The sequence below is a fragment of the Camarhynchus parvulus genome, chromosome 1 (genome assembly GCF_901933205.1).
Source record: "Camarhynchus parvulus chromosome 1, STF_HiC, whole genome shotgun sequence".
In the NCBI taxonomy this organism is placed as follows: Eukaryota; Metazoa; Chordata; class Aves; order Passeriformes; family Thraupidae; genus Camarhynchus; species Camarhynchus parvulus.
Window position 1 is genome coordinate 5,742,632 of NC_044571.1, and position 57,929 is coordinate 5,800,560.

The 57,929-nt window shown below is 41.7% G+C and overlaps 2 protein-coding genes across 2 annotated transcripts; one reads left to right on the plus strand and one right to left on the minus strand.

The window, feature by feature from the left end:
• Positions 1 to 4,355: 4,355 nt before the first annotated feature.
• On the minus strand, positions 4,356 to 35,532 carry HSF2BP (heat shock transcription factor 2 binding protein). The gene is made up of 8 exons (XM_030956536.1): positions 35,478 to 35,532; positions 33,251 to 33,401; positions 28,718 to 28,821; positions 24,832 to 24,981; positions 20,827 to 20,965; positions 19,370 to 19,487; positions 14,855 to 14,958; positions 4,356 to 4,564 (listed from the first exon to the last, which is right to left on the minus strand). Exons 1-8 carry the CDS (start codon positions 35,511 to 35,513, stop codon positions 4,356 to 4,358), a joined length of 1,011 nt encoding a protein of 336 aa, XP_030812396.1. The 5' UTR covers positions 35,514 to 35,532.
• A 960-nt stretch (positions 35,533 to 36,492) lies between these two features.
• RRP1B (ribosomal RNA processing 1B) lies at positions 36,493 to 56,593 on the plus strand. The gene is made up of 16 exons (XM_030955170.1): positions 36,493 to 36,815; positions 41,029 to 41,111; positions 42,002 to 42,059; positions 42,768 to 42,853; positions 43,873 to 43,934; positions 45,308 to 45,437; positions 46,833 to 46,897; positions 47,400 to 47,563; positions 47,795 to 47,889; positions 48,695 to 48,792; positions 49,221 to 49,240; positions 49,659 to 49,787; positions 50,446 to 51,188; positions 53,991 to 54,137; positions 54,851 to 54,917; positions 56,403 to 56,593. Exons 1-16 carry the CDS (start codon positions 36,683 to 36,685, stop codon positions 56,591 to 56,593), a joined length of 2,271 nt encoding a protein of 756 aa, XP_030811030.1. The 5' UTR covers positions 36,493 to 36,682.
• Positions 56,594 to 57,929: the final 1,336 nt, after the last annotated feature.

Sequence of the window (57,929 nt, forward strand, 5' to 3'; positions counted from 1 at the left end):
AACACCGGCCTGAGATACCACACAAAGAACTGGTGGGACAGGCAGTACATTACACAGCTAAACTTCTGCAGCTGCCAGGAATTAAGTTTGGGGGATCCTCATTTATTTTTCCTTTGCATCTAATTTACCACCAACATCAACTATGAAGAGTATCTCCCTGTATCTCCTTGGAGCATCAGCAAACAGGCATCATTCCAGGGCTCTGTATGGTGTATACAGACTGAAAGGAGCCAAGTTCACTTTTAAGTGTGCAGCTGATACTGTGAACTTTCTTCTACAAGTTGTTGAAACAGATTTTTCATCTTTTGAGATAGCTTAGCCTGAGTCAAATTTTACCTTCAGTTATATGGGTTTAAGTCTGGAGTAATAATCTCAAAGCAGCACCAAAGTCACGTTTTCTCCTCCACTGAAACTCCGAGATTGTGCAACAGAGGAAATGGCAAAGCTGGAGTGACTCTGGACTTTGACCACAGCTACTGAAACACGTGCTTTGGCTGTGTGAACCCCCTTCACTCCTGTAAGCTAGCAATCCAGTTAATCAAGTAATGCAGTTAATCAATTAAGTACTTCAGTTAATCAATTACTACACAGAAGAATCCCAACTTTTCAAAAGGATCCAAAAAAGCCAGTGTGGCTTTTTTTTTTCAGTGGCTCTTGAAGCCAGTGTTTTTTACAGTCCAGGCTGAACTCTTGATTTTAAACCAATAAAGCTTTCTAATGGCCCTGAGTTTCAGAATTGAGCAAATTTGAAGCAAAATAAAAGCTGAGATTTACAATGCATCCGTTGACCAGTCTTTAATTGCAGCAGCCCCTTGTGTCACACTGAGTCCTGTGTGCCACCCATTGTTCAAATTCACACAAAAAGCTTTGGCACACTCTGAGTTTTTAGAGCCTCTGTTATTCAAAGACTTTCTTTTATTCATAACCTGTCAAAAAATGATGTCTATTAGGAGAAAGAGAGACTCAAAGGAGATCCACAGTCACTTAGTAGCCTAATTTCTAGCAGTAACCATATGAAGATAAATTAGGTCTTCAGACACTCTTCTCTTCCAACAGGGATCTCTGGAGCTTATCAACACACAAGATTATAAAATGCTGTCTGCAAACAGTAGGGCAATCTGAAAACTTGCTCTTATCTGTTATTGCAAAATAGACACCAAAGGGTAGGATTCACCTCACCTAATCTTAGCCATCTAAAATGTTGGCATCTCAACAACTCACTGCAGCTTCCTCCATGGCCAATGGCATGAGATTCCCTCCTATTTTAGGATGGAAAAAGGGACAGCAAAGAAGGCCTTGATGCTGCTGGTGGGGGAGAATAGATCAATAGTTTATGACAGATGCCAAGGTCTGGGAGAATCCCACCATGACATGCCCAAGAGCATGTATGGGGTGTAACAGACTCTTGTGAGGAAAGCTGCAGGCCTCACTCCACAGTGATTAGGTTTAACTAATTGTACACAGCCCTAGACCTCTGGGGGAGCAGGAGGGGCTGGCCCCTGGCTCCATCAAATGGGGGATTAGGGAAGGAAGGAACCTGAAAAACAGCAGAATGATCTAACAGCTCATCATGCAATCTGCAACTACTAATGTCCATTTCATTTCACTGAAACACTTAAATATGAGACACCTTGAACATTTCAAATACTCTGGAATGATAAAGGATTGGGCTTATCCCTGGCTTTTATCCACTCACCTTGTTTCATCATCATTTGACTCCAGTCATACTTTTTTTTCCAACCAAAAAATATTATGAATTTGCTTCCCTTTGATAAGTTTCCTTTAAATGCTGTCTTTTTCTTTTCCATAAACTCAATTCATTGTGAACATCTACAAAACGTAAGCTTAGGGAAAACACAAAGACTTTCCTAGAAAACTGCTTGACACAGGTTCTTCTCTGATGTTTCTGATACTTTTCCCCTCTAGTATTTTTAAATATACACTGCATTTCACAGATTAGGTGACTTTTTCTTATTTTTCAGTCTTGCATAATGAAACACTTTGTGCAGAAAAAAAACTTTCTCGAGGTTGGTGGGTCATTGATGATTTGGCTCTGAATAAACAGTCCTGGCAAGCTACACCTGAAAATAAAGTCATCTGGGAGACACTGAAAGAAGATCATCATCAGATCTGAGCAGCTTGCTGGGGAAAACTGTATCTCAAATCACCACTTTGAGCATGGCTGACCATGCCAGTGGACACACAATTAAGATGAACAGTCCTGACTGCTTTGTTTCCAGATTTTCAGATGGAAATGAGGTGCAGATGCCAGTCCCTAAGGTTGAATTTGGCCCATCACCACAGTTTGCTGACCTGATCATGGGCACCTGTGTCACCCCCAGCTTGTGCACACCACACTGACCCTTGGTTCCAGGCTGGAAAAGGCAGGGATATTTTCAAGAAATATCTCAAATCCACAGGACTGAGGCTCCATCAGCTTTTTTGCTTGCAAAACTACTTTTTAATTTTTCTGCTATTTACTGGCTTCCAAAGTTTGATGAAAGACCTTTGTGAGCAGATAATTCAATGCAAAGTGGATGATGCCCTTCAGTGTTTCTTAAAATCAAACACTTTCATGAGTTGATATTCCAGGAAACTACCAATTATCATTTTGATCCCTTTAGGATTAAACTCTAGGAGGATTAACTAGGATAGCAAGATAAGAAAACAAATCCAAAGAAAGCACATTTTACAGAAGATTTAAAGCCTTCCACAAATCTGCACTTGGTAAGTTCAATGTAGTGCTGAATCAGACATGGCAGAACCCTGTGCAACCCACCCATGTATGTGAGATTTTAATCTTCATTTTACAGCCCCAAACCAGACTGTTGCCATCTGCAGCATCTGAGCCAAGTAATTTCAAGCTGATTTATTACATTTCTATCTCTGAACATCCATCATTCTGCAAACAGCCTAAAGGGAGATGCCCTATACCTTAACTTACACTTTTTGCAGTGGTCTCCTTCTAAAGCTGTCTGCCAATCATAATATTTTAATCCTATGAAGTTTACTTCATGTTTTCTGTAATTTGAAGTCCACAATGCATTTTGTTAACACACTGGCTTCCCAGATGAGCTGCAATGACTTTGGTATGCAAAAAGGTGCTACCACAGCACTGCATGTCTCATTTGCTGTTCCCTTAAATAGCCTCACTTAACTGGCTCTGTTTCTGACATCATAGAAAGGAATGCTATTATTTTCTAAACACATTATAAATTCTCCCAATATCTAGCACCAGGTGTTTGTATTTGCCCCTGAGATAAGCAAGCTGTCCTCAGAAGCTCCAAGAAACCCCAGGGTTGTGAGGGGATGCGATGCTGCTCACGACAGAGCAGCAGCTCATTTTAGCCTCTTCAGCACACAACTGGGTACCACAGACAACAGCAATTTATTTCCCTTCTCAGGGCTTTTCTAAAAACAATAGCCCAGTTTCTAGCATGCCTGGCAGCAACAGATCAGCTTGACTTGCAGTTAAGAGTGAAGCTGAATACAAATTTTGAAAATAGAATCCGTTACATGCTACAGAATTTCAGTTTTCTTTTATTACAATAGAAAGAGAGAGGTGAGAAATAACAATAAAACTGGAACTTGGGGTGCATTCTGACACAAGAGTTATGAAAGGCAACAGAGTTTTTCTCACAGTACAGTAATTCTTAAGGATGCACCAAAAGGATTATTTACCTCTGCAGTGAACTGTTATTAAGGAATGAGAATATTTTACCCCATCTAGACAGCAAATACACAACATAACTACAGATTTTCATTATCAATAAAATTCTGCTCAAAGAAATTAAGCCAGTCCTGTCTCTACCAGACCACCCAAGGTTTTATTTGGGAATCTAAAACCCAACAGATTTTCCCAAGTTGGATTTTAATTGGGTTAATTCAAATTCCTGAAAAGGATTTTGTCGGAGGAACTTGGGGTGCATTCTGACACAAGAGTTATGAAAGGCAACAGAGCTTTTCTCACAGTACAGTAATTCTTAAGGATGCACCAAAAGGATTATTTACCTCTGCAGTGAACTGTTATTAAGGAATGAGAATATTTTATCCCATCTAGACAGTAAATACACAACATAACCACAGACCATTTTGGAAACCCATTATCAATAAAATTCTGCTCGAAGAAATGAAGCCAGTCCCATCTCTACCAGACCACCCAAGGTTTTATTTGGGTATCTAAAACCCAAAAAGGTTTCCCAAGTTGGATTAGTGGGTTAATTCAAATTCCCAAAAAGGATTTTGTCAGAGGAACTCAGGCAGACCTTTGTTGTTTTTTTTCCAGTCAAGCCCATCTCCAACAACTCTCGCAGCATAAAAATCTAGAAAAGACGATTTGGTGTCGTAGAGCTCTTCTACGCTTCATACTCGAATACTTTCAGGTCCTCGAGGAGCTCTTTGGCGAGCACCTGCAGCTCGGCGTGGCGGCTCTGGGCCAGGGCCATGATGCGCTGCAAGGGCAGCGTCTCGCGCACCTCGGCGCCCGCCCGCGCCAGCACCTCCGGCTCCAGGAGCACCGACTGCAGCAGCCGCAGGGCGTGCAGGCAAACCTCGCTGTCCGGGTCTGGGAGCAGGGGAGAAAAACATCCAGGCCTTGTTAGTGTCCCAGGACATTCCTGTCTCAGAATCTCTGCTGGTCAGAGTGACTCTGAGATTCGTACGAGCTTCTTTTTTTCAGCCCGGCCTTCGAAGAAGGAGTCGGGATTCTTTTGTTCTCATTCTCAAGGTTGTTTATTATTATATTATATAATATATATTTTTATTATATTATATTTTTTATCTATAACATTCTTTTTTCCACATTCTGCAGGTCTGTCTGGCAGGTCAGGTTGAGGCACACTGCCTGCCTCATAGGTGGTGTTATCTTTCTATAGTAAAAACTACATGTACATTATTTACAATTACTTCCCAATACCTATCACTTATGTTAGACAGTGAGCTTCTACTCTAAACTAATCTAAAAGTGACAGCATCATGGCAGAAGATGGAGGCCAAGAAGAAGAAGGAGAAAGACTGGACACGTCTAGATTCCTCCATCTTGCCTCCTAAACTTCTATTCTAAAAACTCCAAAAATCTATTTTTCACCCTGTGACTAACTATTATTCTACTTAAACTCCTTTGACTTGTAATTCTTCATATAGAAGTTGGTAATTGTTTTTTCTAAGGGCTAAATCAAAGGCACAGGGGTCTTGGGCTCTGTACCAAGGTCTCTGAGCCCCCTGGGCAGGGGCTGGAGCCCTCCAGGGCAGCCCGAGGGATTTCCTGGGTTCCAACATTCCTCTGGCTGCCCTGGGTGATTCAAGACCCTGGCAAGGGGCTCAGAGACCTTGGCACAGAGTTAAAAACACCTGTGCCTTCGATTTTAGTCCATGGAAAAAATTACCAACTTTGTGTGAAGATTTACAAGCCATAAGAGTTTGAGTAGAATGATAGTGAATTTGTCACAGGGTGAAAATGTAGAATTTTGGGGTTTTAGAATGGGGATTCAAGAGACAAGATGGAGGAATCTGGGCGTGTCCTGTCCTTCTTCTCCTTCTTCTTGTCCTCCATCTTCTGCTGTGATGGTGACACTTTTTGACTGGTTTAAAGATAAACTATCTAACATAAGTGATAAGTATTAGAAAGTTTTTGTAAATAAAGAACACATAATTTGCAGTATAAAAAGTTAACACAACCCCCAGAACAGTTGCTGTACCACAACCCAATCTGCAGACAAACCTCAGCAGGTCAAAAAAAAAAATGTAATAAATGAAAAAAAATAAACAACCCTAAAAAGCAAAACTGGCAAATCTCAACTTCTTCTTCAGTCGTGGGGCTAAGAAAAAAAAAGACTTTCCAATACCTCAAAAGTCATCTCAACCACAAAAACCCAAGAGTTGGAAGTGGTCTGAAAGGATCCACCAGGCAGATAGGGAATAAAGGAAGTGTTGTAATTCCCAGGTGCTGTTTGCTGCTGGCTGGCTGGCTGGCTGGCTGGCTCCAGGAGGTACCTGCAAACCACATTTTTGTCCTTCCTCAGCAGCTTCTGCCCAGCAATGTTTGTGAGGGAGAGATAATCAGGAAGCTTTCTCTTGTTTTTCAGATGTTGAAACTGCTGTAAAGCAGGGAATTTATCAACCTGAATTTATCCAGTCAGTACCCAGGATGTACTGCTGGATGCAATCCAATTTAAGAGCAGAACAAACTGTATCCCATGATTATTCAGACTTAAAAAAACAAACAGACTAACAATCTGCAGTAAATCATCAGGCTTTTCTTTAATTTCTTTTTATATGAGCCTTTGGATTTCCTCAAAGCTCAATAAAATATTCACCTTAATAAAACTTTCTAGCAACCACATATCAACCTTTCAAGTGTTTAATTCAGTCTGCACAAAACTGAAATGGGTATTGAAGCACTGCTGCTCAGGAATGTGCCAGGGAAATGCAGCAAAGACCTTTGACTGACTTAAGCCAGGAAGACATGTAATAACTCCACTGCTAAGAACACAGGATGCATTTTTAATTACTGAAACATTAGGAGCATTACATTTTAATCATTTGCAACGGCCCATTTGCATTTAATGGTTTACAGCTTTATCAAAAGCATGTGGTAGAAAGACTTCCCTATTCTGCATATTCCTAATGAAAACATCTAATATATTTTTACAGCTGAAGCAGTTATTTGTCCCACATGCCATGCATTTTTAATGTGTTTTTCATTAGCATACCTAGTCCTCAGCAAGCTTTTGATAAAAGATTGTGCAGAAAGGTTGACAAAATTAATTCAGATCACTTTGAGCACAAAATCACAAGAGAGACCAAAATCTCACTGAAGGAGCATAAAACCAGTGCAGTGATGAACCAGAGTGCACTGAGTTTGGAGATTGTATTTGGTGGGGCTGAGGCAAGTTCTTTCCTTTCCTGGCTTATTTCACATGTAACACTGGTGACCTGAAAAAGGACTGAGAATTATTCATTAAAGCATAAGGGTTGAAAGCACCCAGGGGGGCAGAGAACAGGATGTGATGGACACTGAAGAAGACTCTGGATTTCAGCATGAAACTCACTGCTGAGATGGGGATTTTTAAGTCATTCCCAACAGCACAAGGCTGAAGAATAATCTTAAAGATTGTGACATCTGATCTACAGCCAAAAGCCAGGCAGTCTCTCTCTCTCTCTTCCTCCATTTTCCATCATAAATGGAAATTATGAAGTCTTAACCTCTTAAGAAAGGAGTTCTACTTTCTCCTGAAAACCAGTAGAGTAGGGTATAATCTGAGGACACATTTATTGTCCAACCCTAAAATATAACGTGCATTTTCTCCTTTTCTATGCAATGAGAATCCTAGCTGTTGGGCATGCTGGACAATTTTAAACATGTCAGGTCAACAAAGGCCCTGTGATTAGTGCTGACACCCAGGCTGAAGGCTCTAAGGAGTCTCTTTCCATCATCACCTCCAGCAGTACCTGCAGGTGCAACTTTCTGAGTGATGAGCACTCATAACTCTTGGGGAAATGCTGCAGCTCAGCCTCACAGGCAGCAGGACTTTATGTCCAATTTCCTGGCCAGCAACACTTCTGTGAATCCTTTTGAAAAAACCTAGGTACAAGCTTTGGTTTTCAGACTTATTCTGGCCTAATCAAAATATGACTAAAAGCCTTGAATTTGTCTTCCCTTGCCTTCCACTTTAGCCTCCATGACTTCCACACTGTGTCTTTTTTAATGCCTATTTTTTTTGCCTGATACAATGTTCAAACTCTGCACAGATCACCTCTCTCTTTTTCTGTTCTTAGTATTATTCTACATTTATTCATTGGAAATAGCAGCCACAAACTACAGCCCAAATAGGTAAGAAGAAAGAAGCTTTGGGTAGTGAAATCTGTGTAGTTCATTTACAATCTTCCTCTGTGTGACATTATTCCTCCTTGAAATAAAGCCACTAATACTTTTAATGGCTTGCAGTACTGCTGGGAAGCTTCATACATGTAAAATGAAAAGAGCTTTGTTATTAATACTGTTACAGGAATCAATATTAATATTATCTGCAAGTGTTTAAAGGCTGTAGAAATTAAAGAATCGATCAGGGGAGATGCCTTAGCAGGGGAGCCAAGAAAATGAGGATCTGTAGGAGATCAGGAAATGATTTCCAGCTTGACAAACAAGAATGTTTTCCAGTAAGAGCAGAGAGGTTCTAGGAAGAATCCCCAGCAGCAGCCAGGGAAGCTCAACAGCTTGAGTCACTCAAATGAAGAACAGATTAGGCACGCGGGCATCCAGCAAAGGAAGGAAATGATCCTGCACCAGAAGATGACTTAATACACATTTAACCTCAGATTGCCATTGTTTTGAATGTATTCTGAGATGTTCTGAGTTAAATAAATACATAGGCCTTAAAATACACTCCCTGAGGATTACATGTGGTTTTGAGAATACTACTTATTGAGGATAATCATGCTTCCTAAGAGGATTTTAAAAAAATACCAGAGAAATCATTCTCTTGTCTCCAATATCATTAGGGACGTTTTCTAAAAGCCCTGTCTACAAAGCACTCAGAGAAATGCAAGGAATCTTCATTATTCAGCATTATATTTATGTCAACAGCTTCCAGATTTAGTCATTTCTACACTAGCTGCGTAACATTTTGTTTGTACAAGATCAAAAAAAAAATCCTTTAGCTGTAATCAAATCAGTGCATCACATCCTCCCAACCACCAGCACACACATCTCCAACGACAATTTCAAAACTATCACCATTATTTCTGGAGCAGAGGGGGAGAAATCAAGCTGCTTGCCTCAGCCAGGATCACAAACCATAAGGTGCTGATGTAATTTTACCAAGGTGTTGAAACTGCTGGAGCTGGCTGACGTCCTGCAAGCTGCCAGCTCAGTTTGATGTCACTGGCTTTAAGTCACTGACAAAAGGCAGCTGATAACGTGGATGGATTTTAGTCACATCTGTCATTAGCACCAGCCTCTCAGATGAACTGTCCCCTACAGCAGTGTTTAAGTAATTGCATTACATCAATGCTGAACAGCTTATCCACAATTGGCTCAGAGTTGTGTGAATTTAATTTACACGTGGCCACACTATCCCCTGGCCACCTGAATGCAAGATTTATTGCCAGCACCCTGTTTACAGCTGTGCCTGGGTACAAGAGCACAGAAGTTCTCAAGGCCAAGTGCAAGGTTCTGCACATGGGTTGGGGCAATTCCGAGCACAAGCACAGGCTGGGGGATTGAGAGCAGCCCTGAGGAGAAGGACTCAGGGGTGTTGCTGGATGAGAGGCTGGACATGAGCTGGCCATGTGCACTGACAGCCCAGAAAGCCAAAATTGTCCTGGGCTGCATCCAAAGCACTGTGGGCAGCAGGGGAAGGGGGAATTCTGCCCCTCTGCTCCACTCAGGTGAGACCCCACCTGCAGAGCTGCCTCCAGCCCCAGAGCTCACAATATAAGATGTGGATCTGTGGAGTGAGTACAGAGGAAGGACATAAGGATGATCAGAGGGCTGGGGCACCTCTGCTATGGAGACAGGCTGAGAAAGTTGGGGCTGTTCAGCCTGGAGAAGGCTTTGGAGAGACCTTAGAGCCTCTTCCAGTGCCTAAAGCAGCTACAAGAGAGCGGGAGAGGGACTTTGTACAAGGGAATGTAGTGACAGGACAAGGGGCAATGGCTTTAAACTGCAAGAGGGGAGGGTTAGATTAAATATTATGAAGAAATTCCTCACTATGTGTGTGATAAGGCACTGGCACAGGTTGGCCAGAGAAGCTGTGGATACCTCATCCCTGCTGGAAGTGTTCAAATTCAGGTTGGATGGACTTCTGAGCAACTTGGTCTAGTGGAAAGATGTCCCTGCCCACAGCAAAGGAGTTGGAAGGAGATGCTCTTTAAGATCCCTTCCAATTTAAACCATTCTATGACTTTACAATTTCAAAAGCTTCCCACCACTGCTGTAGATAGGATTCAATTCCATTCCTGTCTGATTCCAGCAGGAAGGAGCAATCTGCCTCTCAGCCTTTCCTTGTAATGAGCCTGTCAGACTCTCTGTGTTCACAGCACATCCAACAGAGGCAGCCACGGCCACGGCTTCCCCTGAGTAAGATCTCTTTGCATTTCAGTGCTGGCAGGGCTGAGGCAGCATCTGCAGCAGCAGTTTTCCAGATATTTCTATATTATTGATAGGTCTGAGGAGACAAGAAATGTTGTGATGCTCTGAGGGGAAGGAGCAGGGAGAACACCAAAGCAAAAAAGAAGGCCAAGCTTTGCTGCTGCAATTCTTACAGACACAAATGCACTTTCCCTCTGCAAAATGTTTGCCCCAGCTCCTGTGTTACAGCTGGGTTTCTGTCAGTCTCCTCCCTGGCTGGGTGGCTGCTTCCACATGTAGTTCAGCTAAGGAGAATTCCCCACTCTCCTACAGAGACATGTTTGTCATGCTTTTATCAGGGAAATCCTTGAGAGAGACTCTCAGGATGCAAACTGAAGCAGCAATTCAGTCCCAATTTGCCTGGTCTCTGCTCAGGGGATGAGAGTGAACAAGAGTTTGGTGGGTAACACTGCTCCTCACAGAACATCAACTTGCACGAGCTGTTAGGCAAGGCAAGGACCCTGTCCAGAAGCTCCTGCTCCAACGGCAAGGACATCCCAGTGTTCCATCTGGGCAAGCAGCTGAGTATGGAAAAGGGCAAGCATTCAATAAGACTTGCCCTGGCCACTCTTCCAGCCTCCCAGATAACTGAGGCTCATGGAATGAGCTGACATCCCTGCATTTACCCAAATGGATGTGCTCTTAAAGGACAATTCTCTCCTTAAGATTAATTTAATCATCTGAATAACAGCATGAAGATGAATCAGGGGCAGTTTAGGCTGGATATCAGAATGTTTTTCAGCCAGAGGGTGGATGGGCACTAGAATAAGCTCCACAGGGAAGTTGTCACAGCCCCAAGCCTGCCAGAGTTCAAGGAGCATTTGGACAACATTCTCAGGCACATGGTGGGATTCTTGAGATGTTTTGTAGGGTCAGCAGTTGGACTCAATGATCCTGATGGGTCCTTTCCAACTCAGCATATTCTATGGTTCTATGACAAGAGGATGAAATTGTTGAGCATTGAAAGACTGGGTTTGATTTATGAACCAAAACTTGTTTTAATACAGACATCAGTTTATAAATATGATGGTTCTGTTTGTCCAGATGTTTTTTAAATAACAGGCTGCCATGCAAATAACCTGAAATTTCAAAAGCTCTCACGGCCATAACAAATTCAGACAGAAAACCTTCAGAGTTAGTAATGAAAAGCAAATATTGAGGGTGCAGGCAGCAGAGTGAGAATGTGCTTCATACAAGCATTTCTAATAGAGATCATTATTTGCAAAGAATTTGGATAAACAAGGTTGGATTTCCACATGGAACTGTGGTGGAGGAAACTGAAGGGCAAGATCTAAAATTAGTCCTATTTCTCTTTTTGTGTTTTGTTTAATGAAGTACCTGGAGCAATTTCCCAGCTATGGACAAGAAATGTCAGTGACAAAGTGTCTCTGAGTTCCATGCTTTCTCAAGTATCCAAAGAGACAATTTTTTTAAACTGCCTGCATTCAAAGAAAAGGAAAGTGGGAAAAACAAGGTAAAGACACACAGTGAACAAAACCCAACCATCCAGAAAGTAGAGAAGAGCCTAGACTCCTTTTCTCCAGCACTCATTTGCTGGCAGATGTTCTGCATGATAAAAATCAAAAAACATTTAATTTGGTCTTTATTATTAATACCTGAGCTGACTGCTATTTCTTATTCTTCAAGAGATCCTTGGCAGAGTAATGTTCCAATCCATTTCTTTGGGAATTACAGAATGGAGGTCTTATTGCATCTTTAGATGGAAAACACCAGAAAAAAATACTGACAAATCTCAGGTGGATTTCTACCCAATATTTCTGTGGCTGAGGACAGGGCTTCTTTAAATTTGGAGTTATGTGAAACCCTCAGCCAGGACACCAACACAAGGACAGCAGCTGATGGAGGAAACTAAAGCTGCCTGTTTTGTCCAAGATGGGAACAGCTGCTCTGCAAACAAATGGTGCTCCACAAGAGGAGAACTCTACTGATCCCACAAGCTGCTCCATGGACAGAAATCTGAGTCATCATTCATGTGCTTTATGCTGGTGCCAGGCTGGGAAGGTGTAGGCAGGCACAGCTGATACCTTCACAGAGGATTCAGTGATCAGTGTTGGTTATTAAAGGGTGTCCATCTTTATAAAGTTTTAAAAAGGCAGGGGGAAAAAAGGAAGAAAAATACAGCCCACTTCATGAAGTGATAAAACTACAGAGACCTGCATTATCTTCAAAAATTGTGTCAAACATTTGGTTTTCTCCTATGATCAGTACAGCCTTCAGCAGAAAGAGCCATTAAGAATTCTTGTTAGGTAACATGAAGTCACACCAGCTCATCCCAGTTTGCCAAAGACAGGACAGTTTGCTGTTAACATTCTTACTCCACTAGGAACCTTTATTAGATTTTTTTCACCTTCTTTCTCTTCCAAGTGGTGTATTCAACATCGAGGCACGTTTCTCTCTCTTCAAAAATGCTGTGAGACAACTTGAATCAAATCCTTCTTTGCCTCAGATACAACAAAGGGAAATAAAGAAAATCGAGTCAATTATTTTCCTCACTTCATTTAATGGGAAGGACATTCTTCTTCAGGGGACAAGGAAAGGCAGAGACTAAGAAATCAGAGAAGGAATTTGAGGGAGCTGATTTGAGTATCAGCTGCATACAAGGAGTGGGAGAAGGATGGACCTGATGTACAGACTGAGGTCATGGACATTTGGAGATTGACAAAGGAAAAGCAAACAGGATGATTCTCTGAAAATAAAAAAGAAAAAAATCAGAGGATGATTTCTGGGGCCTCTCTTAGTGGGAATGGTGATAAAAGCATACAAATCTGGAAAGCTGTCATGTCATAATCCTTAATCAAAACAGGCTTTGAAGAAGCTTCCTGCAGGCAGGCAGCACATCCAGGATACTCTGCCAGCACAGGACAGTGCTCTACTCTCCTGCATGGAAAAACAGGACCTTATATTTGTGAGCTGAATCTTGGCTAGCAGAACCTGAAGATGCTGGTCAGGGAAACAGGAGTGGGAGGAAGCTGATGAATTTTCCAAGTAGAGACATTTAGAAATAAATTAAATGTTGGAAAACTATGGAGATCTCACACAAAATGATGGGAACAAGATCAGGTCTTGGATCTGACCCCTCATCTGATACCCAAACCTGGCAGCTCTCTCTTGACAGAAAGCAGATTTCCTCCAAAGTCAGGAATCTGAACCTGCAGAACTGCTTTATCTGAGAATCTTCCTCCCTTGCTGTAACTGGCGAAGTTTATTATCAAAAAGTTAAAGAATTAGCCATGATCATCCTTCTTTCTACAACCCAGCCATAAGCAATTAGCACTTCCAAATTGCAGAGTAGCCTTTCTATTTATTATTTCCATTAGTAGCTGCAAATTAATTATAAATGTTTCCCATTTCATTCTCTTACCTGACCTAGGAGCCTTTTTTAGACAACAGACTGCATCAAATTATTACCTTTTTTGTTTTAACACAACAAATGGAAGGGCATATTTGAGAACTCATAGCCAAACAGGATTCTTTGAGGGTGTTTTGGGTTGGTATTTTTTGCTAGAACAGCTTATGTATATATTAGCCAACATAAATTAAAAGGAAAACCTGAACTAAGACATGTAAAATTTCAAAGTATAGCTGAACAAAGGACCATGTATTTGATGTTCTCTAAGGATCCCATTTTTACCAAAATATATTAAAAACCCCTATAGAAATGGTATGTTCCCTTACAAGGATTACTTAATTTCCTGAAACCTTGGAAGAGAGAGCCTGTGGCATTTCACAGCAGGAAATTATTTGATGAAAAGCTTGAGCAGCTACATTTTCTGTAAAACAGTTAAGGGAACCATAAGCTACACAAATAGCTTTCAGTTTACCAACCCTAACCAAAGCTTTTTCAAAAACTCAGCATCAAAATAATGTCTGGAAAAAGCAGATGCAATCTCCCTCATTTCAGCTGCTCTAAGTATTTACCAGTCATACTCCAGCAAGGTTTTAGCAGCACAGAGGGATAATGAACCTCCCCAGTCCTGTCTGCACACCAAAATCTCCTCATAAATCTTGAGAAAGCACAGGCAGGGCAGTGTCACAGCTCTGTCCCCCTGCTGTCCCTCACGAGCCGTGCACAGCTGCCAGCCCAGTCCCACGTCAATCCCTGCTGGCTCCTGCTCAGGGATTTGAAACCTCGCAAAGAGCAGAGCCTTGATGTCACTCATGCACCTGACAGTGACAACACGAGTCCCTGACGTCCTTGGAGTCCTGCGCTGGCCAAAGGCACAGCTGGGAATAGCTCTCCAGCCCTGGAGCCCCAAATCCTATTAGAGCACAAAGCCTCTCTTCAGAAAGAGACACTTTTGCAATGGGTCAGTGGAGTTACAGACTTGGCTTCTTCCCCCCACATGTGTGCATTTCCCTGTGTCAATGGTAGTGAACTGATATGTAGTTTCCCCTTAAGGTTTATTTTAAAGTTTGTATCAAGAAACAAGTTTTTTTAAACTACTTCATCAAATTTCTCCATTCCATATTCTTAAATCTACCACCCTCAAACCTCACTTTAATGGAATATTACATACAGTGTCAAAAATTTTGTGGGAAATGCACATCTCCTCCCTCCAGCTATCTACCCTTTATGTTTACTTTTATTCTGTCAAAAGCTAATCAGGTTACAGATATAAATTTCTGGTTTGTTATTTGCAACATCTATTGCAATTCTACAAAATCCTGAAAGTCACAGTTTACAAGGTTCTTAGAGCAACTTACCATTCAACAGCCACCAAAGCAGGGGAATAAAACCTGGACTTTCACTGATGTACTTCAAGCCTTTCAAGTTGATACTCACATTGTAAAGTGACATTAGCATTAGCCTAGAATTGCAAGAAAGGAGATCTGAGGGCCTTTGATTTCTTTGCATGCTTCAGCACCTTTTGCCATTTGTGACAAGCATCTACCAGGGCAGAAGCCTGTGCTAATAATTTACATTTTGGTAACAGAGATAAATCTCAAATTATATATAAGCAATGTTGTGCAAACCTTTGTTTCTACTGTTAAACCACATATTCCAAACATGTGGAAAAGAGTAAGAAGGTCTCAGGGAGGGGTTGGAATGTTCTCTGTTCTGGAGCCAGCTTGGCTACTGCTCTCTCTCATGCCTGAGATAAACCTGTGTGTCACTGCCACCATGTCCAAACAAAAGGGAAATGATAATTCCAAATGGACTTCACACCTCACATCCAATTCTCAAACAAGATCTCATGGTTTAAGCTCCTATGCCACCAGCAGACTTTTGGACACTCTGCGGGCACCTTCAGAAAAGGCAGTGATCCATTGCAGGCTAAACTGAGTTTTAAGAGGTGCAATTTATGTGCTCTAAGTTTAATTATTAAGGAGGAGAAGGAAGGAAGAGCAGATTTATTAAATCTACTGCACCAGTGGCCACTGCCAAGCAGGGAGGGGTGCTCTGGATCTGAAATTGCAGCTGGGAAAGGCCATACATTGCTTCTCTTCCAGCCCCTGCAGCTCTGGCCTTCCAGAACAAGCCCTGACAAAAGAGCACAGCACTACCTATAATCACCCAGAATGGAAATGATCAATAAACCATCATCTTATAATGGCAATGTTAACATTTCTTGAGAATGTCTTTTACCCTTAATCTGTTTGACATTTGCAGTTAGAAATAAAGTGACGTAAAAAGGCGCTGCTGTGTTTGTATTTTTATTTCACTTGTTTGCTTTGTGCAGACAAAAGGGACTGGTGCTGGTGATGCAGGGAAGTGCTGAGGTTTTTGGAGTGTTGGAACACCCCACAAGCCACTGCAGTGGCATATTAATATATAACAGCATATGTAATTAAACACACTCACCTAGGCACAACAGAGAAGCATTTCCAGGCCCTTTATAACCACCTTCATCTCCAGGATCAGCACATTTTAGTAAATATTTTTTGCAATAATAATTGCAAAAGTGCTTATTGAAGCAAACCTGATGTAAATGATTACTGGATAAACAATACTTTCTGGTGTTTTTTTCTAAAATGTGAAGTGAGTCTTGATTATGCATTTCATACTCTTCCTATTCAGACAAGCCAAATTTAATTAACATCTTGTACTACTGTATCTGTCAATGCTTTCTTTAAAATCTCGAACTAAATGCACAGCTAAAGCCCCTTCTTGTCTTGTTAATACATGGGATTAGTATATAAAATGTACTATTATGTTTAAATATGCCTCTTTACTGGCTACTTTGAACTGCCACAAAAGCAAAGTTAAATGTTCTTAACCATTTAATTACAGCTACAAACAATTATGTAAATGTTTATTGACTGTGTAACAATTACAAACATTGAACAAACCCTACACCAGTGAGAAGAAAACCTGAAGTGTTTCACATCTGCTATTTCAGAAAGGCAAGGACACCCCTGAGATTTCAGTCTCAGCACTCAGGTTGATGCCTGGGATATGTTTATTCCATACTCACAGACTACAGTGGATATCACAGCAGTTTTGGAGTAAGTGACAGGCTCTCCCTGTAATTTTTTTTGTTTATATATTCATCCAAATAGAACACAGGATTGCTAGAACAAGAAAAGAAAACCCCTCTCTTTATCAGCTTACTCTGATACTGCTGTGTGTAGAACTGGACTCATGGTTTCCACTGATTTGTCACACAGCAAGGAAAAATATCTTTGAAAATAAAAGCTAGAAAATAATTGTAAAACCTCAGAACTAAGCAAAAGACAACCACAGCATTTAAAATTAAAGCCAATTTTTACTTCAACTGATTGGATTATAAGTTGATGTCCTCCCATGCAACACCATGGTGATGCATTAAGAAAAATACATTGCATTTACAGAATAATGAACAGACATTTTCATCTGTGAGGTGTAGTTTTAAAAATGTATCTGTCTGTATGAATATATATATATAAATGTATGTGCAAACATTATTTATGATGACTGCAGAGTCCATTTTCACCTAACTTTGAAACTGCACTAGAATTTATGGAAACCTTCATATCCCTGTCTCACAGTTGTCTTTCATTTTGTCCTGGCTTATGCTCCCTGTGGGAGGAGAAAAGGGAGTTCTTCTGACACATCTGCTTATGAAAATGCTGATTAAGGTTAACCAGCAGCTAAAAAACTTTACATGCAAAGAACAATTTAAAAACAAAGCAACCAATCCCCCAAAACCCTTCTTTTCTGAGCTGGGAAACTGTAAAACTCTCCAAAAGGATAAGAAAAAATATAGTCTTAGTTAGTAACAGGTTTTTTCAAACTGAAGAGGGACAAGACACATACAGAGCTCATTAAAAAAAAGGGCTTTTTTTTTTATTATGGACATGAAAGACAAACATAGGGAAACATTTTGCACTAAAATATTTGAGCAAATCAGGCTCCCTCATCCTCTGACAAGGCCATGAAGAAATGTCCTTTCTGGCATTTCCTCTAATGTCAGAACACAGCAATTTTTCTTAACCCAATGGCAAGTTCAGAGTAAGGAAAAAAAATGTTGGTTCTGTGGGAATCAAAAAATATCATCACTGCACTGCATTCAAGCTATTGTAACACATGCTTAGTATTTCTCACTTATCAACCACCTTGAGCAACCTCTTTTCCAAGCCTTCCTCCATTTGTTAGCCTGCCAAACTGGCCCCTGTTGAATTCCTTGCCACCTCATGGGATTGTTCTATGCATATTTTACCAGCAGTGCTGTGTTGGCAGCCAAATTTACAGCACCATGGGTAATTCTTCTGCAAAGCAGGCAGATTTTGAAGATATAAACTCAAAAGAAAGGCCTTCAAATCCAATTACATTAATACAATATGAAATGATCAAAAATAGTTTATCTGGAGCCATAGACACATATCCACCTGAAATTCAGAGTGTGTGTGTAGGAACAACTTTCCTCCTCTTCTTAAAGTCCTCTTTTATTTTTACCCCATTTACAGATTCTGAAACAGCATGGATCCTCTTTTCAGGGCTGTTTTTTGGTTTTGGTTGGTTGGTTTGATTTTTTTCATACACATGAAGGCACAAATTACCTTTTATTTCATAAACTGAGATTCTCACACAATTCTTTCAGTTGGGATGTTCTCATAAAACCCCTACCACTGACCTTCAAGCCCAGAGCTTGGGAAACAGAGTAAGTAACTGAGCTCAAATCATCAAGCCACTATCTACAGCACAGGCTGCTCAGCTTTCCCCTCACCAGCCAACAGGGAAAGGCAAACACCTTCAGAAGCAACCTGCTCCCCCTCACATGAGCCATCACCTGACAGCACCATCTCCTCCTAGTGAGCGTGGGAAGGAGCCCAGGCAGGCAGCAAATGCTTGACATCCCCCTCTCTGACACTGAGGTTAGGCAAGATAAAACCTCTCCAAAGTGAGACCAAGCCTGATTTCATGGCTATCACATCCAACCTGCCTAAATGTGTGCCTGGATGTGGTCAAGTTACTGTAGCTGACAGGGCTGCTGTTTGTCAGCTGAGCTCTGACAGCTGCCTGGGGCATGAATTGGTTGTGTATTTATGAAAAAACCACCACAGTGGCTCAAACCACCTTCATGAACAAAAGAACCAGGTGTACTGGACCAGTGCCCACAGCTCAGCAGATGAGGCACTCGTTAAGCCACAGCAATTTGCTCAGCCAAGGCCATATACCCTCAGCTTGTAAGGTCTTGGAGAAAAAGGCAAAGACAATTGTTTATTTAATCTCTCCATCAGCTGAAAAGCACTTTTGCAGTAGCTGAACTGTGCAACAGGGCCTTGCCTTTAGAGCTGTATTGCAAGGTCACTTTACAAGCATTGCCTCTTACAAACTGAAGTGTGTGGTGAGTCTGGCTGCTAAAGAGCATAAAATGATTTAATTTTTGCTCTTAGCAGCTCCATAACTCACTTTTTTTACTAAGGACATGTGACATTTTAGGAGTGAATAAAAATGAGTTTACATTTCCCACATCTTCTCTGCTGTAAAACTTGACCTCACATCTTCCTTATTTCACACCAAACTCATGACCCCCTCCCAAGCCAGAAGAGGGCACCCCTGCTCACCTTTACAATATTATGGTGCTTAAGAGACTTCCCAAGAGACAAAACCTGGATAAAGCTTTGCAGTCAACCCCAGTATATCTGCAAGGAATGCTACTGGGAAAAGTGCTTCCAAAAATTATGTTTCCTCTGCAGGGAAGGAATAATGGGAGAGTGGGAAAACTACTGTCATCACTTGAGTTGCACTGCAAGATAACACATCTCATTTGAAAGGGGCAAGAAAAGTCAACATACACTTTAAATTTGTTACAGAGTCCTGGCTTCATGTCTCCCAGGAGATGCATCATCGTGTCCAGCAACTCCCGACTGGAACTGACCAGGAACTCACGGCCACACGCCAGCGCGGCCACATCTGTGGGAAAGCACAAAACATCACCAACAATTATGTTCAAACAGGAGTTTCTGCTAATTATCAGGCCCACTAAAAAGATTGGTCAGCTGGGAAGAATGAACTATGGCACTAATATACATTTCAGACTACATTCACCTATATAGCAAATACTGGACAACAAACACTGGTCAAGCTCCCTCAAAATTCTGCATTGGTAAACAAAGCATTTATTCAGAATGCCCAGTGTCCCAACAGCAACACAGTAAATTGTGAAACAAAAGGCTCTAATCATCCACAGGTAATGGGTGACTGAAACAAAGCTGAACATTACAGGTTCCACTTTAAAGGAACAGGATCCCAGAGTTTTACAACCACTCAATTCAATATACCTGGCACATCACACAACCAAAACTCTTATGAACATCTACTCAACAGAACTATTCTTCCTACCTCTCTGCAAGTGTGGCATTATTCAAGCACAAACCAAAAGGCAAAATTATTTGCAAAGGCTACTGTTCCAAAGCAGACTTTCCTTTATTATTTTCCCTTATACCTGCCCCCTACTCAGTAAGTACAGTGGCATAATGCATCAAATCATAATTTTATTATTTTATCTTTATTGACATCCCAACACCTAAAAATCCCACATTCAGAAAAGCTGGTCATTCAAGAATCACTTATTTATACCAATATCTACTGTTTTGTCCATCTTGCATCTTTAGTGTAATTTTGATAGTTTCACAGAAATTCAGATGATATATCAGCCTCACAGCCTCCCAAACCAAGCACAGTCATTCTGCAACAGATTTGTGGCTTTTTACTTATTTTCTGGACTTAAAAAAAAAAACTTAGCATGGAAGTCAGGTTTATAACCTTCTACTTCTCTTATACAGCGAAAGTGCAGTGTATCTGACAGTAACAAAAATTTTAAGCACTTTCAAAATCTGTGCCTTAAACTGGAGCTGATCTACTTGCACCATCTGCAATCTGTAATCTTGTAGATGTTGGCATCACTGGTGATTCACAAAGAAAATTGCTCAATGTGTACACACTAATGTGAGCGTACAAGACTGGTACAATGGTCCTTGTTTCATTCCAGACTGAGGGATGCAACAGGGAATTTCAGAACTGAAAAGCTCTTACCCATCTAGTCCTTAACAATGTCACAGGCAGCACAGAAGTGCCTGTAACAGAAGTGTCAGTAACAAAATTTCCTGGAACTTTAGAAAACCAGAAGGTCACCCAAGATATCAATAGTGACAACTTAACTTTGAGAAGCTGCATTTACTGCAGCTCCTATGAGGCAATACACAGTCCCAGTAGGCGTGGAATGCTATTCTGAGACACAACATTAACTTACTTGTTACAATCCCTGCCAAAGCTAATACAAACTGATTTTCCTCAGAATCCAAATCCTGCTGTTTCATGTCTTCACTTAATGACTTCACAAAGCTCTCCATGGTCTGGGCAGTGATTGTGAAAAACTTTACTGCTTTACTCTGCAAGTATGGAGGACAAGAAAGATTACACACACTACAGCAACTATAATTATTAGATGCTACAGTAAAACTGCTCAGTCTTCCAAATTATTAAAACATCCAGTTACTTCAAATAAACAACAGAAAATACCATGTATTCACTGAGTGACATGTTTGATTCCCTAATATTTGAAACCATTACCTTAGAAGAAAACAGGAAAGTACTCAAGGCCGCATTTATTCGTAAAACTGAACTACTGCAAATCTACCTCCTAAGCACACAATAACATATAATCAACCAGCAGAATTAAAGCTTATTATCAGAAGTAAGGATGTTATCTCTTTGTTTTGCAGTTGTTGCACTAGGTGTTTCACATTCAGCTGGCCTGCTGCAGTAGCTTTTGTCAAAGTCAGCTGAAGATTGGAGACTTAACATGAAATTCCTAAGAAAACAATCAAGTCCCCAGGAAAAAAAGCAGAATTTAAATGGATCCTAATAGGACTCATTAATTATTGCTCAATAACAGTAACAGGCTATGCAGAAGTTCCTTGGAAAAGGAAATGGAGGTCTCTCGTGGGTCACAGGCTAAACTTAAGTCAACCATGTCATGTGAGAAAAAATAATCACCACAGCAGAGCACATGAGCAGGAGCACAGCTGTAATTTGGGACAGTCTTTTCCCCTCAGCTGTAATCCTGCTCCACTTGGAGGTATCTCAGCTGAAGGAGCACCACCTGGTCAAAGAGCCTGGCCTGAGGTGCAGAGTCCACAAAGAAGGATGGAGAGACCCATTTCTGTTTATTGGTAATTCTGACTAGTAAAACACTGCTGGAACTCTATTTCACACAGAGGATGAAGGCTTTCATAAACAAAATTGTGTGGCAGAGAGCCCATAATGCTGGGTTTCCCAGTGTCTTTAATAATTTTTCCAATTGTTTCATGAAGCAGATGAAATGTTTAGTCAATCCCGACAGTGACCCAGTGGTAGAGTTCAAGAAATGCCTGAACTTTTATTCATTTTGTAAAGTGACTGAAAATCTTCATACTTGTGCAAAATGACTGCTTTGACAATATGTGCAAAGCTAGTGGTAACATCTATTTATTTCTCCACTGCTGCATGTTCACTGCATTAAAGATGTACTGATCCTGTGGGGTGACTTCAGCAAGAGGAGATGAAAAGCAGGCTCAGTCAACACAGTATCTTCACAAATGATGCTGTGGCCCCAGAACAACAGGAATGGAGGGATCATAGAGAAAGAGGAGGAAGATAAGTGCAATTCTGCATGTGCTGGATGTAGTTTTTATATGGACACCACTCCTCAAAGACGGCAACTTTAACAGCAGCACTGACTATATAGCTCAAGAACAAAGAGGGGGTGAGAGAAAATGAAGAGCCCAACAAGTCATTATGAAAATACATATTCACAGGGGAACATGAGGGTACTAAGCACCCTGAGTAGTTGCTATGTTGCACAGAAAACAAGAGAAATCTTCTATCTGCCAGCCTCTTGAGGTTTCACTGGTGCCCTCTGTGCTGATCCTCCTTTCCACACAGCCACTACTTAACTAGTGCTGAGCTCCAGCAGAGACCCTTCAGGTTTATAAATAGCAAACACTGCACACTCTGCACAGTCCCTTATTAACTGGATGGCATTTTCATGGGACTGAAGAATGTCCAACCCACACATGTTTAGATAAGGACAGTTCTGAAAGCAGCCATTAAGGTGCTTGAGCTCACATGGTGCAATGAACCCTCTGCTGTCTGTAAAACTCCTGTGTGAAAGCTCCAGGTAACATGAAAAACTGCTGCCACTAAATATAAAGTCATTTGTCACCATATGAGACAACTGAAGTAGCAAAACACCTTGTAGGATCCAAAATTTCTCAAGTTGAAGCAAGCCTTGATGCTGTTCTGAAATCAAACCTCCAGGTTATATTTCCATGTGAGAAGCCTGTCATATCTGGCTGAAGCTTTTTGAAAAACATCCAAAACAATCTCACGGAAATTAATTTACTTCTCTTTTTGGTACATGCAGGTAGGAAATCTTGAAAACTCTCTCATGGTGCTTCTCTGGATGTCTCTTCAAATTCTCTCTGGGAACACAGGCAAGGCCAGCAGGCATCTCTCCCCCACTGCCTTGAGAACTACCTGTGTCACATTTCAAATCTCTTGCTGCAGTTCTGATTTTCCCAACCCTTATGGACACAAAACATATACTGGCCACTAACATCATTTCAGTCCATTTGCATTACAGGATTGGAAGGAAGATCTACTTCTGTATTGCTTCAAAGGCTGAAAAAAGCTTGGGCATTGTTCTGTAAGGCATGACATGATTCTGAATTGATGCCACCTTCCCCATGTGCTTAAATATCAGCAAGAGTTTCAAAGCACCCTTGATGTTCTCATGCATTTGCGTAGTTCACAGCACCTTCTCAGGGGAGGAGGGAAGAAGCTACAAGCTGTACAACTTGTCCCAGAATAACCCAAACCAAATACGTTGTATGACAAATCTCCATCATCTTTTAATGACCTGACTCACTGCCAGCTGCAATCTGTGGTTGACACAATGCCACACAATCCATTTATGCTTTTCCTAGGAGTCTTGGTTCAAGCCAGGCACGTTTCTCACAGTGTTAAATGCACCATCCTGAGAAAATTATGCCCCCAAATGTTGCTCTGATCTTCACCAGAAGTACAGCAGTTCAACAGGCTTTAATGACTGCTGGAAATTACTAGTTTGCATTTCAAACCAACCTAACCCCCAAAGTATTGATCTTCACACTTGGGTTTTTTACCTTCAAACAAGTCTTCAGGCAACAGTTTTGTTTTTAACTAATTCAACTGAATATCCATACTTAAGACTGCTTTGTTCTTTAAATTTTAGCTGCTTTATATAGTATTTTACAGATGTTTTTCCTAGTAACTGCTGCTGCTTGGATTTGGAATCATCCATCAGAAGTCATCATTAATAAGGCATCACTGTACAGCTTTCTAATATCCAATATATAAAGTTGTAATTGTATTTTGGAACACCCAACTAAAACAAGTCTTACAAACACATTGGTTTACCACTTACTATAATGAACTAATCTTATTCACTCAGCTGTTCATCATGCTGCTGAAAAATCAAGCCAAAAGAAACTGTGGCATCAGTTCACTCAGATTAAAAACAGCAATTCCTTCTCATGTTGGCTGTGTCAAGAATGAAAATTTTATTTTTATCAGGCTTGTTTCCTTAGTCCCTCCTAATTCCATCAGCTGCACTTGGCAGTGAAATCATGATAGCTGCAATATTACCATTGTCATTAACTATTGTTGTTCTGGTTTTGTGGTTTATTATTGTTTTTTTTTAAATAGTCTACTTGCCCATGTTTAATATTGATGATTTAATACGATCCATGAGCACTGAGGGTCTCAATTTCCAAGAGTCATTCACGTATTAAGGCAGCAGAAAGGTTTAAAGAAGTTGAGAATCAATGGATCTGTCTTTTCTCCATGGAAATAGCTCCTCCAAGCTCTCCACAGGCATAGAAACTCCTGCATGTGCCCAGGAACTATTCTCTCCTTCTGTTAACTTGTGAAGATATTGTGCTAACTGTAGCCTTGCTTCAGTTTAGCTGTGTGTGGTGGCAAACAGATAAGCCTCATTTGTTAACAAAAGAAATAATTACTGCATTTATTCATAACACTTCTGAGCTCCAACCCTTCTCAATCGAGAATGGATGGTTCCCAAAGAACATGCAAACCAGAAAACATTTTTGCTGTCCAGACAGTTTCTGAAATACATCCTTAAAGTGTGCTCCACAGCAAGGCCCTTATTTTAAAGGTCCTTGTTTTAAAGGCCTGAGGGCATTCCCAGGAGTCAGTATTCACCTGCCATACTTACTCCTCCTAGAATGGACTTCACAGCCTCCTCATTGCTGGACACCCCCCAGAGCAAGGTGCACACTGCTGCTCCCATCTCTGTGCAATACTCTGCCTGCTGCAGGAGCTGCTGCTTGGCCTCGTTCAGCTGCTGCCGCAGCTCCAGCTTCTCCTGGAACAGCGGAAGGAAATTTTGGTTGCACTTCACGTCTCCCACACCAAGTTTCTAGGCTAAGGGACAGAACAAGAGACACAATCATGGCCATCTCTGAAAAGGGAGGGTAACCCAGAGCAGTTGCAGACACATTCCTTCTCTCCTGAGCTGTCTCTAAGTAGTGCAGGCTGACAGGAACCAGAAACTGTCCACAAGGTCAAACCAAGTGACCCACTGAGACTGAGTGGCACCTAGAGAAGCCTGGCAGGAGACATCTCCCCCTGAGCAAACAGCTCCATGTCTCTTCAGGAGAGAGGGATTTCAGCATCAGAGGCCAGCCTTCCCTGACACCTTCCAAAAGATACAGGAAACATCTCACAGGAGGGGAGGGTTGTTTTGTTTTTCAAAACAGGATTCTGTTCTAGCCAACATGGAACAGTTGCTGGATATCTAGGATAAATATTGTTGTCTCTTCCAGCTCTTTTCAGTTGGCATAGTCCTGAGCAGCAGTGGTAAAGCAATAGAGTCCCAAAACCCATACCTAAGGTTTGGAGGTTGGAGGACCTTCCATTGCAAGAAAGCTGAGGCACCACTGTGCATCCATGAGATTCGGAACAACGTGATCTAGTGAAAGTTGTGGGACTGGAATGAGGTAACACAACTCCAAAATCCCTTCCAACCCAAACTGTTCCATAGCACAATGAGTCTATGATCACTTAAGTGAGCTGCTAAGCGGTTCTTGCCACAAAGCATAAACAGATAACAGATCAACCCTACAGAACCAGAGCACAACCTCCATTTGGCAGTATTTTCTCCAATCACATGGGAAGCTGGCTGGAAGGATACCATGGAATTGGGCAGGATTGTAAGTCTCACTGCCTTCCTAGCAGCTGCCACAGGAGTGGCAAAGCTGCTGCACTTCTTGGTTTAGAGCCAGCACAGACAGGGAGATCAAGGCAGGGATTCTGCAGTCTGTGTCTCGGCGTGGGTGGGGGCTCCCAGCTAACTCCTGGTGCGGTGGTATTAAGGAAAAAGGAAAGCCCAAAGCCAGTCCAGAAAAATGATGCTAATTCAAGTATTAAAAGAGAGAATCACAGATTGCACAATGTCCAAAAACAGAAGGATCTTACTCTGCCCATTTTACAAACATGATACTTTCAAATTCACTGCAGAAAATACCTTCCTCAGCTCAGCCTTCCCAGTGTGTTTGGCTGTCAGGATAAAGTATGGGGAAATGAGAAGGAATCTTTTCTATGTAAATTTTGAAAGCAAGTAAACAGAACAAGACTTTCAACCCATGTATTGTCATCAAGACTTCAAGTGTCTTGTTGGTTTTGGGGCTCACCTCAATGCTTCATGTTGAGGGTTTGTAAAGAATAGAAATGTAAACTCATCTGAAAATTTACATAATATGTTGTCAAACAGTACAGAGCTGTGTTCTGTCACCAACTACCTCCTGATCACACCTACCAGCCTGATTTGCACTGCTGCTGATGGAACATACAGGTAAGGATTTGTAAAGTTCAAATTCAATTTCTTAAGCAGACTTTTGTGCGTATTTACTCTCTGGAATCTCTCTCACCTATACAGGCAAAAGACTGACACTTGCTGCTGATTCCACAGGCAGAAACTCCCAGGAAAAGTCTCTTATTTCTTAATACTTTGATCATGTTTAAGCAAATTAGCCAAATTCCATCTTTTACATGACTCACTGCCAGGTCTATCAGCTTTTCTGCCACCATGTGCATCCACAAAATGTCCTCAGGCATCTTCCTGTCTAATCCCTATATTCTCCCTGTCTTTTCCACACTGTCCTAGTCTTAGGGAAATGTATCTTTAATACATTTTATTTGCATTTGGATGCTAATACTGAGTAAGACATAAAACCCAGTAATACCAAATCTAGATCCCCCAACAACCATGCAAAGCCAGCAGAAAAAAAAACCAGAATTTTTAATAGATCAAAAGCAACATCAGAACAAAGAAATGAGGCAAGGAAAACAAAATAGTACATGCAAGAGCCAGGAAAATAAACAGAGCCTGCAAAAGCAAATAACCTGGCTGGAAGCAACACTCCTAAGGGCTCACACCACCCAGTAATCCCTGAGCTATGCAACACCACCATCTTCAGGAAAAGGTCAAGGCACAAGAACACAGCAGTGCCCAAGCATGGAACTGCAAAAAGACAGACAAAGGAGACATCAGCCAAGAATAACATCTGCACTTCAAGTTCTGCTCAGGTTCAGAAAGCACAGCAATTCCCTAACCAGTGATACAGCTCTGCACAGAGAATTTGGAATGCAAAATGGTGGTTTATGACGGCCTCAGAAAAGGACACTGATCAACCAGAAATGCATTTATTCCCTGTTTGTTTCAGTGAATAATTTTCTTCTCCTTCAGAAGGTAAATATGTAGAACATAATTCAGAAACTCTACAGAAGGATGTCTAGAGCAGAACAGCAACCAAATGAAACACACCAGAAAAGTGATTAACAGGAACAAAAGTCACTCATGTACACACACCACCTTGTTATATCCTGAAAGCTAAAGGCCTTCACAACATCATGAGCACAATCCACTGAAATACACCTTCCTGGCATTTAACAGAACCCAGCCACACAACTGCCACACACTGCGCAACAGCAAAGACATGAAGAGAAGAGCTTTAAGCAGAAACAACAAAACAGCTGCTCCTAGTAAACCATCCATGCTTTAAGTAAAACTCAATCAAAAGAAATCATAAACTTAAACCACCTGCACTTTATTTCACAGTATTAACAAGAATCATGGGTGGGACTTGCTTCATTAATATCTAAAGCATCAGCATTGGATTTTACAGGGATTTTATCCTGCAACTGAAGACCTCAGTGCACAGCAAAATGAACTCTGTACCTACTGCTGAACTGCAACATCTATCCCAGAAGATATTTATTTTGAAATAAGGAATATCCAGATTGACAACCATTCCATCATACCAAACTTCATTCCAGAGTGTTTTGTCTACACAGATATGCACTGAAAGTGCATTTCTGAACTCTTCATTATTCCTTTTCAAAAATGAAGTAAGTTTTGTGGTTCATCTGTCCTTGTGCAATCCCAAGGCTGGCAAATTCCAGCTGTACAACCCCAACTGCTGACTATTGAAGGTGGCTCCAAGGAAATGAACTTTTGCAGCAAATAATCACCACTGATTCTGCCAGAGAATTATTTGAACCCAAATGGCTTCACAGTCTGAAAAGCCAGTGTCTTTGCTATTTCTTAATTGTTAAGAATCTCTCCTCTCATAATCACTAAATACAATATTGACAGAGCAAGAGAAGCCCTGAAATTGCTCCTTGATTCTCAGCTGTACATGGCAATTGAATCAATAGGTGCTTTGAGAAAGATTATTAACACCAAACAAAGGTACACAGCTCACAGCAAACCAAGAGAGGCTGCTTTCATTCTGTACATTGCACTGCTGGAACTATCGCCTATTATCCTCTTTGCAAATATGTTGTAGCAATGTTAAATTCACAAGAACTGATTCTGTGAAGGACCTTTTGATTCCTGCTGTGCCACACAATCTTCCCAAATACCCAGTATTTTACATCAACATGTTAATATGGATATGGATGACTATTTGGATGGAAATCCCAAATTGTTTTTGAGACTGAGGATTCATTTTGTGACATGAAAATGAAAATTGTGTAGTTTCTGCTTTTGTTATAAGAACTCACACACACAGACATCAACATCCTGGCAGAACATCTACCTTCTTCTCTCTCATGCAATCTGCCTGGGCCGTTTCCAGACGGGCTCTGAAGTGTTCACAATCCATCCTCAGCTGCTCTATTTCCTCCTCCTTCTTCTCCAGGCCTGTGACAGGATAAACCAGATAAAAGAAAGAAGGAATACATTATGGTCATCGGGCCTGCATTGAAGCAAAGAAATCCACCAATTGCGACTTTACTGAGGCGCCTCAGCTGTTTGCTTGTGCGAGATCACCTCCCTGTGGCCAAACGGGAATCTCACAATCTCCTGTGCGGCAACAGCTCTGAGAAAGGAAACCAACACGTCTGATTTAAAAGAATCACATCTGGCTGTTTAATACTGAGGGTTGAGAAGATTTTTTAAAATTTACTCAGTTTTCTGCTTTGTTTTCATGTTGGTTTCCATGAAAACTCCATGAGTGAAATTTCATCTAAGTCAGCGACTATTATTAAAAACATAAGAAAAATACCAACAGTAGTCAAAAGTGAGGGTTTCAATCTACAATTTACAACTTACATGGGTAGGAAGAATGAAAAGCAACTATTCCAAATATTTTAAAATAGTATTTATAAAGTAGTATAGCCAACCTGGGCTAGTGAAAGTTGTCCCTGCCCATGGCAATGAGGTTAGAACTGGATGATCTTTAAGATCCCTTCCAACCCAACACATTCTGTGATTCTATGATTATAAACTATTTAAACATTATGTCAGTTACAAGCAAATTTTATTATTCCCTTATAAAATTAATTTCTGGTGTTATCAAATTTGTGATGTTATCAAAAACTTCTGATGTTATCAGAAATTCATTCTAATTTAGGCACTTTATTTTAGTGAACAGAAATCAAGTTTTAAGTATTCCATTTCACCAGCATGATGCCTGTTTAAAAAAATTCTCTTTGAAGGACAGTTTCAACAATAACTGTGTATTGTATTTTACTTTAAAAAACCACAGTCTTGGATGCTTAGTATTTATACTGAAAAAAGGAAACATGTTTAAGTAGTTCCAAAAAGTAAAATCCAAACAGCATCTACTGTAACCTTGGTTAGTTTAAAAAAATAAATTACACCCCCACTTCAAACACCATACCCTTGAACATGACAGTTTGGTGTACAGCTTAACATACTTGAAATACTTTCCCCAACATGTGACAGCATTTTTAATGTAATTACTAAAAATCATATCAAATTCTATCATAAAAAGGCAACATCATTAAAAATTATCCCAATATGTTCTTATTAAACAAAGGACTTGGCATTCTGTTCAGTAATTCTACATTATTTGAAAATAAATACCTTCCTGTTTTGGTCCTAATTGACAAGTTTATCATCTTAAGTATACACACATTGCTTTGAGTAGCCTGTATAAAAGGAGAAAAGCTGTTTCTGGCTGATTTATCTGAAGAGGTAGAATATATTTCCATTCAGCCCTTGTGTGATTCCAAGCCAGCAACACTTTTTAGCAGAAAGCAAAGAGGCAAGGCAAGGGTTCACTGCTGACAAACATCTCTGTGCCAGGACATGTTCTCTGAGCAACATACTTCTTTTCAATCTGCAGTCCAAAGGAAAAGAATGAAGGGAGGAATGGATTAACTGAGTTTTTGAGGATAACTCTGGTCAGTGGCAAGAAACTTCTTTTTTGTCAAGTGAAGAAAATTCAGTCTCATGCACTTCTGACTGCGTGGGTGTGAGTCCTAAGAAGCTGACAGCAAGATGTGTTGAGCAGGAGTAGAACCTGCTCTGCTTACCTACAACAGGCCAAGGGCTTTGCCAGGTAGTTCATCCAGTGAAAATCTCTGTTCCTGCAAGGAAACAACCTCTCCAGAAGGAAAGCAATCACTTCCAGCCTTTGAGAGGATGGATCCATCCTGAATCCAGCAGACACACAAAGATACCACATCCTTCACCAACAAACTTCAAAGGTCCCAGAACCAAGGCTGAGCCAGAAGGGGAATAATAATGACTACTGAGTGTTAACACAATGCAATCTGGACTTTTTAAAGGGCTTCAGATCAAAGAAGGATGTGTCAACATCCTCTAAGGTATCACAATGTTTCATGTAGAAGGGGCAAAAAAGGACAATAGTGGAAGCTGCTGAAAAGAGACTTAATTCTAGTTGTTCCTCATTTGTGGAAATTCTCCTGCTATCCCCAGTCAGCTCTCCCAGCTGTGCCTTTGCTCTGAAGAGAAAGAAGCAGCTTTCACTACCAACTTGGGTGAGCAACAAAAAAAATTGAAATGGCACCTTCACACAAAGAAGAAATATGTGACTTCACCAATGCAGTGGTAAATCAGACTCTGGGAAGAAGTGGCACTTGCACCCAAGGTAGAGGCTCCAAAGCAGAACAAGCCACTGGGCAGAGGAAAGATGAGAAGGCCCCCATTTCAGATGTGAGGTAGACTTGGTCTCATCCACAGAAAGTTACAGGAAACTTTCTGGACCAGAGATCTAATCTCAAAGCTCTGGGAGGTGGAGAACTGAGTACAATAGGAATGAATGCCAACAAGTGATGGAACTCCAACTCTACTGATCCAAATGCCAGATCAATGTTAAATGCTATTTTTAGCACTTCCCAAGTGGAGTGAGTTCCACTAACATATGCATAATAATACAGAAAAACACTGGAGCTGTATTTCTAAGACTCCTGGAGCCAAGCACTCTTCCTGAGAAGAGTAGTAAGACCAAAACAGAACCCTCTTTTAGAAATGAACAATTACCCTGGCAAAAATCTTAATGAAGACCCTGACAGCAGCCTGAAAAGCAGGTGTTGGCTGCACTGAGGATTTCCAGCTCAGATCTCAGAGATCACCCCTGGGAAGCAACAGGAAATGGGTGTCCTATTCACCTGCACACAGCAGGGAAACGTGCAAAGATCTCAGTTTCTCAAAGCTGTTCAAGACTCCATCAGTCTCACAACTGAATGGGTCAGAGGTGTTGAAAGTCTCTGACTGTAATCTGCACTTCTTGAGGGAAAGGAGACTCTGCTGCTCAAGTACCCAGAAAACTGCAACAGCTGATGGAAGTCTGGAGGTGTACAAATTACACATTAGGCTTCTGTAAGAACATGAAGAAATATCTCTAGGAGCTGCCAGGACTCCTGTGAGCTTCACACGCCACACCAAGAGGTTATATGCAGCAAACAGCACCATTCTGAGGGTGAGGGCTGCTTGTGTCCCCATGATGTCCAACCTGTAGTGATTTGTACGCTCCAAAGCCTCCCTTCAATCTGCCTTATTTCATGCTGCAGAGGTAGGAGAAGACTGGACCAGCAAAAATCCCCACTTGACTTGTCCAGGTGTAGGGACACACAATGGCCAGAGCCTGAATAAATATACAAATGACCTCACCACCTGCAAGAGAAATCTCCACTGTGGATTGAGACTCCAGAGAATTCAAAAGCTGTCTCAGCTTCAGCTCCTGCCCTACAGGACCCAGAGAATTCTGGGCAGCCAGCAGAACGTTTCAAGGAATCTCAAAATCCCCATGTTGATGCCATGGGACTGCTCTGGATGGACAGTGTCTCCTTGATGCCTGGCACAAGGAATGTAAGAAGGATCAGTGAGAGGAATCTCAAGGCAAGAAGGTAAAAACTAATTGAGGATCTTGAACACTAAACACAACTGGAAACAGTCCCTGATGCCTTGCAACAGAGAATACCTCCAGATTCTATCCACTGCTTGAGACATGGAAGGATCTCCCCAAAAAGTGGATCACTGAGGCAGCAGGAAGCTCTGCCCCAAAATATGACATTGTCAGACACAGGCTTTGAGGCCCCACGTTGCTTCTCCTTAGCTGGCTGTTGCAAGTTAATTTTCCATTTCTCACTTGGTATTCTAGAAGAGACACACTGTCTGTAATCTGTCTCAGTGCTTGTTCCATGTCTTTTCAGGAAAACCAAATCCAGGTAAATTGGGCAGCTGCAGGGAAGCTACAGAGCAGGGATGGAGCTGGCTCCTATTTGGCCCTGATGGCATGTTGGGAGTGGGGTTATTGTTGAAAAAAATAATGCACAGACAAACCCAACTCTGAAAAAACAGACTTTGGGGACAGCAATAAAAACACTTTTATTACAGAATCTTTCTTTTTATTAGTAAAGCATACAAGCTAAAAAACAAGACAGGCCAAATACAAGATTAACTCACTCTTCCTTCAAATTTTTACCCACTGTAATTTACCATTATTTTGTTGGGGTTTTTTTTCCTGTGAAAGTCACCTTTTGAAAAGCAAAATGTTTTTGCCTCTTCTCAAAGGGAAAACACTTTTTGTTCCTCATACAGCTTCTCTTACTTCCTGAAATACATATGTTTTTATCCACAGTAAAATAATTTAAAAGATTAATTTGACATGTCTGATTATTCCTAAGGCAGTTTGTAATTTTCTTCACTACAAACACAATAATTTACTGAAGCAGTCACTGAACAACACAGTTGAATCTGGAATGGCTCCACAAACACTGCAGCTATTTCTGGAGCACAACAGTTAGTTCTAAGCAGTTCTGGCAGAAATTGCAAGAGCTTGTAAGATGGTGCTACTCACTTGATTCAATAGCATCCAGCTTCTGGAATGTCCCCAGGATATCTCCATTTACTATTTTGGGTAAGAAATCCCTCAGTTGCATAACTTCAGTTGTCAGCCTTTCCAAATCCCTCCTCCTAACTTTTACGAATTCCTCTTTGGTCTCAGCCTTCTGAAATAAAACAACAAAGCAAAACAAAAACAAACCAACAACCAACCAAAAACACTGTTACAGTCCTGTAGTGCTTTTCTGCTTCAATTTCTTTTATTGGACAAAAATACTCCTCTCTATGACATCATTTCAGCAATTTGTAAGTTTTTAAAGAGAATATCCAGCAGTCAAACCCAAAAGTCTCTGAGGTTGACCCTTTGACTGTAAAGTTAATTTTTGCCACTGTGGCCTTAAGTAAACAGCATTACCTCTCTTCATGTGTTTCTGCACCCAAAATTTGTGCAATGCATCTGGGAATGCTGCAAAAATTAACACTCCCATTTTAAAAAGTGAGCAGCACACACTAAGCTGTTGTTTCATGACTCTCGTAAAGGATACGACTACTCAGCTTTTTAATTAATTCAAACATTTGCAAGAGCCTCAGTCCTAAATTACAACAACTCTTTTGGAGGAAACTGTACAGTTTTCAAACCAATTTACCTTTTGTGACGAGCAGAAATTATTTGCAGCCATCTGCAACCCAATCTCAGGGTTTAAACCCAATTTAATCCCAAGGTAAGACAGAAATGTTTACTAGCTTCCTCTCCTGCCAAACTATAGGTACAGAATAATTTTCATTCAATATTCCAGCAGAATGTGTGTTAATTTTAAAATTACAGAGCAATTCTGTACAAAAAAACCCACAAAGTTCAATTTCTGATGTACATACATGTGCACTCAGCTGGATGTTAAAAAGGCTGATGCACACACACCAACAAAAAGAAAGTTGTAACATGTTTTGGCTACAACATCAATCACTTAAAATAATCTCAGAAAGCGAAGTTATATCTTAGTAGTGCTTTGCACTGCACTGAGAACAGTGCTGACAAAATGAGATGTTTCATGGATCACATCTTATTCCAGAGGGAAAAGGCCAACAAACGAAAATCTCATCTCCAACAGGTTGGAAATGTGCCATCCCCACAGTCCTCTCAAGAGCAGACACACAAGACAAATGGAAGTCATCTTCTTCAACCATTCCCTACAATTCTGTCTGCTTCCCTACTTCCTCAGATTGAAAATTTCCTTTCAGTTTTGCTTCCTACTCTATTTCTTTCCCAGCTGTCTTTCAAATCCAGACATTTTTGGGACAGGTCAGTCCTACCTCTACAGGTCCAGAGCTGTAATGAAGGTATGGAAGAAAGATTTTGCTTTATTTTGAACTATAAGCTCTAAGTTGCATCTATGGCAAGGTTCATAAGGCCGAGTAGCACCACATGACATGACTCTAGAAAAATTCCACTCATCTAGGTCTCAAGAAAGCATGGAGCAAACACATGGGAAGAGAGAAGTCTTTAGAGGAATGCCATCTGTGTGTCAGCAACCATGAATGCCAGTGAGAATTCAGTATGGCTCAGAATCATAGAGCAAAATTTGGTACATAAAAATAGCTCTGTTCACTAGCAAAAGCCGAACCAGAGCTGGGAATCAGTGGTGCTGAGATATGAAATACGCAGCAAGGAGAAAATTCTCCTTTGTAGTTCCCACAGTAAGCACAGGTCTTTGCAGCACTGCTGTTACAGCAGGCAAGTTTTATTTTCCCTGTTCAAGCAGCTTCTCCATACCTCTCTGCACTACAGGAGTATGTTAAATACAGACAGGAGAGAAAAGGAGTTTTCTGTCCAGTCCTCAGAGTAACAGCAGGTCCCTGAAGCAGGAAATTTGACTTCCCCGAGTTCTTTCACAGGGATAAAGCCACCCAGTATTGCACCTGAGCTCATGTCCTGCCTGGTGTGAGCCCAGGGACGGGAGCCCCCCTTTCCTGCCAGCCGGCCGAACAGGGCAGAGCCCCCAGCGAGGAACCACTGCCAGCCCTTTCCCCACTCACGCCCCACCAGGCCAGGGTGCCTCTACAGCCCCCACCACGCTCCGCTCTCCCTGCGGCCCCGCCATCGCCCCCTCAGGGCCCCGTTAGGCCCAGGAGCACCGCACAACCCCCGCGCCTTCTGCTCCTCGGGGCACCCACGCCCGCACGGACCCCCGGGCCGGGCCCGGCCTCAGGGCCAGCCCCGAGCGCCCCCGGGCCGCTCGCGATACCTGCGCGTCGCCAGCGAGGCCGGCGCTGCGCCACATCGCGACAGCGGCGACAACGGCCTCGTGCGGGGTGGGGGGACGATGGCGTGAGGGCGGGAAGGGACACGCTATGGCCACGCCCCCGCTGTGACCGCGCCCACTCCGATTGGATAGGCGCGTGCTGGGGCGTGGTCTGGGCGTGACCTGATGCCTAGGCTCCGCCCCAGCCCCGGGATAACACTGGGGTAACACGGGGAGAACACCGCGACAGCACCGGGATAACACTGGGGTAGCAGTGGGACAGTACCGGGACAACACCGGAATAAGACCGGCACAATACTGGGATAACACTGGGACAACACTGCGACAGCACCTGGAGAACACCCTGACAATGCCGGGACAATACCGGGTTGCGGGGAGCTCCAGCCCGGCCCTGCCGTGGTGCCACCGCTGGGGCTGGAGGCTCCAGGGCTGACACCAAGCTGGGAGGGAGGATTGATCTGCTGGAGGGCAGGGAGGCTCTGCAGGGGGATCCGGACAGGCTGGATGGAAGCACTGAGTGGCGGCAGATTCAACAAGGCAAACTGCTGGGTCCTGCACTTGGGGCACAGCAAACTCCTGCAGCTCCAGCCTGTAAAAGAGAGTCTGGAAAGCTGCCCGGAGGAAAAAGACCGGGAGTGCTGGTCAGCAGAGGCTGAACGTGAGCCAGGCGTGCCCAGGTGGCCAAGAAGGCCAATGGCACCGGGCTGGTGTCAGCAATAGTGTGCCCAGCAGGACCAGGACAGTGATTGTGCCTCTCTACGGGGCACAGGTGAAGCCGCACCTCAGGTGCTGTGTCCCGCTCTGGCCCCTCCACCCAGGCTGGACGCGGCTCTCAGTGCCAAGGGCCAGTCCACAGCGTGGTGATCGGACATCGGCTGGCCCCGATGATCTCAGGGGTTCTTTTCCAGCCTTTATTAGTCTGTGATCTGTGGGGTGCTCGGGCCGGTGGAGAGCCCCGGGGGACCCCGGGGGATGCCGCCCGTGGGTCAGCCGGCCCCGGTGGCGCCGATGAGCCCCGAAGTCGGCGATGCCCCGCGCCCATCCCCGCGCTCCGCCTCCCCGCGGTGACGGCAGAGCCCGGCGTCGCTGACGGCATCAGGCACAGCCCGGCGCGGTGTGGGCAGGCCGGGCCGGGAGCGGGGCAGGAGCCGGGCAGGGACGGGGCAGAGACGGGGCCAGGCCGGGCCATGGCTCCCGCGACCGTGCAGCCGCCCGAGGTGCAGTTCGCCCAGCGCTTGGCCGCCAACGAGAAGCGCATCCGAGACCGCGCCCTCAAGAAGCTGCGGGGCTACATCGGCGTGCGGACCCAGCGGCCCGGCGGTACGGACCGGGGCGGACAGGGACCGGGACGGGGACAGGGACAGGGACAGGTACAGGTCCCGATGCCGTGGCGGGGGCAGCGGCGGCCCCGGCGGCCGGACGGCATGGGGACGGAAGGAAGCACCACGTGTGCGCCCTGAGCCCGGCACGCCTCCTCGGGGCTTCCTCTCGGGCTTTTAAAATTTTTTTAAATTTTTTTTATTTTACTTTACTTTTAGCTTTTTTTAATTTTTTGTTGGTTTTTTTTTCACCCATGCATTTCCCCATGTACACGCACATGATGCCCCGGTGCTGCCGCAGCCCCAGCGCCCGGGAGCCGAGGCACTCGTGGGTCCTCTCCGGGCACCGGGGGGGCTCGGGAAGGATCAGCTTGGATCTAGGGAGGGTCTCGCTGGCCTCGAACGAGAGGCCATTAACAAATTATGGCTTGTAATTAGTTATTAACAAATCCGGGATGGGAGCGGGATGGCTCGTGTGCTTTCCTTCCCAAGGAAATGCACTGAAATGATCCAGGCTGGAAACATCCCGGTGTATGCAGCATAAAGTTTCATCTTCTCTTGTTCCTGTGAGGTGATGTCTGTCTGTTTCCATGACTGATGTTCAGGAGCATCGGATGGAATCGGGGAAAGCTAAGTTATAATTAGCAGCTGGTTATAATAAGCCATGGGAAAGCTAAGTTATAATACAGCAGCTGGTTCTGTGTAACCCATTTGGGTTACCTGTTACCTTCACTTCATGGTATCAAAATCTTTTTTCCTATGTTTTTCCAAAAAATTCGACTTGGAGCTGTATATTGGTACCTTAGAACTAAGAGTTCAGTGATATCCCTGGAGTAGGTTTGAAGCTGGCAAGGCCAGTCTGAAGGTCCCTGCACCTGAAACTGTGCACATGTGCACAGTTTCCACATGGATGTGTGTTATTCCTATACCTCATATTACATATAATACATATAATGTAATGTATAATCTATATTTTATGTTTCTTTTATATAAAACATATCTTTTATAAGCTGCTTTATACATTGTTTTATTACCATACATTTAAATTATTGCACATTACATCTATATTTTATATATTAGTATATATTATATATATATTGTGGCTTTGGAGAACCAGCTGAGAGCTGACCCCAAGAACTAAATTGGAGTGCTGGTTGGACCTCCCTGAATTCCTTGAAAAGACTGTGGAGTGAATACAGTTTCTTGCCTTTCCGAGTAGTGTTTGACCCGTTAGCCACATCTGACAGAGGGAAGGACACCTAGAACAGCTTTACAGGGTCAGGCCAGGGAGCCAAACAGGCATTATCCCATTCCTGGCAGTTAACATAGATCTGGGGATTGCCTGGGGACTAGGATGGTGTACATCATGTACCTCCCAGGTACTTTCTATTTTTTAGCTCTGGAGACTTTCTAAGGGGGGGGTGTGTGTTCACTGGTGCTCTGTGCATCTCACTGCCAAGTGCAGATTCCTTGCAGTTTATAGAAGCAGCCACAGGAAGGACAGGGGTGCCCATAACCAAAGGAAAAGGCTCCAGGTTCAGGCACTGCTTTAAAACATCCTTAAACCATCACAGGGAAATTGCTCAGTTGGGCTGTGAACCTTTTGCATGTTAAAATCAGCACACCATGGAATGCAAATGAGTAGGAAACAAGGGTGACTAATTTCCAGAGCTCTCAGATTTACTTGCTGTTAGGTACTATCCAAACTGGTAGTACTGAAACAAAGATTAACTTCTTTGGGCTTGGAGAAAAAGCATGTTCAGGAGAGAGGGGTTTTTTAAAGTTATTTATTAATTAACATTTACAATTTTTATATATATAAAGGATGTACAGTTATTTATTCTTAGCAGTTATTTATTAATTAGCAATTATATTATAATAGATATTATTATACCCATCCAATGTTCTGAGAGAGATTCACACATCAGGCAACCCAGGCAAGGTGCCCTGGCGCGAGGAGTTGGGAATGTGCTGGATTTTGGCAGAAGTGCTGGAGTTCACCTGATGTTCAGGACTGTCAGGTGTTTATTATATAGACAGGACTGCTCTGTGTGGTCTGTGCTAAGGCTGAGGGAGCTTCTTCAGAGAGCCAGAGCTCTTAATTTTCAGCAAGAAGTTAAACTCTGTGCAAGGCATTGAACTACCACATGAATGGATGAAAGAATAGTAAACAGAAATAACTTTTAGTAAAAGAAGGCAGGTTGCTGGAGGGGTTTCTGTCTGACAGAGCTGCACTTAACTTGGGCCTGGATCTGTAAAAGATTTCCATAATTTCCACCGAAATGTGCCTGTGTGGATCTGGTCCGTTGCAATTATCTAGAATAGGAAAAATTGTAACAAATTCAATGATAGCAGTGTCAAAGCAGCCCAACTCCCAGACAGACAGGCTGGCAAGGCTTGCATTATAAAGTAGCTCTGAGTGGTTGTAACACGTTAATCCCAGCTCCCTCAATACACAGAACAGAGTTACTGTGCACAGGGACAGTTACAATTCAAGCCCTAAAGCCAAAATCTTTCTCAGGATACATTTAAGGTATAGAAGGCCTTCAGTTCTGGGCACTGTGGTTGCTAATAAAATGCATTCAGGTTTTAAAGTAACCTTACTTTAGTGGTTTTTATTTGCCAGCTGTGGCTGGGGACAGCACATAAAGTTGAAGAACAGAAAACACAATCTTGAAACTACTCTTTAGAGGCACTAGGATAAGAAAATTGCTCTAATTTTTGGTCAGTCTTATGTCAAATGGACCCTGGACTGCATAGGACGCTTTTAAAAGCCCTGTGTGTATGAAAACCAACCCCATGAAAGTCTGTGTTTTTTTCCCTCAAAGCACAGGAACAGGCTGTCCAGGGCAATGGTGGAGGGATTAAATCCCTGGAGGGATTTAAAAGATGTGTAGATGTGACACTTGGGGACATGGTTTAGTGATGGCCTTGCAGTGATTATCTGAGAGGTCTTTTCCAACCTGAATAATTCTGTGATTCAGTTCTGTGAACTCCTGAGCCACATTTACAGGTAGCAGGTGATGCCTCTGTAGGGTTAATGCTGCCTGTGAGGTTAAAACTGCTTCTTACCACTCAGTATGTCACATACAATTCCCTTAAGAAATGTTATTAATTTTAATATTTCAATGAAGATTAAATCAGTTGATCAATTTGTTTTATCATAACAGTACTGTCAAATCTAAGTGAAATTTATAATTAATGCTTAATATTACTGGACATATTGCTTCCTACATAGCATTTTGCATATTTCCTCACTTCCTTTCTTTTCAAGCAGGCAGGACTAATGTGTCTGCAGATGTTTTTGTCTGAGTGAATTTTGCTTTCAAATGACTTGGTCCAAGGGGAAGGTGCACAATTTAGATCTTGCATTGTGTCTCAGGCTTTTTGACTGGCAGACTCCTGAGACAGTGATCTTTTTAGAGCAAATTTGAGCTTACTGAAGATGATGACCTTTTCAAAGTGATTTTTCATGAGATTGCTTGGGAGTATTTAATAGGCCATAGTTTGAAAATAGCTATAGTAGGTCATTGTAGCTGCATTGTAACAATCTACTGTTACAATTTTACTTCACATAAATTTCCTGATGTAATGAAAAATCCAGTTCTTGAGCAGGTATTAATGGCTTTCCATGCAGTGCATTACTTCTGGAATCTGAAAATATTTTTTGCTGTTAAAATTCAGGTGTTAGCACATCCCAAAACTACCTGTATCAAAAAAAACTTTCATTATACTTGCTCAGGCTCTTTGACTATAAATTTTAATGTAGAAATAAATGTGTTGATTGCTATAAATTTATTCTATCAAAACAAACCTCTAGTAAGGAGTAAAACTATTGGCAGAGTGTGAGACTTTTGTTAAAAACAACAACAAAAATTCATGTTTCTTGTAAAACTATTTCTGATACTCTCATTAAATTTTTTTTTCAGACTTGATGTTAAAAATATGCCGGAGGCATTTATCAGAATTATCTTGGTATTCATCTTACCTGTGATTGCTTTGAAATCTTTGTTGCTTCAGTACAAGGTAGAAGCTTACAGTTTCTATCACTGTTCTATGCCAAATTGCCTTCCAGTTAATGTGCTTACAGTGGCAACCCAGAGAAAATAACGAAAACAAAGAAGAAAGCAGGGAGCAGAGGGAGCTGCATGAAAATATTTTGGTGGAAATGTGTGGGTTTTTTTCCTTTTATTCAGACTTCTTGTGTACTATAGGTGGCTTCAGTCAGGAAGAACTGCTGAAAATATGGAAGGGCCTTTTCTATTGTATGTGGATGCAGGATAAACCTCTGCTTCAGGTATAGTAACTGGGTTTGTATTTGCTTGAGGGGGCCCCTCCAAAATACACTCTAATGACATTTAATAATTTAAAATGGACAAAATTATTGTGGTTTTCCCTTCCCCTGCAACCCATCTGTGGCATGTGCAGGAGAAGAGGTGACTGTAACTCAGTGATCTGAACATCAATAGATCATCTTTGGAGTCACCTTCTGAAGGGCAGGTGTAGCTGTTTACTTTTCAAAAGGAGAGCTAAAATAGATGCCTCATGAAATGTTGACTTTGTGTAACTAAAACAGTAACAGCAGGTTGCCCTTAACTGCAGCCACAACATTTGTGCAGATTTTAGTGTGCGAGTTCCACACTTCCTTTTCCTTTGTTAGTTCAGTAGCACTTCCTGCACTACCAAATTTGTCCCTACTGCATATTTTTGTCAACTTTTACTAGTTTGTCTCCCTGCTTTCCAAAGATACTGGTTCTGGAGTGCCAGCTCTCAGTAACCTCAATTTTCAGATCACTTGTCTGTATGAACAAGGTTTATGTCACACATAGCTCACAGCCCTCCACAGAGACCTGTATGACAGCAGTGCCCTGTAAGTTTTGCATCATTTATTAATTCAAATACATGGGGTTCTTCTCCTCCTAATTTAATTTTGTCTGCTGTCAGAAAGATGGTTTGTGCAGAGATCTGGTAAAATGAACAGGTTTTGTTACCCTTGAAACTTCTCTTCCAGCTGATCTAGTCCCAGTGCAAGGATAACTGCAGTACTAAAGCAGCTGTTGAGAGAATGTTTTTCATTTTGAGAGATGTTTCATGAAATTCACACTTCTTGTTGTTTGCTGGTCATATGTTTAGTGAGGAGACCAAACTCTAAAACATGCTACACTAACTATATTTATTTACTTTTAGGAGGAACTTGCAGCCAATATCTCCCAGCTTATCCACGTGTTTCAGAATACAGAGACTCGTAAGTACTATTTAATTATCTGATGCTTTGTAGGGTGCTTCCCTCTTGGTGGTTCCACTATCACAGTGCCAGAATAAAGACAGACGACAGAGGGGCTGTTTTGGTGGTTCTTTCTTTCCTTTTTGTCCAACTGGTCAGTGTGATTCTATTAAGGGAGACAGGAGCTGAAGGATTTTTCTGTCTGGTGCAGAAGAGTTGTGTGTTCAGTGGGATATAGGTGAGATTTTTGAGGACAGGTAGCAAAACAACCTTGTCCCCTTACTTCTCCATTCTGCATAGACTGTTCTGTGTATTTCCTGCTCAAAACCAGCCTTGTTTCATGAGCTATTAAGCTGCTGGTGTTCAAAATGCTTATGAAATGGAGTACTCAGTCAGTGCCAAAAATGCATGGGTAGAAATGGATGCAGAACAGATATTTTGTATTTTGCTCAAATATGTGCATATAACACATTGTGTGTATATAACACAAAATAGATACATATCTCTTCCTGTAATTAAACTTGCTTTTAAAAGTGGCTGTGTGTCTTTTCTTGCACTGTTCTCAAGTTTAATTGATTATTGCAGCAGTGTCAAGCCTGTCTTCCCACAGCTCTGTCCCTGTCACTAGGAGAATCCTAGGGAGGTGCATCCCTTTCTTGAGACCCTTTCAGTTCAGCAGAAGAGCCCACTGTGCCAGACATGCAGGTGTTTCTCCTTGCTCCCTTGCAGGACACCTGTTCATCCAGACATTTTGGCAGACGATGAACCGGGAGTGGAACGGGATTGACAATCTGCGGCTGGACAAGTACTACATGGTAATTATACCTCTCTGGTGGTGTAATTAATAAGAGGTAATTATACCTCTCTGGGTGGTGTTTTTTCCTAGAAAATGTGTGGTGCTGGCGTGCTGGAAGGCAGCTCTGTCTGCACATGCATTGGTGTGTATTGTGAGAGAAGACAAGGTATCATCTTCTTGACACATTGCAAGGGACGTTTGTTTTAAAGGCTTGCACTCACCACTGCATGAACCTAAAAGCCAGCACAGTTTATATCATGCTCAAGTGCTTTCCCTTCTATCATAGTGATTTTTCTCATTGATTTCTATACTGGAATATAAATACTGTCTCAAATGACACAGTATCAACATCACTTTAGATCAGACTGTTTAAAAACTCTTTTATGACTCTGCACTAGAACCCCAACTTTCCACCAGTAAAATATCCATTGTAGCACATTCAGTAGTCAGAATTCTTTCTATAGGAAACAGAATATTGTAACAGGAACTAAAATCTTAAAAAGCATACCTTTATAAAGAACAAAATCCCATTATCTTCTTTGAAAGAAGTTAATTGCAGGTACATTCACTGATGTTTTTTCTTTCCCAATATCAGCAGGTAGAAGTTATTTCAGTAAGTGAAGTGTTTTGAGCCAGTTGAATGTGGCTGTTTTACATGTGACTGTCTCTTAGTGCAGTTTTCAAGTAAATTAAACTATTATTGTTATCATCTGACCCATATTGTTGTGTCCAGTTTAAGCTGTGGCTTTTCTTAGATTAAGGCAGTACTTAATGAAGAAATCAGGGGTGTGAATCAAGAGGAAGTTGTATAGAAATGACAATGGATTTTTGTGTGTATCATATGAAAATAGTTTGTTGTCCTTTTTGCAGCACCCTTCTGTTGCATTACATGATAGACAATCTGTCAAAACATTCATGTGAGGCAGCTTCCACTTTGTGCTATAGAGGTTGATCAAGAAATCTGTTCATATTTCAGCCACAGTGGCTCCTTTACGTGTTTTCATAAACAACATGTTTAACAGATTTTGTGCTTTGCAGCTGATGCGTCTGATTTTGAGGCAATCCTTTGAAGTGCTGAAAAGAAATGAATGGGATGAGGGGTAAGCAGATTTCTGAATGCTGTTGCATCATAAACAAGTCACCCAATATACCTGCATTCAAATATATTTTCATTTAATAGATTCTTCTTTTTCATAGATGCCACTGTCATGAAGTCTTAATGTTAAAGGCTTATTTGTTCTTCATATCACTTTGTTTAGTAACATAGTAATGTGTTCCATGTCATTAAATTAAATACAGTATTTAATGTATTTCATTTTCTGATGTAGCCAGAAGAGCTATCCATGAAATATCAGCTACAGAGAGACTAGACAGGGAACCTGAATCCCAGAAAATACAGAAAAGGAATTTTTTTGTTTATGGTTTTCTGATTGGCTGTGACTTTTTTTTTAAGTATTTATTTTATTGTGGTTAATCATGGTGACTTCTCTGATAAGACAGAACTCCTTAATTGTAAACTAGCCTCCTGTTTGTTGTAAACATCAGTGGTTTTGGTTGTATTTCTTCCATATTCTATTAAAAGGCAAATAATTGCAGTCATTTGCTCTGTCTAGAGCTCTTGTGCCACTTATAAGCTTGTTGTCTTTAAATTGATGAAGAGATTTAAATCTTTTAATTGAAAGTGCTCGATAACCCAGCGTTAAGGTTATCCTTTCTCTCTTTCACTGTCTGAAATGTGGGATGCACACAGGCACGTTTTTGTGGAAACAGAAAGGAATGCACAGCTAAAGGACATCCCATCCCTGCTGTTCCACCTTAATTTTGCACTGGGTAAATGCCCTCAGGTTGAAGAGATTAAAATGTTCCTTGACAGGAGCAGAAGGTGTGGGAGGAGGTTTGATAAAGCTGAAGCCCTTCTTCCCACACACATGGTCACCCAAACTGATTTCTGACAAGGTTTCTTATGGCTTTGGCCTCCATCTCTCACTGGGAGGAGGCAGTGTGGGAAGAGAGGATCATGATTCCTTTCTTTGCAGAGTGAGGGAGCTCAAGAAGTGCCTTTCCCTCCTGAATGGAGCCAAGAAGCTGCCTAGCATGACTTTCTTCCCTCTTGTCTTTTAAAATGCTTTTGAAGAAATCTGTATTAAAGTAAAACTGAAAGAATGTTTATGGTTTTTCAGTATTTTGAATTCTCTTTGGGACTGGAAATGTTTATTCTGGGCAAAATTGCAGCAGGTCCTAAAGAATGCCAGGGGACAAAACTTGGAATATACAAAACTTCATTTTCCTGAAAGATAGCAATGATAGGCCTCAGGGTAAAAAAAGAAGGGAAAAAATTCAAATTGGGTAGCTGTCCATAACTGTAAAGAAGTGGAGTTTGTTTTCAAGACAAGAGTTTGTTTTCAAGGCAAATGAGGCATGAGCAATTGAATATTAATGTCTTGGGGTTTTTTCCTCTTTATTTCTTTTTCAGTCTAGTTGAACCATTGCTGCAGCTATTAATGAAAGAAGTTATGGACCCAGACAGCAATTCTCCCACTGGGATAAAGTTCCATTTCATTGATATCTATCTGGATGAATTGGCTAAAGTTGGTGCAAAGGAGGTTAGAAAATACTTTGTCATTTTATTCCTGATTTATGTGAACTGTGGCATGAAACATCTTAGAGGAAATGTAATTTTTAGGTTACTTAATTTTTAATGGTTTTAAATATAACAACACTGAGTAAGCATGAAGAAAGTGACTTACTGCAAGTTATGCTTTTGCTTTTGTTCATGTCTTTGACAGTGGGAATATGGTAGTTTCTCCCAAGTTCCTGAGTACTGCTATGCTGCTCCAAATTGAGGTTGGAAAATAGTTATAAAATAGTTAGACTATTCTCATTTCTTTGTTTCAGAGGGGACTCAGTGCAATTTCCCTTGTGTGAGCATGTTTTCCAGTCTTTGCTTTTGCAAAGGCTGACATAAAGCCTGCTCTTGGCTCGTTGTGTAGCACCTAAATAGAGGAGGAAAGTGAGCTTTCACAGTTGTCTCATATTTGCTTATTGTTGTCTGTGCATTGTGCAGTTCACCCCCCACATTCAGATGTTTGTTTTGCTGGTGACATCTGTCTTGTTCTGCTGTGTGTTGCTGTGACAGTTAATTGATGGCCCTTAATTTTGGCTGCTCTTCCAGTGGGGCAGAGTTTTGCAGCAGCAAAGCCAAGGAGCATCTCTCCTGTCCCTCCACCCTTCCTGCTGCCCCACGTTCATCCCAGACTCCTCCTCAGTTCCCTCCCCTTGTCTCTGGCCTCTTGATACGTCTCTGATACTGATGGACAAAGCTGTCAGCACTTTTCCATTCCTATTCCTTGCAGTCTGTATTCACACCAATCCTGCCTGCAGGTTTTGAGGTTCTGGATTGTGGATCAAGAGAGAGATGAAGTCTGCACCAGAGAACTGGAGCCCAAATAATTTCTGCAGCTGCACAGTCACACAGCTGTAGTTAAGCCACTCACTGGAAGCCTGGAGAGGGGAGCAAGTCCCCTAGACTATATGAAATCACAGATGATGCTCATAAATTGGATTTTGAAGGGAAGAGTCTTTATCTTTAGCTCTGTTGTAGCTGAGAGGGTTTTGGTGCAAGCAGCCCAGTTAAGAGAAGCCCAAATCCTATTCTTGTCTGCTACAGACCTTTGGGAAAGTACACAAAATTATTTAAGCTTTCTCTGCCTCATGGTTCCTTATCTAAAGTAAGAAGCTTTGTTGTATTTCTGCACTCAGCAGAATAAAGTCTGCAAGGCAGTCAGTGTTTTGATAATACTTCCAGGGAATATCTGGAAGTTAGTGGTAACAAAAAGGCCCTGGATACCTCTGCCAGTTGGAATTAGATAATATGCTGAAAGACTGTTAAAGAAGATCCCCCAATTCCAATTCCTGTACAAACACCAATATTCAAGGAATTTCAGTGTACACATGCAGTATTTTCTGTACTCACATTTTTTTTCTTTCCAATCAAACAGCTCACAGCAGACCAGAATCTCAAGTTCATTGAACCTTTCTGCAAAATTGCTGCCAAATCAAAGGAGTAAGTTTGATGAAAGAATAAATATTTTTTAAGAATTAAGAAACTCTGAATATGGTAATAAATGGATCAAAGAATCATAATTTCAGAATATGGAGAAAGAAGGGTATTTTTACCAGCAATGTGCACAGTCATATGAAGACAACTTGTGTTTATCAAAGCCATAGATAGTCTCCATGGATTTATAAGAACTATATCAACCTTTGTTGGTTAATGTGTCCAGTTATTTTAATTTTTTTAATGCATAGAGCAGCTGAGCTGCTTCTTTGCAGTGTAATACAGGTCAGCATATAAAGAGTGAGATTTGAGAGGGGCACATTAGCAGGACACTGCTTGGATTAAAGGATTTCTGTTAAGGGAGTAACAGGTTCACTTTCATCATCTGAAGAGCTTTGTCTTCTTCCACATTCTTTCTCATCCATTTTTGCTCAAATTCCCACTTTTTTAACCTGGGAGGGAGGGTGTTTGTGGTCTGCCTGTGGGCTCACCCTGCTCTCTGTGACAGTCGGCGTGTGCTCCACGCTGTGGCCACCGGTGTCTTTGAGATGATCGTGGACCAGTCCCCCTTCGCCATCGAGGACCTGATGAAAGAGCTGGGTACCAACAGTGACGAGGAGAATGTTTCTGAAGAAGGCAAACAGGAAGATGAAGAGATGCTTAAAACCAAAGGTAAGGAGGAAGCTCTAAATTGCCCTGGTAAGAGTTGCTAGGAAACAGGTTTCAGGAAACCTGTTTCCTGAAAATACATTTCTGCTCTGAACCAATCAAACACGTGTTCAGGGTGATGTAAGGGTTATTGTGTTTTCCTGTCTTCCCTTCAGATTTGCTTAATAAAGCTTGTTCTTTTGGAGTCCCTTATCTCAGACAAAATATTAATATTCAGTCTTTTTTCTATAATAGGAGACAGATCTCCGTCAAGAATATCAGCACAGAATGCTGAAAACACAGAGGATATCAATGAAAATGCTGATGATGGGATCGGGGCTGTTCTTCAGGTTTGTGGCTCTTTTGCTCTGTTACTCTGGTCTCTTTTTTTCCCCATCCCTTTCAAGAGGTGCAGAAGTAAGGGGTGTTAATGGATAAACATGTTAGAAAATTTTAGCCTCTTGATTTATTGTAAGGTGGTATTTATGTAATGTGTGTTCTGTGAGTGGTAGTAAAATAAATCCATGTTTAAATTCCTCTTTCCTCTCTCCCATACCTTCTGTTTTCTGCTCCTCCCTTCCTGTTTCAAGAGTTAAAAAATGTGTGTGCTAAAAGCCAAGTCAGTGAGGGTGGGGAAGCAATCAGCCTAATTTTGATTGAACATGGATGATGGGATACATAGGAGAGAGGGTTATATGTTACAATTTGGGTTTTCTAAACCCAGGGCCAGTGCAGTGTAGTGATTCCGACAGATCCTCCCATCAAACACACTTGCAGGTGGATACCCTTCGTGTATCTGTGGCTTTTAAACAAGAATTAGGACATGGCACGCTTTAAATCTGATATTTAATGAAATATTTATGGGAGTTTTGAAGTGGGTTGGCTTCTCTCTTGAGTAAGAAATCAGGTTAGGAATGTCTGAGAAGTTCAGCTGTTCTGTTAATGAAGCAGCCATCTGTACAAGTCAGTGTGTGAAGGGGGCGTAAATTTCAACAGAGGAAAACATTTGGGTTTAAAGGAGGTGTCTGTTTCAAGATGTGTATCTTTACAAGTTACCTATTGAACTTAATACTTGATATATTTGTAACACGAGTTGCACCGGGTTATCTTGCATGGATAAACTAAGAACAGCTGTGTTGTACTTTCCTCCAACAGTTTGATTACAAGGCTGTTGCTGACAAAATCTTCGAATTTGCAAGCAAGAAAAATACACCTTCCGTGAACAGAAAGCGGCTGTACAAGCTGGTCAAAAAGTGAGTTCTGCTGAAATACACCTTGTCCTAAGCTACTTTGGTTTTCTTTCTGCCCAACCTGTCTTGTCCTGACACCACTGTCATGCTGTTCCTCATTGGTACCAGCCAGCTGCAGCCAGCTGGGGTTTATCTGCACAGTGTGGGTTTGAACTGCAAGATGTGACATCAGCTTGGGTGTGATACAAGGGACAGATGCAGGAAAAGTATTAAATTGTTGTTTTCTCAATACTTTCAGTGATTTAGTTTGAGTAGGGGTGTTACTGTGGCAGATCTCTTCTGGAGTTTGTAACTTCCTATGCAAAAAGATGTTATTCCTGTTCTGACAAAACCATAGTAAGTGCAGTGATGCTGTTCTGCTAGTGTTATTATTGGTACTGATTGTGTAATAATGTTTTGGTTTTTCTTTTCTCCCTTCCTCTCACCTGCAGGTTCCAGGACTTAGCAGAAGGTAAGGACTGAGCAGCTGATAGAAACAGTAGTCTCTGTCTTTATTTTCCATTAAATTAAATATAATGTTCCCATACAATATGTATTAGAATTATTTTTTCCTATTTTTTAATGTGCATTTCAAGAATATTATATTGGGGGGTTTGTGGGTTTTTAAAATCTCATTAAGACATATTACACATATATTGGAGATGGCCAAATTCCTTTCACAATTTGAGCAACCCTGTACTTTTTCCTTAAATGAAAGATGATTATTTTTGCTTAAGCAAATAGGAGTGGGTTATATGTTTTTCTTTAAGGTTGGGTGGGGAAAAAGGAGTTGTTTTTTCTTTCTGTGAGAGTTATGCTGTATATGAACAGCGTAACTATTCATAGAAGCAGGACTCTCAGTTTTCTGATACCTTATCCTTCCTCAACAGGAATCTTCCCCCAAGACATTCCTGAAGAAGTTTCTACAGATGAAGATGATGATGATGAATCTGGCAGGCGAAAGAGAAAGAAAAAAGCTGTCAAGCCTTGGCAGCAAAAAGAGCTGGAAAAAGTAGAAGGTAAGGCAAGATCAATATTTGGGAGAGAGACAATCTGCAGTGACTTGTGCAGTTTGGCAAAGTGTCAGATAAAAGCTGTTCTGAGGAAGGCAACACTATTGTTCAGGATGTGCTGATTTGTATCCTGTTGTGATGAAGGTTAAATGTGAAATTAAGTTCTCTTTGAAAGTGAGAGGATTTCTCTTCCTAATTCTGAGGCAAGCATCACCTCAAAAACTTCAGTCAAAAGCAGAACTGAAAGCAGCTGTTTGCATTGCTCCAGTAAGAAAGCAGAAACATCTTAAAACAGGATGAGTGTTAGAATATAAGAATTTGGGGATATTGAAATACATAACCCCTGAGTTGCTCTTCTGATGGGCTTAACAGGTGGGTAATAATAACTCTTTATAGGGGTGTTGCTATGAAAAATAGAGTTGCCACAGGGAATGGTTTAGATCTTACCTGTGACAAGGCAAAATTAGCAAAATATTAATTAGGCCAGACGTCATCAGGCTGCAGTGTCCTGAGCAGCTGTAACAGTAAAACTGTGCAGGCTGATAACAGGAAAATGGTGCACCTATTTTAAAAGCAAAGAACAAAAATAGAATAGAATTCAGTTGTTGTAAGTGCCTTTGTGTTTCACATGTGTGTTATGGCATTCTTTTTGGGATGGATTTAGAGGATAAAGAAGACCTGTCAAGTGGGAAGGTGCCATCAGTTCCCCAGAGGAAGAGGAAAAAAAGGAAGAAGAGGGACAGCACAAGTGCTGATTCTGGAACAGCTGATGGAAATTGTGAGGAGGGAAAAGCTGAAACATCTGGATCCAATGCTTCTAGCCAGGAAAAGGTGCCAGAAAATAAAAAGGAGAGGAAGAGAAAAAAATTGCTAGTAAATGAGGCCAGTGAGACCACAGATGTAGCAACTGATACCAGAGAAAATCACAATATCTGTGTGCAGAACAGCCTGACTGACACAGAACAGAGTAAAAAGAGTCAGCTGAAGAAAATGAATCCAAAAGTGCAGAATGTTCCTGCAAAACCAGCGTGTCAGAATGGACCAGCCGCTGCCAGTGCAGCAGAGGATGTCAGCCCTTCTGTCACTCTGTTACCTCCTAAGGCTGTGAAAAAGAAGCAGAAAGCAGGGGCTGTGCTGGTGAATGGGGATCCCCCTGTGCAGCAAACTGACCTGAAACCTAGCAAGGAGGGCTTGCTGGGGACCCTGCCAAGAAAGGCAGGGGCTGAATCTGCACCCTCCAGAAAGGTCACACTGAAGACAAAGACGAAGTTAGTTGGTTTGGAAGGGATGAAAGTCTCCAGTCAAAATGCAGCAACTCTGAAAAAGAAGAGAAAAGTGAAAGAGGTGCTAAACTCTGTCGAAGCCAATGGAGTTCTGGAGACTGTATGCAAGAAAAACAGGAAGGTGGTATGTACCTCTCATTTTTTTTTCTGCCTGCTTCAGGAACTGCCAGACTCATTTTCTGATCTGGCTTTGGCTTTCTGAGCATGGGGCTGCATGGGCTGCTTGCTGATGTCATCATGCATTGTCACCAAAAAAGAACTTGATTCCCCAGAAATCCACACACTGCTATAGTGTCACACCCTCCTGTACAATGACACTAAATCCTGTGCCAGCCACTCAGCTGGAAGAACCCATCTAGCTGAAAAATGGGATGTTAGGGGCAAGATGGGACTGTCTTTTTTTGTGTTTTTTCCTTTGGTCCTTGGGTTAATGATTCTTTTGCATTGGGTCTCTGTTTGAGCTTTACAGCATGCTCACAAAGGGTGTCATATTTTGGCAAAACAGTGAGAAGTGGGAAGATGGAACATCCCTTCTGCAGCTGCAGCAGCTGCAGACTAGATTAGGATCAGCTCCTTGTGAAACTGCCCACAGCAATTCCAGGAGTGGCTTCTTCTGCTTGCTCACTGCTCCATCTTAAAAAAAACAATAGCACTGTTTGGGGAAAGGATTTGGGAAAGAGAATAGACACTGGAACATTGGAATAGAGAATATGACACTGTGACCTTTAATGGCTGTGTGATCACATGTATGAATGGTCCAGTTTTTATAAACACAACACTGTGTTTGTTCACTAGGAAGGTCTGATGACTTCTTCTTCAAAATTTATGCCTTGCAGTTTGGGAATAACCAATTTTTTTGACCTCTCTACCTTCACCCCCATTTTCTTCTTTGTAATAGGTAGAATAGTGTTGATTTTTCTAAATGATTTGAAAGTCAGAAAGCATTTTGCACTGTATAGTTTTGATAGTAGCTAAGAAAGAGAGTGCAGGTGTTCTTTCCTCTCCTGCTACTGAAGTTCTTTTTAACTGCTCATTTCCCATGTGCATATTCACTCTAAGACATTCAGGAGTTTAGTTACATTCTTGGAAGTGTTGCTGACAGTCTCACTTTGGTGGAAAAAAATTCATAGAGCACAGATGAGATTATGAGTACAAAAAAGAGTTAAAGCTTCATGTTTTGAGCCTATGAGCTCACTTCTGTTTGACTTATGTTTAAACCTGTAGGATTAGTTAAGTGGTGCAGCCTTGTATATGGAGATAGAGCTACTCAGTCCTTCACAGGAGAAAAAATTCATATTGAAACTTTGCTTAAATAGTAGTAAAATAACTGGCATTTTCTGTTTTTTGGTGATGAAGTGCTGAGTGGGAAGAGCCAAAAGGTTTCTCTCTCTCCCCACTATTCAGACTGCATTTCTCTCACTGTGGGGCTTCCAAAGTAGGAACCATTGGCTTTGCCTCCTACCTCAATATTCCATGTTTCACACCTGTGTTTTCTTTGCCTATAAAAGTTTAATTTGTAAGAAAATATGATTACGACACCCTCATCTGTTTCTGTGAGAGTTTGCTGCAGGTGACCAACAGGTTCCAAGACCTGTGATAGATTCAAGATGAGAAGTTCCTGCAGACTTCATGGGAGGGAGTTGTTGGCAGAACTTAGTGTAGGCACTGAGGGAAAGGCAGCAGCACAACCCCAGCACTGGCCTGTTGGCTGGCAAGGCGTGGGTCACTCTTCATGTGGAATTCCAAAGAAATTATGGCATTTGCTTTTTCTTGCTCAGTCCACATGATTGTGTGAGTGTGTGTGTTAAAAGAGATGGAGACAAGGAAAGGTACTTGGAATTTGAGTCAGGAGGAGAGGGAGAATACTGATGGAAGAAAGAAGAGATCAGGGTAGAGCTTAAAATGTACAAATGCAGAGGAAATTAAGCTTTGCTAATTTTGTTTTCATTGCTTGAGAAATAACATGTTGTTTTCTTTCCTTGTTTTAGTTATGCAATCCTGGCCTTGTGCCCAGAAATGAGGGGCATGTTTTGATTCTTGATTTCAAGGACAACACACACCTCCAGAGAGTTAGCTTCAAATATTCAGAGGAAAGAGGAGGAGGAGAAGGGGAAAAAAGCCAGACGAGATCAGCATTATTTCAGACTTGTCTCCACAATTCAGAAAAGGAGAATTCTTGTGGTTTTTCCTTTTATTTGAAGCAGAAGTGATTTTCAGATCAGGAGGCCATATCTGCTGTACATTTTCCACAGTTTGTCAGTGAATACCTTTGGAATTCCATGTCTGTAGGTTGATGAGAAGCATTACTGAACTTCTTCTCACCACAGTCCACAGACAGGTTAGAAAGCTCTGCCAGTGCAAGTCCTAAGAATTGCCTTGTACTGGAGACAAGAATTGCTTTGAATACCGTAAAAGTACGAATTCTAGTCAGCAAACCAGTAGCACTACACAATAGCTGAATTTCTGAAAGTGTAGTCAGATTTCATACTCCATTTTTTTCTTCAGAGTTTTCATCTTAGCCCAAAGCTGTGTTTGTTCATTAGTTACATACCTTATTCATCCAGGGGTACCACAGAAGAGTTTTGGCTTATGGTGAAGGAAAAAAATGATCACTTGTGTGTAGGAGAGATGCATCAGTTGCAAAGTATCCTCATGCACATGGAGAAAACGTGTTTGTTTGCACTCTGCTGGGCTTGGCAGATCCATTACAAATTCTTCCTTTTGTGCTTTGCAATGACTTTCCTGTTTCTGCACAGAGCTTGCCTTAAACTTCTGCTTTCAGTCATGCTAATTGCAAAATTACCTGCTGGGAGCTAAACATGGTGATAGACTGATGTGAGTGTGTGGTCAGCACTGGTCACAGCACTAGGTATTAGCTAATACAGAACTTTGTACTGAAGCATTTTTCCCTTTCCCTCCTTGACAGGAAAGCACTGCTGCTCTGTCACCGTTAAAGAAAAAGAAAGCGAAACCAGGAAGTGATTTTGTAAAATTTGAAAAATCAACTGTACCAAAGGCAGTGTTCTTCAGGAAAGCCAGAAGCACCATCTCTTCCCCCAGGACACCCATGCAGGTGAGGTGATCTCACAAAGCGCAGCTGAGTCTGGGAACAAATGTCTTCCCAAGCGTGCTCCTCATCACTTGTGATGTCTTTTCCACTCCCTGTTAGTCTCCTAACATGAGCAGATATAACTGGAAATGCTGATGCTGTAGACAGAGTCACACATGGCTCCAGAGTTTCAGAAAATGAGTTAGAAATGTCTCTGAAATCTCTTCTTCCCTCCCCTCTGCTTTCGGCCTTCATGTTGAACACACACCATTCTGAATCTGCTTATTTCACAAGAAAGCAAAAACAAACTGATTTCAGTCTCACAAAGGGACTTTAAGCCTCCATTTCTTGTTTGTGGAAAGTGGCAACAGTGCAGGGCTTCAAAAGTCTGCCCTCTTCTCTAGACCTTTTTAACATTTAAAGCTTTTCAAGTCCTCCTAGCAGTTTGAAGCCCGAGTGCAGTGGGGCCAGTCTGTTTAACACACAAATATCTTCTTGTTTGTTGATGACTTACATAATGACATTAAGGAGAGTATGTGATTTCTGCACAAATGGAATATGTTTGCTTTTGGCTAGGAAAACAGTGCTGTATTAGCAGCAGTAGTGCCAGAGGACTGGGGCAATTCTAAGCAAAATGAAGGAAGTAGGCTGTTTTACATCAGTGGGTGCAAATGAAAGAACTCAAAGCATTGCCACAAAAATCTTATTTTGTTTTATGTCTTTATTTTGCTTTATAGCTGAACAAACTGCAGACACCTGGCTCCAAAAGAGTCACGTTTGGCTTGAATAAAAACATGACTGCAGGTGAGTCTGATGTGTGTGTTGTGTGTCCAGAGTCTCTCTGGTAACTGAGGAATGGGGAAGTGATAAACACTCACACACCTGTGGGACACCTCTAAAACAGGATGGTTCTGTTCCTGTCTCAATATTTGTGTTTAGTTTACAAACCCTCCTCAAGTTCCTTCCCAGAGGAGATGGTAAAGTTTAGGACATTGAGCCCTGCAGCTAGACCTGAGCAATTCCAGGGTGCTGCATTAGTGACCTGCAGGAGGAGCCTCATGGGTGGAAAACTGCAGCACGGTGCTGAACTTACCTTCCCTGAGCTGCCTATGTGCAGAGCTCCTCTGGAAACACCTGCACTTCACAGTCTTCATTGCTCACTTCTGTTTCCCAAGGCAAATATGCTGACATGCTGATAAAATCTGACTTTGTAGTAGCAAAGTTTGCTTTTTATTTTGGCTGCTTGTGGCTTATGAATGATCATGAGTAGATAAAGGTCACTTCCCTTCTGTAAGCAGGTGGTATTTTCCCTGTTAAATAAATGTCTTGCTCCATAGCATACAATTATATTCCATGTATTCATTTAGCTACTTTTTAACTCCCTGAAGTGTGCAAAAGGTCAAGTTCAAATTGAGAACAGTGTATTTAGGTAAATGTCTTCATGTTAATATAACACAGCTGAACAAAATGAAAAATAAGTGCCTCCCTGCTGGCTGAGGGGATGGCCAGGAGTCTCTGGAGCTGTTCAGCAGTCAGAGTAGAGACACTGCTTACCCACTGGCATCTTTTAAAGTGCAGTGAGGTGTTTTTCAGGCTAGCTGGAACTCTTGTGTCTGAGGAAAAGGCCCAGGGTCTCTGGTGCTCTATGGAACCATGGGGAGGGTTCACAGTGGATAGCAGCAGACCCTATTCCCCAAGGGGTGTCACTGTCATATTTTCTGAAAAATCCTTTTGCTGAGGATTTTTCTCCTGAGAAGCTGAGAACCGTCAGAGAAAAATGAAAATCATAATTATCTGATTGCTTCTCCTGTGTTTGGCTGCTTTGGAATGTGGTTGGAGATTGTTTATCTTAACAGGTGGTTGTTTGATTGGTTTCATGTGAATTGTTTTGACTTAATGACTAATCACCATCAGCTGTGTCGGGACTCGAAGCAGTCACAAGTTTTCATTATCATTCTCTGTATCCTTTCTCTCTTCTTTAGTATAGCTTTAGTATAACATTCTTTAATATAATATAATACCATAAAATAATAAATTAGCCTTCTAAGAACATAAAGTCAGATTCATCAATTCCTCCTTCATACTGGGGACCCCAAGAATACCACAGAGGGGCTCTGCTGAGAGATGGGCTTCACCACCATCTCTTTTCTCTGTCAAGGCTACTGAGGCCTGCTGGGCTTGAGGATCTAACTTAGTTTTCTAGGGCTGGGAAATTCCGCAGCTGACTGACAGGCGCAGTTATTCCAGGGGTTGCATTTCTTTGTAACTTGTTGGCTTGTTTTTCAACAGAATTCAAAAAGACTGACAAAAGTATATTGGTGAGCCCAGAAGGACCCTCCCGTGTGGCTTTCAATCCTGAACAGAAACCTCGTCATGGGGTGCTGAAGTCACCCACAGTGACCCCAGCAAAAGAACCCCAAATGAAGAGACCATTTACTATGTCAGCTAAGAAGAGACCAGCTGCTGTGGACTTCTTTTAAACCAACAAATGTGGCCTACTTTTGTACAGGACATTTTGCTAACCTAGAATGTTCTCTGGACGTATTTTGAACTTCTTTATTTTTTTAAGTTAATACAAATTGTATATACAAAATTCTGATTATGACCTGGGTCATTGCTATTTTGAAACCACTTCAGCTCTACCTTGAAATACTTGTTTTGTCTTTTTACAGAAAAGAAACAAAACCCAATCTGTGCTCAGGTTTGGTCTACAAAAAGTGTGGTCTCTGCCCATGTCATTCCCAAGAGACTTGTCCATTTAATTAAGGAATGTTCAGGGTTTGATTGTTCCACAGATTTTTTTTTTGAGCCAGTGTAAGACAACTTGCACTTCATGCTGTTAAACTGTCTTTCATTAGACAGAGTTTAAATTGGAAAAAGGCAATGCAAATTTTAAGCCTACTTGGTCATGTATTTTAAAATTCTACTCTGTCGTTTATCATGTGTCACCCCTGGCATCCTGTTAATTCTTCTGGAAATAATGATTACCTTGTGTGTCTGTTTAATAACAGCTGGACTTGGGTAGCTTTGCAGCTAGCAAGAGAGCTTTCCCTGGGATAAGAAACCCTTAGCTGTTGCTCAAGTGGTCACTGGTGCAAATAGACCTTCACAGCTGGTTGCCTGCTGAGTGGGGGACAAGTCACCCCATTGTTTTCAGTCATGCAAGTGCCAAAGCTGGCTTGAGCCTGTCACACTGTGAGCTGGCTCCTTCTCTTCACTGAACTGAAATTCATGCAGGAGAAATCTTTGATATTTCCTGGTCTTCCCCCAGCCCCCTCTGCTGCCTTTCCTGAAGGTCTGACAGGACTCCTGGGTTTCTGCTTTAGCAGCTGGTGCCACCACATTGAGCCAGAACTCGGCCCTCATTCAGTGCATGAACTCTGCCTGGACTGAAGTGAGCTAGATGGGTGTAGTGCATCTTTGGGTAGGACACATCTCTCTGAAAGCTTTGTACCTCTCAGCACAGGGTGAAACTTTACAGCCCATGCAGCTTGGTTTTGGTTTTGATGTAGAATCAGATGTCCACTTGGCATTTCTTGGAGTTCAGTTTTTATTTGGATATTTTATTACTACTCTGCGTGTTTTGTTTTAAATTTGCTTCTTTGGTAAAGATTGAGGTGCATTGCTGCAAGAGATCATTTATGTCATCTGAATGAGAACAGTGAGGAGGGGAAGAGTAAATTAAAATAAAACCTTTTTTGATACAATTGGAAGATTTGAAATCTTTCTTTGGAAATTTTCCTTATGTGAATGAGGCAAAGGCTTTGCAGCAGCTCTCTACAGTAGAGCTCAGCTTGGAAGCACAGCCTGGTGCCA

Bases quoted from the DNA above. Each gene is read 5' to 3' on its own strand.
- RRP1B (XM_030955170.1), top strand. From the start codon at position 36,683: ATGGCTCCCGCGACCGTGCAGCCGCCCGAGGTGCAGTTCGCCCAGCGC. The intron at 42,060-42,767 runs GTAAGTACTATT...GCTCCCTTGCAG, and splicing joins GTTTCAGAATACAGAGACTC to GACACCTGTTCATCCAGACA. The intron at 43,935-45,307 runs GTAAGCAGATTT...TTTCTTTTTCAG, and splicing joins AGAAATGAATGGGATGAGGG to TCTAGTTGAACCATTGCTGC.
- HSF2BP (XM_030956536.1), bottom strand. From the start codon at position 35,513: ATGTGGCGCAGCGCCGGCCTCGCTGGCGACGCGCAG. The intron at 20,966-24,831 runs GTAAGTATGGCA...CCATACTTGCAG, and splicing joins TGAAGTCCATTCTAGGAGGA to AGTAAAGCAGTAAAGTTTTT. The intron at 14,959-19,369 runs GTATGTTGACTT...TTGCAATTCTAG, and splicing joins CTCTGTAACAAATTTAAAGT to GCTAATGCTAATGTCACTTT.